The sequence below is a fragment of the Pristiophorus japonicus genome, chromosome 11 (genome assembly GCF_044704955.1).
Source record: "Pristiophorus japonicus isolate sPriJap1 chromosome 11, sPriJap1.hap1, whole genome shotgun sequence".
Lineage (NCBI taxonomy): Eukaryota > Metazoa > Chordata > Chondrichthyes > Pristiophoridae > Pristiophorus > Pristiophorus japonicus.
This window is the reverse complement of record NC_091987.1, coordinates 55,445,099-55,517,187: the sequence shown is the minus strand read 5'-3', so window position 1 is coordinate 55,517,187 and position 72,089 is coordinate 55,445,099.

Sequence of the window (72,089 nt, the reverse complement as noted above, 5' to 3'; positions counted from 1 at the left end):
TCCCAGAAATGTCTGCATGAAGATAGAAGACTTATCTGCCAATCGCCAGAGGAGCATTCCCAACATTACTTCTGCCACTTTTCAAATGTTCCCTTGCCATGTTTATAGGAACAAACTCTAGACTTGCACAGGAGCTACTTCAACTCACTGGACTTTCTGGTACGAACTGCTGGCTGCAAACCTTCTCACTCTTACCCTTAAACCACATCATAATTGTGCAACTAGACACAATTTTGTGTCTTATCAGGATGCCAATTACTTATCTCTTACCAAAGAAGAAAGTCAAACACTTTATGAGGTTTAATATTTTGAAATGTTACATTTCTAACCATCTTAAAATGTATCTTCTATCTCAGGTATAATCTTCTATTTGATTATTGGATTAAATTGTGAAGTTGAAACTATAACAGCTGTGCTAATAAGCTACTTTAGTTTTAACCTTTAACAGCCATTACTGATAATCCATTATTTTCATGCCACTTTATAGTGAACTGAAACACTGCTGGTACTACTTTACAGTCATTAGAAATTTCAAACATGAATCATCAAGAACTAGTTTGTATGTATTAAAAAGCACAATAACTCAACATTACTTATAGAAATGATGCTGGGGCTGAAATTTACCTTTGCCCGAAACAGGTCGCACCTTCCGCTTCTGAAATGTTTATTCCGCTGCTTCGGATGAGGTCGCCTCTTTTGGTAAATTCAGCTCTTTGGCGTTTTTTTTAAAGTCGGTCAAAATGGTGGCGGAAGTGGGGCAATAAGTACTCTAGAGGGGCGGAAGTGGAGGCGGGATGGAGTCTCCACCGCTGTCAATCAGCAGCGGAGTGGAGATGACATCATGACACATAGAAACATAGAAACATAGAAAATAGGTGCAGGAGTAGGCCATTTGACCCTTCGAGCCTGCACCACCATTCAATAAGATCATGGCTGATCATTCACTCAGTACCCCTTTCCTGCTTTCTCTTGATCCCTTTAGCCGTAAGAGCCATATCTAACTTCCTCTTGAATATATCCAACGAACTGGCCGCAACAACTTTCTGCGGTAGAGAATTCCACAGGTTAAAAACTCTCTGAGTGAAGAAGTTTCTTCTCATCTCGGTCCTAAATGACTTACCCCTTATCCTAAGACTGTGTCACCTGGTTCTGGACTTCCCCAACATCGGGAACATTCTTTCTGCATCTAACCTGTCCACTCCCGTCAGAATTTTATATGTTTCTATGAGATCCCCTCTCATTCTTCTAAACTCCAGTGAATACAGGCCCAGTCGATCCAGTCTCTCCTCATATGTCAGTCCTGCCATCCCTGGACTCCCTCAAGAGCAAAAACGTCCTTCCTCAGATTAGGAGATCAAAACTGAACACAATATTCCAGGTGAGGCCTCAAAAAGGCCCTGTAAGACCTCCCTCTCCTATACTCAAATCCCCTAGCTATGAAGGCCAACATGCCATTTGCCTTTTTCACCGCCTGCTGTACCTGCATGCTAACTTTCAATGACTGATGTACCATGACATCCAGGTCTCGTTGCACCTCGCCTTTTCCTAATCTGTTGCCATTCAGATAATATTCTGCCTTTTTTTTGCCACCAAAGTGGATAACCTCTCATTTATCCACATTATACTGTATCTGCCATGCATTTGCCCACTCACCTAACCTGTCCAAGTCACCATGCAGCCTCTTAGCATCCTCCTCACAGCTCACACCGTCACCCAGCTTAGTGTCATCTGCAAACTTGGAGATATTAGACTCAATTCCTTCATCTAAATCATTGATGTATATTGTAAATAGCTGGGGTCCCAGCACTGAGCCCTGCGGTACCCCACTACTCACTGCCTGCCATTCTGAAAAGGACCCGTTTATCCCAACTCTCTGCTTCCTGTCTGCCAACAAGTTCTCTATCCACGTGAATAAATTACCCCCAACACCATGTGCTTTAATTTTGCACACTAATCTCTTGTGTGGGACCTGGTCAAAAGGTCCCACACAAGAGATTATTGTGCGTGTGCGTCACCACGCTCTCCCCTTCACTTAAAGGAGAGAGCTTTCAGCATTTTGGAACTTTGGTCCACTGGGCCACCAGGGTGAGCTTCGGTCGGGCCAATGGTCTTGCACCCAACAGGAAGTTCCAGGCTGCCTGTTGGTGACCCTGCAGAACCCGGAGGCATAATTGTCGGCCCGACTTGGCAGTTGGCCGACAAAAAAAATAACACGGTGGCCGCGGTAGTGCGCCCTCCCCTTGATGGGCCACCGCGCTGCCATGGCTCACAGACTGAGAGCAAGGTGCACCGACAGAAAAAGCTGTTGGGGCACCACGCGACAGATTAAAGATTTTTGGAGGTAAATGTTGCAGGCGGTGCGACGGATGTGCGAGTGATTGGCGATGCATCCTTTGATGACTCACTTAGGATGGTCGGCAACAGCGGGGCGGAAGTGGGGACTGCCAGAAAAATCCCCAAGCTAAATTTCACTGGTATTGGACCGGAAGTTGGCGGCCGTTCGACTCCGCCACCTGGCCGCCGCTTTCTGGCGGTAAGAGGCCTTTTTGGGAGCTGAATTTTGGCCCTGCTCAAATTATAACAGTATCTAACCCCCTAATGTTGTTGCTGTCTTTTTAAATATCCATTATTTATAAATTGAAACAAGATGCAAACTGAAAATGATCCTGATGCTCACATCTTTTACAAAATTCTTTATGAGCAATCAGGAAACTTTTGTTAAACAGAAGGAATTCGCAGTACAGGTACGAAAGAAACCAAAAGTAATATACTATTGTGTAACTTCTTGCATAATAACACTTTGCACGCCAATAATAATCCAAAATTATCATGCAAAATTATAATTTTTAACATACAATGCAAAGGGGGAGGAGAGGACACTGAAGTTCCATTAATTGTTTCCTTTGGAAAATGCTACCCCTGTCAAATTTAGTCAATACTAAAGTAGGAGTTAATTACACCAGGCACTCAGCCAGGTAATCGTACAGTAATATGATTATATCATTATGCACAGAACATAAAAATGCATAAAAATCTCAATAAATAACAGCTGTTCCTTCTTAGATGGTATTGTTTTTGCAAAAATTTATATTTTGATTTCACAACTGTAATATTCCATCATAATTTGTTTCAAACGACAAAGGATATAAAGTTACTAGCTGCCAATCTATTGAAATGAAGTTTCAAATACTAAAAATATACTGGGCTTTATATTTTTAAATGTACAAATTTTTAGAATAATTATCATAGCCATAGAAAATCTAGATGTTTTTAACATTCCTGGCATATGTGACAACGAGTGTTTTTAATGACTTTTAATTGCAGTCCTTATGAGGATTCTTGTTCCACTAAACCACAATATGGTACATAATAATACTCTTCATCAACGGCTATCAACACTCAATGACAACTGGCATATAATCAAGGTCTACACACATATGACTAGGAAAAAGCCATGATAGGGGTAGGTGAAGACAGCAGAACTTGTACAAGTTCTGTATTTAATATTTGCCCTTTACTGGGGACACATCTCTACATGAGCATCACTGGTACACACCCAGTTAAGACAATTGTAACTGTTAAATTCTGCCTTTCTGCTCCTCATTCTATTAGCATGTGTCAACATAATTTATAATTTTCCAAGAGGATTTAGTATCACTGGTTCGAAATAATATAAAGAGATGACGAAGAGATAGAAGGTCCGAAATGGGGCGTACCTACCGCTTTTTGGCCGCCATTACTGCCGCAATGATTGCGGTGGCCATTCGACCGAAATTCAGGGATTTTTCCAAAGAAATGGTGCCCAGCGAGAATTGGCACTTTGCAGCGGTTTGGTGGGGAGCTTGGAGTGGAGTTTGCATGGGGAAATTTACCTTCTGTTGATTTTGTCTTAACGGGCCAACTGCTCCCTGGCTTTCTTACAGGCCAGGGTTTGCAGCTAGGCCCTGAGGAGGGAAGGCGTTGGAGTGCGGGACATGGCTGCTGGACCTGTAGCGAGGTGGCAACCTGTTTTTCCGATGCAGAACTCGAGACACTGATGCAGGCTGTGGCGGGAAGGAGGCGAGTGCTGTATCCTGACACAGGCAGACTTACTGGCAAGGTCTTCACCAATGCCTGGAGGAAGATAGTTGTGTAGGCCTCAGGTGCCTTCATTCATGACCGGACCGCCACCTAGTGCCGAAAAAGGATGAACGACATCATCCGTCTGATGAAAGTGAGTACCTGTTGCACCAACTGTATACCTTCCATCTGTGAGCCTCTCCTTCATCCTTCTCTTATTTCCCACCTTCACTATATAGTCACTGAAGCAGCATTTCACTGTTGAGGCCTGTATATATATATATATATATATACAGAGTGTGTGTTCTCCCTTTCATGTCACAATTACAGCTGCATGTCAGCGCACACACTTGTGCACTCATTTCTGATGCCTCATGACACTGCTACTCACCAATCGTTCTATGTTTTGCAGGCCAAGGTTACGCACAACTGGATGGAGCAAAGGAGGACTGGTGGTGGAAAGCCTGAGAATCAGATCCTGACACCTCTGGAAGAGAGGGTCCAGGCGCTAGTGGGCAGACATAGAAACATAGAAAATAGGTGCAGGAGTAGGCCATTCGGCCCTTCGAGCCTGCACCGCCATTCAATGAGTTCATGGCTGAACATGCAACCTCAGTACTCCATTCCTGCTTTCTCGCCATACCCCTTGATCCCCTTAGTAGTAAGGACTATATCTAACTCCTTTTTGAATATATTTAGTGAATTGGCCTCAATAACTTTCTGTGGTAGAGAATTCCACAGGTTCACCACCCTCTGGGTGAAGAAGTTTCTCCTCATCTCAGTCCTAAATGGCTTACCCCTTATCCTTAGACTGTGACCCCTGGTTCTGGACTTCCCCAACATTGGGAACATTCTTCCTGCATCTAACCTGTCTAAACCCGTCAGAATTTTAAACGTTTCTATGAGATCCCCCTCTCATTCTTCTGAACTCCAGTGAATACAAGCCCAGTTGATCCAATATTTCATCATATGTCAGTCCCGCCATCCCGGAAATCAGTCTGGTGAACCTTCGCTGCACTCCCTCAATAGCAAGAATGTCCTTCCTCAAGTTAGGAGACCAAAACTGTACACAATACTCCAGGTGTGGCCTCACCAAGGCCCTGTACAACTGTAGCAATACCTCCCTGCCCCTGTACTCAAATCCCCTCGATATGAAGGCCAACATGCCATTTGCTTTCTTAACCGCCTGCTGTACCTGCATGCCAACCTTCAATGACTGATGTACCATGACACCCAGGTCTCGTTGCACCTCCCCTTTTCCTAATCTGTCACCATTCAGATAATAGTCTGTCTCTCTGTTTTTACCACCAAAGTGGATAACCTCACATTTATCCACATTATACTTCATCTGCCATGCATTTGCCCACTCATCTAACCTATCCAAGTCACTCTGCAGCCTCATAGCATCCTCCTCACAGCTCACACTGCCACCCAACTTAGTGTCATCCACAAATTTGGAGATACTACATTTAATCCCCTCGTCCAAATCATTAATGTACAATGTAAACAGCTGGGGCCCCAGCACAGAACCTTGCGGTACCCCACTAGTCACTGCCTGCCATTCTGAAAAGTACCCATTTACTCCTACTCTTTGCTTCCTGTCTGACAGCCAGTTCTCAATCCATGTCAGCACACTACCCCCAATCCCATGTGCTTTAACTTTGCACATTAATCTCTTGTGTGGGACCTTGTCAAAAGCCTTCTGAAAGTCCAAATATACCACATCAACTGGTTCTCCCTTGTCCAATCTACTGGAAACATCCTCAAAAAATTCCAGAAGATTTGTCAAGCATGATTTCCCTTTCACAAATCCATGCTGACTTGGACCTATCATGTCACCTCTTTCCAAATGCGCTGCTATGACATCCTTAATAATTGATTCCATCATTTTACCCACTACTGATGTCAGGCTGACCGGTCTATAATTCCCTGTTTTCTCTCTCCCTCCTTTTTTAAAAAGTGGGGTTACATTGGCTACCCTCCACTCCATAGGAACTGATCCAGAGTCAATGGAATGTTGGAAAATGACTGTCAATGCATCCGCTATTTCCAAGGCCACCTCCTTAAGTACTCTGGGCCTGCACTGGGTGTTGCACCGGGGCCTAGCGGGCTGCAGCATGGTGACAGACAGAGGGAGCCTCAGGTGTGAGCTGTCCGGGATGGGGGGGGGGCGAATCTGTACGGGAGTTCTGCTGAGGACTCAGATGAGCCCATTGATGTTGGCGCTTATGAAAGAAAGGTGGAGGCCAGATGTTGGGGGCAGTGGCAAGGGTGCCGGACAGGCTGTCGGAAGTGGTGAGGAGTGTGGAGGAGTCCGCCTCCCGCATAGTCGTCAGCTCTGCGCACTCCATGGAGCCCATCATTGCCAGTGTGCAGGCGATGGTAGACTGCCAGAGAGACCATGCGGATCCAACTGTGATGCCGCAAGTCATTGGTGATGTGGTTTGCAGCACAGGCACAAGTGAATGAGCGTATCGTTGCTGGTTTGGAGGGGATGGCCGCGGCCCTGGAAGCTCAGAATGCTCTTACGCACTCTGTACAACAGTCCACGGAGTGTCTAACTGCTGCCATGTCTGCTGGCTTTGAGACTGTGGCTGTTCTGATGCAGTCTCAGCTCGATGCCACCCAACACCTCAGTGTTGCCTTCGCGGCTGAGTCCACCACAAGCCACGGGGGACCTTCCGGCGTGGTGTCACAGCACCGACCTGAGCTCCCTCAGATTGGTGGTGGTGGTGGTGGTGTGCTGCCCCCAGGGAGTGAGACAGACTCCTCGGACCAGGATGCTGATGATGTGATCACAGCATTCCTGATCCCAGACCTGTCACTCCGCCATTGCCTCCAAGCATCTACTCATCTGAGCTAAGGCCGACTGAACCCTCCAAGGGGCTGCTGACCTTGCAGTGCCAGAGCTGGTCAACGGTGTCCGAGAAAGAAATCTGTAACTTCCACACAGGAAACTCAGCAGCCTTCCCAGACCCATGAGGCAGCCACAGGGCGGACACTGCGGCATAGTAGTAGAATAGGCACGCGTAAGAGGTGTTATAAGGAAATGCACAAGGGTGAGAAATTATGTTGTGTTAGCTTTTTGCACCATTGCTTATTATGTGATAAATCTTTATTTTATGTCCCTAAATCTGGGCAGGTGTATCATTTGACAGTGGGCAATGATGTATGAAGGGACTCATTGGGATGGCCATGAAAAAGCAAAGCTGAAGTGTCATGTGGGCTTTAAATCATCTGAAACGAGCAGCAATGTGATGGGTCTGCCCATCCCTTGCAGGGTTGCAACGATGCCTCCTTGGTGGTTGGCGACACGCTCCTGGTCCTCCTCCTCCTGCTGCTCCTCCTCCTCCTGCTGCTCCTCCTCCTCCTGCTGCTGCGCCTCCTCCAGAGGTGCTACTGCTGGATCGACCTCCAGTGGTTGGTCCCTCATGATTGCCACTTATGCAACTTGCAGCAGACGACTACGAAGATGGAGACCTGTTCAGGTGAGTACTGCAATGCTCCACCAGAGCGGTCCAGGCAGTGGAACCTCTGTTTGAGGATCCGATGCAGTACTCAGTTATGCACCTGGTGGCGGAATGAGCGTCGTTGTAAGAATGTTCGCCAGCAGTCCTGGGGTTCCGAAGTGGAGTCAACAGTCAAGTGGACAGGGGATATCCCTTGTCCCCGAGCGGCCATCACAATCCTGGTTTGGGCCAGAAAAGACAGCGGGCGCACTGCTCTGGCGCCGGATGAATGAATCGTGGCTGCTGCCTGGATACCGGGCATCAACCGCCATGATACTCTGCTGGTGGTCGCATATCAGCTGGACATTCAGGGAGTGGAATCCTTTTCTGTTCATAAACATCTCTGCTTGGGTTTGTGGCACCTTCAGTCCGACGTGTGTGCAGTCGATGCGGGGGACCCTGCAATCCGGATAAATCTGGCCTGCCGCTCCACGTGCTTCTCCTATCGAGAACATCTGTGACTTGACGGATGGAGCGATGGGTGGAGAACTGAGAGATATTAGAAATGTCTGCAGTTGCAGACTGGAATGAGCCAGTGGCGTAGAAGTTTAGTGCAATGGTTACTTTTGTTTCCACGTTGAGAGCTCTCCTCAGCCGTGACTGAGGCTGCAGATCTGGCCGCAGGATAGTGGACAGCTCCCTCAGGATGTCCTTCCTGAATCTGAGCCTTCGCAGACATTGCTCACCTGTGAGCTCCATGAAGGAAAACTGATGTCGGTACACCCTTGTGCGGTAGGGCCTCCTTCCCCCAGTTCTGTGCTGGGCCCTTCCGATGGCAGCTGGCCGATTGTCTTCTCCCACATCCAAAAGGAGCCAGCGAGGATAGCACGAGAGCAGCAGAGCCCAGCGGGAGGATCGGCCGGAGCCCAAACAGCACCAACAGACCTGTGAGTGAGATAAGTAAAAAGAAATCAAATGTGACATCACAGGAAAGCAGGTTGGTCGGTAGTTCTCTCTTTTTTGGGGGCATTGGTTTAAATTAAGAGCCAGGATTAAAAACTAAACATTAGTAACTTCAAAACTTACTTAATTAAATAAAATATATTCAAGGTGGCAGGGCAGCTGATGTGTTACTGCTGTGACATGTCGGAGCTGGTGGACACAATTGAGGACAACCACATCTGCAGCAAGTGTCTGCAGCTCGAGGAACTTCGGCTCCATGTTGGTGGGCCGGAGGCCGAGCTTCAAACACTGCGACACATCAGGGAGGGGGAGAATTACCTGGACACTGTGTTCCAGCAGAGAATCACACCCCTTAAGTTAAATAATTCAAATTTGGTCCGTGGTCAGGGACAGGAGGGTGTGACTATGAGTGAGGCAGCCATAAGAACATAAGAAATAAGAACATAAGAAATAGGAGCAGGAGTAGGCCATTTGGCCCCTTGAGCCTGCTCCGCCATTCAATAAGACCATGACTGATCTGATCATGGACTCAGCTCCACTTCCCCGCCTGCTCCCCATAACCCTTTACTCCCTTCTCGCTCAAAAATCTGTCTATCTCCGCCTTAAATATATTCAATGACCCAGCCTCCACAGCTCTCTGGGGCAGAGAACTCTATAGATCTATAACCCTCTGAGAGAAGAAATTTCTCCTCATCTCAGTTTTAAATGGGCGGCACCTTATTCTATAACTACGGGCTAGAACCTCCACTTTTGTGCTATCGCCCAAAAATGGGTGTTATTTCCGGTGTGGGTGGTAAAAAAGGGTTTTCAAATCGTCGGCTTCTCGCCCATTCTCAAAGCATCTAGTCTCCATTTTTGAAAATGGCATTACTGCGAGTGATAAGAAATGGGCGGTAGCGTTAAATTTTTTTGACCTTTTGCCTTAAAGTGTGGCCGTCCTTAGTAACGGCATGGCAACGCTCGATTCCCGTGATTCAGGAGGTCAAGGGTCATCATGACATGCGCAGAAGAAGAGACAGAGAGAGAGGGAGCTCAGAGGCACTGAAAGCGTGTGTGGCTGTGGTGTGTGCTTGTCTGGCTGTTGTGGGAGGCACGAGGGTGATTCACCAGTAGCAAAAAGCCTACTAAGCACCAAGAACATAGTTGGCACCGCGTTTTTGTCCAACAAATAAGGTATAACATGGAAGGGATGGAGGAGGCCCTAGAGCTGGTAGCCAGGAACACTGGTGGCAGAGGGCTCCCAGTGGTCCCTGCATCCCAAGGTGCCGCACCTTCATTGCCAACCACATGAGAGCCAGCAGCAACATCTTGCTTCTGGCTCGGAGCATGTTCCCACCTCGAGACTGTCCTCTCCCGTATTCGTCCAAGCAGTGTTTCAGCCGTCAACCCCCCTACCCACACACCCCCAATGAAGCATCGCCTGAGGAGCTCCTCGGCCAGGTGGCTTGGAGTCAGGAGGGGAAGGGGAAGGGGTAGAGGCAGGGAGGAGAAGCTGGGGAGAGGGGCGCGGGAAGGGTTGGTTTGTACAGAAATACTGATGATTTCAGACAAATGTTTGGTTTAAATGTTTTTTATTTAACAAAACCTGTTGGGGTATTGGCTCAGATAGCTGCACCGTTGCACACTAGTGATTCCTTAACATCAAAGGGTATAATGACACTTAACTTCAATCAACTTAAACTTTAACTGTCACCAAGGTAATGCCCACCATTGATGTATCACCTGCACACGCAGCAATGTATCAGCCTTGTAAATAACACCAACGTTCTTTCAGGCAAAGTGCTCATTGATGAGCCCCTGACGTAAGGCTCTTGCAGCTATCATGCCACCATGGGCCCTTTCATGCGGTCTACAGGGGGGCAGTGGCATGGCTTCAGCATCAGCCTGATTGTCTGGGCCAATGTCAGTGTCCACCTCCTCGTTCTCCTCTTCCTCTCTCTGGTGAGGTGAACTGTCAGACTCTTCAGGCAACTCTTGTCCCCTCCTGATAGCCAAGTTGTACAGCATAGAGCACACCACCATGAATTGAGCTACTTGCTCAGGGTGGTATTGGAGCTCGCCTCCTGAGTGGTCCAGGCATCTAAAGGGCTGCTTCAGCACTCCAATGGTTTTCTTCATGATCTTGCAAGTTGCTCTGTGGCTCTCATTGTATTGCCTCTCAGCTTCACTGTGGGTGTCATGCAGGGGGATCATCAGCCATGTGGTGAAGCCATATCCTTTGTCGCCAAGCATCCAGCATTGACCTTGTGGCTGATTGTTAAACAAGTCAGTTACAGTGCTCTCACGCAGGATGTGAGCATCATAGATGCTGCCCGGAAATTGAGCATTGACTGCCAGTATAATTTACTGGTGGTCGACAATCAGTTGGACATTCAGGCAGTTCCTGAAAACCTTAGCATCCTGAAAAGGTGCCTGCATCGTGATGTGCATACAGTCTATTGCTCCCTGCACCTTGGGGAAGTTTGCAATTCTGGAGAATCCTATAGCCCTCTCAATCTGTGCCTCCTTGGTCATAGGGAAGCTGGTCAAATCCCTCCAGCGTGCATACAGAGCTTCAGCGACCTGTCTAATGCAGTGATGTGTGGCATGCTGAGAAAGTCCGCAAATGTCTCCAGCTGTGGCCTAAAAAGAATCTGCGACGTAGAATGACAGTGCCGCAGTGCCTTTGACCTCGACGGACAGTGCAGTACTGATGGCGCTGGCAGGCTGCAGATCTCCCCTTATCAGCTGGCATACGTCAGTGATAACCTCTTTGTGGAAGCGCAGTCTCCAAAGCCAGGTAGTGTCGGGCAAGTCGAGGTAAGAATGCTTCTCCTTGTACTTGCGGGGGCTGTAATGTTTGGTCCTCCTCATCTGTTTGTCACATCTTACATTGAGCACATAATGCAGTGGAGCGTTCCTTTGGTGATGACGAGTCTGCTGCATGTATTTGGTCACCAAGAGAGGGTGAGAAAGGACAGGCCCCATTGCAGTAGCTCTCTGTTTTCCACCGATTGCTCACAAACAAGGAATGCCCCGACGAAGACACCTCTTCAATTCCAATCGGTCACAGTATGATAAAGATGTTTTTACAGATGTTCACATCAACTCCAACGACCTGCAGAGTACATCCGAACTCCACCGAGGTTGAAGCACAGCAGTCTTTTAAAGGATGCGACATGTGATCTAGAACATGGCGTCCATAACGCTGTGATTAGTTCTGGTTAGTTCCACTTTTTCTGGGCGGTTTTTAGGGCGAGCGATATTGTGGACGATATGTGTGCGGGGTGGTGAAATTGGTGCTGGGCAATCTCATGGCTGCTAGTTTCGGTAAATATGTCCCTTACGACAAAAAAAAGTGGGCGGGCGTTAATATCGAATCTCGGCATTAAATCAGTGTGGAAAGTAACGCTGGGCAATATTATGGGAGTTGATTTCACCCATTCTGATGATTCTGCCGAAAAAAAGTGGGTGGGTGATAATATATTTTCCTGGAGTCAAGCACATGGGGAAAGTAACACTTGCCGATAAGTTTCCAAAAAATGTCCGTCAGTTTCCATTTTTTGCCAAAATGGGCGGTATATACGTAATTTCAGCGGTAAAATGGGCGTTAAAGTGGGCATTAAGCATGCAAAAAAAGTGGAGGTTCTAGCCTTATGTCCCCTAGTTTTAGTTTCCCCTATGAGTGGAAATATCCTCTCTGCATCCCCCTTGGCGAACCCCCTCATTATCTTATGTTTCAATAAGATCACCTCTCATTCTTCTGAACTCCAATGTGTATAGGCCCAACCTACTATCCTCATAAGTCAAACCCCTCATCTCCGGAATCAACCTAGTGAACCTTCTCTGAACAGCCTCCAATGCAAGTACAGTATATCCTTCCTTAAATACGGTGACCAAAACTGTATGCAGTACTCCAGGTGTGGCCTCACTAATACCCTGTACAGTTGTAGCAGGACTTCTCTGCTTTTATACTCTACCCCCCTTGCAATAAAGGCTAACATTCCATTTGCCTTCCTGATTATTTGCTGTACCTACGTATTCTCTTTATTATTTTTTTGTCGTTCTTTGCTAGCTTTTAAACGTTTCCCAATCCTCTGGCCTCCCACTAGTCTTGGCCACATTGTACGCCCTTGTTTTCAAATTGATACCATCCCTTATTTCCTTAGTTAGCCACGGATGGTTATCCCTTCTCTTACAGTCTTTCCTTCTCATTAGGACATATTTTTGTTGCGAGTTATGAAATATCTCCTTAAATGTCTGCCACTGCTCATCAACTGTCCCACACTTTAATCTATTTTCCCAGTCCACTTTAGTCAACTCTGCCTTCATACCTTTGTAGTCTCCTTTATTTAAGCTGAGGACACTGGTTAGAGATCCAACTTTCTCACCCTCCAACTGAATTTGAAATTCCACGGCGTTATGATCACTCGTTCCTAGAGGATCCTTTACTAGGAGATTGTTTATTAATCCTGTTTCATTACACAGTACGAAATCTAAGATAGCCTGCTCTCTGGTTGGTTCCGCAATGTACTGTTCGAGGAAGCTAAGCCGGATACACTCTATGAACTCTTCCTCAAGGCTACCCTGGCCAATTAGCTTTGTCCAATCAATATGAAGGTTGAAATCGCCCATGATTATTGCTGTTCCTTTTTTACAAGCCTCCATTATTTCTTGATTGATACTCAGTCCAACAGTGTACCTATTGTTAGGGGGCCTATAGATTTGGAACTGACTATGATAGACTACACCCACCAGCAACTTTTTCCCCTTATTATTCCTTATCTCCACCCAAACTGATTCAACATCTTGATCTTCTGAGCCAATATCGTTTCTCACTTATGCACTGATATCATCCTTTATTAACAGAGCTATCACACCTCCTTTTCCCTTCTGTCTGTCCTTCCGAATTGTCAAATAACTCTGAATATTCAGTTCCCAGCCTTGATTACCTTGCAACCACGTCTCTGTAATGGCTATCAGATCATACCCATTTGCATCTATTTGTGCCGTCAACTTATCTCTTTTGTTACGAATGCTGCGTGCATTCCGATAAAGAACTTTTAAATTTGTTTTTTTACCATTTTTCCCTGCTTTGACCCCACCCTCTGATACACCTTTATGTTTATACAATCTGTGCCTTCCTGGCACGCTCTGGTTTTTATTTCCCCCAGTGCTACCCTGCTCTATTGCCTTCTCCTTATACTTTGACTTTTTAAATTTTCGCTCACCTGAATCCTCCCCCCCACTAACTAGTTTAAAGCCCTCTCGACAGCCCTAGTTATTTGATTCACCGGGACCCTAGTCCCAGTACATTCGAAGTGGAGCCCATCGTACCCCAGTACTGGTGCCAGTGTCCCACGGACCAAAACCCATTTCTCCCACACAAGTCTTTGAGCCACGTGTTTAACTCTCTGATCTTATTTGCCCTATGCAAATTTGCTTGTGGCTCAGTAGTAATCCAGAGATTATTACCTTTGTGGTTCTGCTTTTTAATTTGGTCCCTAGCTGCTCATACTCCCTCAGCAGAACCTCTTTCTTTGTCCTATCTATGTCGCTGGTACCCACGTGGACCATGACAACTGGATCTTCCCCCTCCCACTCCAAGTTCCTCTCCAGCCCAGAGGAGATGTCCTTAATCCTGGCACTGGGTAGGCAACACAGCCTTTGGAACTCACGGCTGCAGACCTTATCTATCCCCCTAATGATACTGTCCCCTACCACTACAACGTTTCTTTTTACTCCCCCCACTTGAATGGCTCCAGTACCACGGTGTTGTGGTCAGTTTGCTCATCCTCCCTGCAGTCTCTGCTCTCGTCCACACAAAGAGCAAGAGCCTCGAACCTGTTGGACAAGAGCAAGGGCCAAGGCTCCTCCATCACTGCATCCTGAGTTCCATCCCTGCCTCACTCATAGTCACACCTTCCTGTCCCTGACCATGGATAGAATTTGAATTAATTAATCTAAGGGGTGTGACTGCCTCCTGGAACACAACATCCAGGTAACTCTCCCCCTCCCTGATGTGTCGCAGTGTCTGCAGCTGGGACTCCTGCTCATCAACACGGAGCTGAAGTTCCTCGAGCTGCAGCACTTGCTGCAGATGTGGTCGGTGCTGGGACCACAACTGTTTACAATATACATAGACGACCTGGAAGAGGGGACAGAGTGTAGTGTAACAAAATTTGCAGATGACACAAAGATTAGTGGGAAAGCGGGTTGTGTAGAGGATACAGAGAGGCGGTAAAGAGATTTAGATAGGTTAAGCAAATGGGCTAAGGTTTGGTAGATGGAATACAATGTCGGAAAGTGTGAGGTCATCCACCTTGGAAAAAAAAACAGTAAAAGGGAATATTATTTGAATGGGGAGAAATTACAACATGCTGCGGTGCAGAGGGACCTGGGGGTCTTTGTGCATGAATCCCAAAAAGTTAGTTTGCAGGTGCAGCAGGTAATCAGGAAGGCAAATGGAATGTTGGCCTTCATTGCGAGAGGGATGGAGTACAAAAGCAGGGAGGTCCTGCTGCAACTGTATAGGGTATTGGTGAGACTGCACCTGAGTACTGCGTGCAGTTTTGGTCACCTTACTTAAGGAAGGATATACTAGCTTTGGACGGGGTACAGAGACGATTCACTAGGCTGATTCCGGAGATGAGGGGGTTACCTTATGATGATAGATTGAGTAGACTGGGTCTTTACTCGTTGGAGTTCAGAAGGATGAGAGGATGAGGGGGGATCTGATAGAAACATTTAAAATAATGAAAGGGATGGACAGGATAGAGGCAGAGAGGTTGTTTCCACTGGTCAGGGAGACTAGAACTAGGGGGCATAGCCTCAAAATACAGGGGAGCCAATTTAAAACCGAGTTGAGAAGGAATTTCTTCTCCCAGAGGGTTGTGAATCTGTGGAATTCTCTGCCCAAGGAAGCAGTTGAGGCTAGCTCATTGAATGTATTCAAATCACAGATAGATAGATTTTTAACCAATAAGGGAATTAAGGGTTACGGGGAGCGGGCGGGTAAGTGGAGCTGAGTCCACAGCCAGATCAACCATGATCTTGTTGAATGGCGGAGCAGACTCGAGGGGCTAGATGGCCTACTCCTGTTCCTAATTCTTATGTTCTTATGTTCTTATGGTCTTATGGTTGCTGTGGACCTCAATGGGGCCAACCAACTCTCACATGCTGCAGCAGTGACACATCACCTGTCCTGCCATCCCCAGTATACTAATTAATTATGTTTTCAAATTTTATTTTAATCCCAGCTCTTAATTCAAACCAATGTCCCAGAAAAGAGAGAAAAACTCACCAACCAAATACTTCCCTTCATTCCTGTGACATCACACTTTGATTTTGGTTCTTTTTACTTCTTGTCTTCAGGTCAGTTGATGCTATTTGGACTGCTGCTCTCATGCTGCTTGGTGGAGTGCCGCTCGGCTCGGGTCTCGCGCTGCTTGGTGGAGTGCCTCTCGGCTCGGGTCTCGCGCTGCTTGGTGGAGTGCCGCTCGGCTTGGGTCTCGCGCTGCTTGGTGGAGTGCCGCTCGGCTTGGGTCTCGCGCTGCTTGGTGGAGTGCCGCTCGGCTCGGGTCTCGCGCTGCTTGGTGGAGTGTCGCTCGGCTCGGGTCTCGCGCTCTTTTGTAGGCTGCCGCTGTGCTGCTCCCCTCGTGCTGCTTGGTGTTGTGCCTAATGCCTGACTGAACTCGCAAGTCAGTCATTAAGGCAATACTATTAATCTTATTTGTGTTTTACAATGTTAGATTAATGGAGCTGTTTAGTGCCAAATATAATGTAATTCAGCAGTCAAAAATGCAATTGTTTTGCTATGTGAATTAAAAAAAAAGTTAAAATACATTTTAAATTCAACCATTGGCTATTTTATGGACATGACTTACAATAAACCCTGATGGCACAGCTGTGGTTTGATCTACTGCAAGCTAATATTATATTTTTTAAATTGTATTTTTATTGAAGTTTTAAATCATTTATAGAAACTTCCATACAAGCTTGACAATGTTTCCAGTACATAAGTCTTAAGGAATCTAGGAAAGAGAAACCCTTTGATCTTTAATTATTATAACACACAAAATTGCAATATAAATCAAGATTCTGCTAAAAACAATGAGCTGGAATTTGTGAAGCAAATTCAACATTTACAAAGCCATGTTATCACAGCTAATTATAGCTGAATGGAGAAAACAACAGTAATCATCTCCGCCACAAAGAAATACCTGCTTCTCTGATCTATTGTACCATCAGCTTCTCACTCCTAGGAAATTATACTAACTGTAGATTAAAACATCAGTCAGCAAACAACCATTCCATGAGGTACATTGATAATATGAACACAGCAGGGCCAAACCAATGGATGAAAGGAGAAAAGATCTCCTATGCTCTCTGACATTTTGCAAAATTTCAGGAGTAGATTCCAAACATCATGAAATTTGGATTGATTAACTACTCAAAAATATATCATTCTTTCACTATTTCGGAATCAGTATTGTCGAATACTGCTTCAACCATCAACAGATATTGCTCCCAGTGCAAGCACAGCCATACCAATGAATCAAATATATCAAGCACTGTGTAATCAAAGTATACAATGGTTTCACAAAATAGGTAACTGCTATCAATACTAACTCCGAAAACAAATAATTTTAAACCTACTACTTATGAATTCTGATGGACAAGATTTGATGCCTGCTATTTTGTAAGAATACATGGTCATCTTGAAGTGCTCACTTTATAGAATCTCTAACAAGTACCCACACTGCATAAAACCCCAGTGTATAGCTTTCTCTCAACAGGGTTTATGGTTGTTCAATAATTGAGATTACAGTCCTGAAAATCCATGGCCATTCCAGCATATTCCCAGCATAACTTCAACATGAATATGCTGGAATGACCAGAAACTAGCCTTGGACACAGGTACGCCAGTTCCTTACCTAGTGCCAAAGTTTCCTCAATTGTCTGTTGGGGATAGAATCTCCAACTGCCCCAAACATGACCATCGTCATAAGAAGCAACGGGACTATGGACAGGCGCTCCCCCTGAGGCAGCTCCTACATCCTGCGCCCTCAGTGAGACTGACAGAGGTAAGGATGGTATGAGGATTGGAAGTGGGGCCTATAAGGAGGTCCAACCCAGGATCATTACCTGAAAGGCCACTTATATTTAAATTTAATAAGAAATCTCCTTGTTGGTTTCGGAGAGGGCAAACCCAGCACTTTCTTCCCATCTCCTCCCACCCCTCTCTCCCCACCCCCTCCCACCTCTCTCTCCCACCCTCACCTCCCCCACAACCACTCAATATCTGGGCTTGTCATTTTCTTTCATTTTCAGCTCACACATTATGTAACCGTAACATTAGCATTACAGGAATAATATTACTCGAGCATCAGAAACATAGAAACATAGAAAATAGGTGCAGGAGCAGGCCATTCAGCCCTTCTAGCCTGCACCGCCATTCAATGAGTTCATGGCTGAACATGAAACTTCAGTACCCCCTTCCTGCTTTCTCGCCATAACCCTTGATCCCCCGAGTAGTAAGGACTTCATCTAACTCCCTTTTGAATATATTTAGTGAATTGGTCTCAACTACTTTCTGTGGTAGAGAATTCCACAGGTTCACCACTCTCTGGGTGAAGAAGTTTCTCCTCATCTCGGTTCTAAATGGCTTACCCCTTATCCTCAGACTGTGACCCCTGGTTCTGGACTACCCCAACATTGGGAACATTCTTCCTGCATCTAACCTGTCTAAACCCGTCAGAATTTTAAACGTTTCTATGAGGTCCCCTCTCATTCTTCTGAACTCCAGTGAATACAAGCCCAGTTGATCCAATCTTTCTTGATAGGTCAGTCCCGCCATCCCGGGAATCAGTCTGGTGAATCTTCGCTGCACTCCCTCAATAGCAAGAATGTCCTTCCTCAAGTTAGGAGACCAAAACTGTACACAATACTCCAGGTGTGGCCTCACCAAGGCCCTGTACAACTGTAGCAACACCTCCCTGCCCCTGTATTCAAATCCCCTCGCTATGAAGGCCAACATGCCATTTGCTTTCTTAACCGCCTGCTGTACCTGCATGCTAACCTTCAATGACTGATGTACCATGACACCCAGGTCTCATTGCACCTTCCCTTTTCCTAATCTGTCACCATTCAGATAATAGTCTGTCTCTCTGTTTTTACCACCAAAGTGGATAACCTCACATTTATCCACATTATACTTCATCTGCCATGCATTTGCCCACTCACCTAACCTATCCAAGTCACTCTGCAGCCTAATAGCATCCTCCTCGCAGCTCACACTGCCACCCAACTTAGTGTCATCCGCAAATTTGGAGATACTGCATTTAATCCCCTCGTCTAAATCATTAATGTACAATGTAAACAGCTGGGGCCCCAGCACAGAACCTTGCGGCACCCCACTAGTCACTGCCTGCCATTCTGAAAAGTACCCGTTTACTCCTACTCTTTGCTTCCTGTCTGACAACCAGTTCTCAATCCACGTCAGCACACTACCCCCAATCCCATGTGCTTTAACTTTGCACATTAATCTCTTGTGTGGGACCTTGTCGAAAGCCTTCTGAAAGTCCAAATATACCACATCAACTGGTTCTCCTTTGTCCACTTTACTGGAAACATCCTCAAAAAATTCCAGAAGATTTGTCAAGCATGATTTCCCTTTCACAAATCCATGCTGACTTGGACCTATCATGTCATCATTTGCCAGATGCACTGCTATGACATCCTTAATAATTGATTCCATCATTTTACCCACTACTGAGGTCAGGCTGACCGGTCTATAATTCCCTGTTTTCTCTCTCCCTCCTTTTTTAAAAAGTGGGGTTACATTGGCTACCCTCCACTCCATAGGAACTGATCCAGAGTCAATGGAATGTTGGAAAATGACTGTCAATGCATCCGCTATTTCCAAGGCCACCTCCTTAAGTACTCTGGGATGCAGTCCATCAGGCCCTGGGGATTTATCGACCTTCAATCCCATCAATTTCCCCAACACAATTTCTCGACTAATAAGATTTCCTTCAGTTCCCCCTCCTTACTAGACCCTCTGACCCCTTTTATATCCGGAAGGTTGTTTGTATCCTCCTTAGTGAATACCGAACCAAAGTACTTGTTCAATTGGTCTGCCATTTCTTTGTTCCCCGTTATGACTTCCCCTGATTCTGACTGCAGGGGACCTACGTTTGTCTTTACTAACCTTTTTCTCTTTACATACCTATAGAAACTTTTGCAATCCACCTTAATGTTCCCTGCATCATCATTTTAATATTTGCTTATATATTATAAAAATACACGCATACAAACTATTTTTAAACCAAACTTTAAACGCTTTACTTTTATTTACATCATTGTCTTTTTCTGTTTCCAATATTTGAGCACCAGTGCTGGAAGAGTGTCATTCACAGTATTGGTAGCTAATCCTGGTGTGTTGAGATAACTCATCGATGGGGCCACAGGGGTGAATAAATCCCTACTGTTGTAGTTTACAATGTAACTTGTCCTCCTTCATTGTGGTGCAATCTTGATACACATTCATAGTCATTCGTTATTTTATATATGCACATCTCTTACATGAAGAAAACTAATAAAGTGTCAGTAATAAAAATGACTTCATGTCTACCAAAAGAACATTGTCAAGGTATTAAATCTATTAGCTTTGACCATGCACAGTCTTTATTGTCCTGGGAATAGGTTAGGTATGAAGAAATAGGGTATATCCAGGGCCATCCAGCTTATGATTGATGAATTGTTTTTCAATCTTGAGCACATGAACCTTTGCTGGAAAGAGCTAGAAACCTCACTCAGATTTTGAATTTGTGCAAGTGTAAAATAGGTGATAATGAATTGGCAGCCTGTTTTACATCTCACCTGATTTTTATTTCTAGTGAAGTCAACAGAAATAAAAATAGGGAGAGATGAAAAACAGGCTGCCGATTCGCTGTCACCCATTTTACACGATCACACAAAACTCAAAATCTACCCCAGTAACTTTAATTGCCGAAATGTTGCACTGATACTAGATACCCTCACTCTGGGTAAATCCTAAACGTTAACACTCCAGAAGTGATCACATTGGCTTTCTGTTGCATTTTTCACTTGAAGTTACACGGTGCCAGATTCCTACACTGTTTTGAGAAATTTGTAATAATAGTTTTTGACCTTGCAACTCCTCCGCTTCATTATTGCGTCACATTTTTGAAGCTAATTACAACATAGTGAAACCCTTATGAATGATTAGTCAGATATGTCTAAAAGAAATGAGGCAATTTAACCATTGATCTCAATTTAACCATTGATCTGAATCTATTTTAATACTTATTAACCTTCTGCGCTTAATTAGAACCATGTGTGATTTTTAAATAGCTAAAATAATCAGCAAAACATTTCTCTCTTAATGTTTGACCAAAGGTTTCAAGATCATTTATTTTATGAAATGAAACTCATTAGTTTTACATCATTTGGTATTGGGGACTAGTTTAAATGTAAATTTACATGAGGCTATGGGTAGCCACTTTCAGCTGATGTGATAATTTGAAACGACTACAAGTATGAAAGAATCTGCGATGTAGGCCTCAGATGTTCATGAGGGTGGCCATAGGCATAGACTAATAAAGAAGTGATCCAAAGACTGAAAAAGCAATGTTTATATAAATAAAATGGGGGAAAAATTCGGTCGCATCTCATTTGAAGCGGTAACCCAGGTAGAGTGGTAATTTTCACGCCTTGATAAAGTTTGCGCCCTCCACCCAGAAATTAATCAGAATCAGTCGAAGGGCTCACAGGGACGCTAAATCAGCCATTGCACACTACAGCTGGGGGGGCGATAACGAAAGTTTGGCAGACTAATTGCTCATGCATGGAACACCGAGTCAGACCCTGGGAACAGCCGAGTCTTAAAGGTGCGGCAACTCAAGTTCACGCATGCGCAGTTCCAACATTACAGGGTCTTCAGAGCATGAAAATGGAGGAGCAAGGAAGACGCCAGCTATCTACCCACTTCTCACCCACCGCCCTTGAGAAGGCTCTGGAGGGAGGTGGCTGATTATGTTACAGCCCAGAGTATGGTGCCCACAACAGCGACCCAATGTACAATACATTTAACGGCCTTACTACGGTCATCAGGGTGAGTACTATTTCCATTCCCATTCCAATGCCTTCATGTGAACCTCATTCTCCCACACAATGTAAAGACTTTGCACTTCCTGCCCCTTCTCTATGTCTACCAGGTCATGCTCATCATTGCTGAAGCCAGCCTGAGACCTCTCCATTGCCTCACCAGACATGCTTTGCCCATCCAAGCGTCTCTCACCTTCTAGCTCCTTACTCAGCCTGAGTCCACCGACCAGCACATTTCATCTCTTCATATGCAGTCCCAGTCTTGAGCCTCAAACTTAATGGTAGTTGTTTGTGCCCCAGACCCACTGTTCACACATCCACTGTGCGATGATTATTTATTATTATTAACAATGTTTAATTCTGGTGCTCAGCGATTGAAAAGGTTAATTGAATGGATAAGATAAGACCCAGTAAAGGCAAAAATATATATTGGCTCAGCTATAACTGCAGGAAATCAGTCAGCACTACTTTTATGTCCAAAAGTTCAAAATCGGGGCAACAATAACCCAACCTGAGACATTACAGAGATATCTGGTGGACGAAATTGCCCCTTTTTACAGCCCCGTTAGTGCCTCCGCAGGGCACTAATGGGGCGCAAGGACGTTTTTGCCCGGGGAGGGGGATGCTACCGCCTCCTGGGAAATTGTCCCGGAGGTTTGAGAGGCGTGGCCTGGCAGCGGCGCGCCCTGGGCCGGCGTGCCGCTGGTGATGACGTCACCGCCGTACTCGCTGACCGTTCACCGTCCCATGCCGACCCCTTAAAGTCCCACGGGGAAAATTGCTCAGCGGGCTTCGAGGCTGGCGCAGGCTGATGTCAACACCAGCTTCACAGGTCACGAAGCTGGCAGACATCCACTCCCAGGCTGCCGCCCTTGTTGGTCAGCCGACTCTTGAGTCACCCTGACCACGGCAGCTCTAGCATGGTTTGGGGCACCATCGTGCAGCCCGGCACTCCATCACGGGTGCTGGGCTGCTGGCCTGGTCTCACACTGCCCTGGTGATCCAGTGGTGACCACCAAAGGGCCATGCAGAGTGCACAGCGGCCTTCCCCTTTATTGGAAGGGGCAGGGCGTTGCAGCACATCAGCGCTATGTGGATCATCCGCGTAGCACTAGACTCAGCGCCGCGCTACCGCCCCGTGAGCACCCCTCAAATGACGTGGAGTGCCGACGGCAGTGCTCCGCTTCCTTTGAGGGGCGTAATGCCCAACTCCGTGTTGGGGGCGAGACCTGCGGGCGATAAAAGTCCCAGACCCAGAAGGTTACCGTCCCCAATTGGGGTGCGGGGCAATTTCCTCCCCGAAGTCCAAAGAAAGCCATTAAAAAAATGATTAAAAAATGACCCGCAGTTTGAATTTCTTGGGGTGAAATTGAACTTCAGTGCGGGTATAAAATAGTGAGTCAGCACGCCCATTATACACCCATTTGAGGGAAAAGAAAGTTGTGCGGCATGTATAATGCCCAGGCGATCCAATACCAACCGTTCTGTGCTTCCCCGAAGTTAAATTTCAACCTCCATCAACGTTTTGATACTTGCTTGCCTTGTTTACTAACTATCTACAAAAGACAATGGAGGCAACATATTGTGGAATGTTATTTTCCTTTCTTCTGATTAGTTCAAAAATCACTGGGCAGAAATAGCCTTGAGCTGAATCGCTAATGCTCCAGAAAATTGGTTTAACCAATCTAATCTTGACAGAACCCTGCAACTTGCTGAAGCCTGCCTTGATCATTTTTGCCACAATTACCTGCTCTATCTAGCACTTTGGTTCTTCTCAATAAATATTTAGTTTAAATTTAAGAACATGTATCATAATCTCATGACAAAGAACACAGAGTAGAATTTTACATGCTACAAAAATCTATGTCCCTGTGGAACAATGTATTGCTCCTCTGCTTCACTTCAGATACCTGAAGCAAATCTTCATTGTCCCAAACATTTGCTTTTGTTCGGCATGTAATCTATTTAACTAGATCGTACATGGAGCAGTCCAGGATCTGGAGTCCAGTTTCGGGTGTTTTCTACAGCCTAACGCAATGTAATACAGCAAATTTACTGAAGCAATATGTCACATGACTGACTGACCGATGTACTGGTAACACTAGTTACCTATTACTTTCAAAAATGACTTCAGATGTACGTAACATTGAGTTGGAAATTAATCAGCTTTCCGCCCATGTGCTGCCCATTTTACCACCCGTTTACCACCAGAAAACAGTTTATTGCTGAAATGCCGCCCAAAGTAGAAATTACCACCCACTTACTGGCCAAATAGCAGCGGTGGTAAATTCTTCAGTCATTTACCGCCTGCCCGCCCATATTTTTCATAGTTATTTTGACGTCATTCAGTGTGCAATGTTGAAATACCACCCAAAAATACCGCTGCCGATAAATTAATCAAATCCATCATTTTTACCGCCGGACTAAAATACCACCCAGAAAACTCAGGTCTTACCTGATCATAACCCAGTGGTAGGGACGCCATTTTGAAAATCGGAAGATCTTGAAAGAAGGCTGATTGAGGTTAGTGAGAGCTTAAAAGTTGTTTGAGAGTAGGATTTAAAGGGTATTTGAAATTATTTGAGAGTATTTGAGGACATTGGAGTAAATTTTAAGGACATATTTGGTTATTTTGAGGACATTTGAGGATACTTGAGGACATTTGAGGACAGTTAAAAAATGGGGTCCATAATTTCTCTGCCAATATTTCAGCTCTTTGCCCATGTACTTATATGATGCGGAATCGAGCTGGAAGAAGGTTTATTGAAAGTGTTATGAGCCTAATCAAAGAGATTGCAGATTCATGATGCGGAGGGGGCCTCACCCCGAACGAATGTTCAGGGAGAAGCCCTCATACCTGCACCTGTCTGATACACAGTGCGTTAGAAGGCTGCACTTCTGAAAAGAGGTGATCAATGAGATATACCAGCTCATAAAGACAGATCTGCAGCTTACCAGCACCAACAGGACTACACTGCCCGTCGAGGTGAAGGTGACTGTGGCACTTGCCTTCTATTCATCCGACTCCTTTCAGGCGTCAGCTATGGACATATACTGCATCTCTCAGCACGCCACACATTGCTGCATTTGCCAGGTAACTGATGCACTGTACGCATGCAGCATGGAGTTTATAAACTTCCCAATGAGCAGAGAGGCACAGAGTGAGAGGGCTTTGAGTTTGGCATGAATTGCTGACTTCCCCAAAGTTCAGGGTGCCATTGACACATCGCCCTGCGAGCACCTTTACAGGAGGCAGAGGTGTACCAAAACCATAAGGGATTCCACTCCCTGAATGTGCAGCTCGTCTGTGACCACACGCAGCGCATCATGACGGTAAATGCCAATTTTCCAGGGAGCATCCATGATGCTTACATCTTGTGTGAGAGCACTGTCTCTGACCTGTTTAAGAGTCAGCCACAAGGTCACAGCTGGATGCTGGGGGACAAAGGATACAGCCTCGCCACCTGGCTCATGACCCCCTCCGGAACCTTCAGACAAAAGCCGAGCATCGCTACAATAACAGCCATATTATTGTAAATATCACGCAATATCGTCGGAAAGACAATTGGAGTGCCCAAGCAACACTTCCGATGCCTGGACCACTCTGGAGGCAGCCTGCAATACCACTCCGAGCAGGTCGCTGAATTCATTGTGGTGTGCTGCATGTTGCACAACTTAGCCATCATGAGAGGACAAGAATTGCCATAGGGAACTGCAGGACCACCTCAGGAGAGAAGGGAGGATGAAGAGGAGGAGGAGGAGGTCGAGGAGGATGAGGAACCTGGCGATGAACCCATGCCACCACCACCCCCCTTCCAACACCACAGGGGAAACCTTGTGGAGCTTTTGCGACTGCAAAACTGCTACGTCAGCAGCTCATAAGTGAATGCTTTGCTTGAATGGTGAGAGTTACATTTCATCTTTGCATGGCCACTGTATGCAACCCTTATAATGACTGTTACCCTTCATTTTCGAAAAGTGAGTGAGAAACTACAAGAATGGTTAAGTTGAATAAAAAGATTTTCATAAAATTTGAAATTTTGTAAAACTTTGAAAAATTAAACAGTTAATAAATGATTTTTTAAAATCAAATGTGTGACTAAAAATAACATTTTTGAACGAACAATAACATTGGCCCTGAAATCCCGATTTCTTCTTCCCGCAGGCGTTTGACTAAAATAGGATGAAAGATGCGCACTTACCTTTTGGTCGAATGCTCACCGGAGGTTCTGGACTCGAGACCTCCTCTTCTTGCATAACAGAGTGCGTTCATGTTGGGATGTCCATAGGAGTCACGTGGGCCTGGTTACCCAATCACGGTAAAGTATTTTCTCATTCATAGTAATAGGAGTTTCGTAAGTCTGAAACTCCTATTACTATGAATGAGAAACACCTCTAAACACTACATAAAAAAATTAAAAAAACACCTCACATAAATACATTATAGAAATTAAAATTGATAGAAATGTTTTTGAAAAAAAACATTTGTAGATTTTTTTTTTAAGTTTTATGGTTTAAAATTAAATTACCTGAGTTACCAGGGTTTTTAACATAAATATGTATTTTTAAATTTTATTTTTATATGTTTCTGATATGTTTTAAAAGTTTGGCCCACCCCTTTTTTCGGCACACTTACCGGAGATGCGCTGCTTTTCTCCATTGATAAATGCACTGAAAAAAAATCGCTCCCCACTTTGGCCGCTGTCCGGCCTCTCCTCGGTCGTTGCACAGTGTGGCCAGTCGGGTCGGGGTGGAGCCAGCGTCCTGCGCTGAAAACAATGCCAGGACATCTGCACATGCGCAGTGGAGTGTCCGTGCATGCGCAGTAGTTCCTCGCCCCCAGCCTCTCTGTGTGTGTGCTACAGCCGCTGTGTGTATGGGGCCCGATGCTCGCCCCTAGCCCTGGCTGAGTGGCCTCCCGGTGCCATCGACCTCAGGTTTGAAATTTTATGCACTGTAGCTATTTTTGAACTTTCTTAATGGCTTGTCATTTTCCTGGACTTTTGGATATTTTGAAAACATTATGTAAATATGTTTTGTCTCTTTTGAATAGTGGTGACCATTTGTCAAGCCTATTCACCTGGTGCTATTGTGAAAGAAGAATATTAGTGGCGGAGGAACACTGAGAGAATATCTTATTTATTGAAGTAGACTTTATTTAGATAATATGGGCTCAATTTTGGCCCAGTATAATCATTGTAAACAAATAGTTGTTTAAGTTAGTTGTGAGATTAGGGCAATTTAATTCAACTATCTTTTACTTCTTTTATTTTTGTAGTTTTAGCTTCCATGAATACTTCTGTTGTATAGTAAATTAACTTTGCGAAGTTTGTCATATGATGTCCTGTGTAGCTGTTTGATCCTATTCACATTCTTTAGTCAAGTCATTAAGTTCTGCTGACCTCCGCAAGGGTTTTCTGAAGTGGCCACATACGCTGGCTGAAGCAGATTTGGAGTAACTATTAGCTGGCCAAAGTGGCCTAAATGCCAAAACTGGCATAGATGGCTGGTAATGCTCCCTTTTGAGAAAAAAGACAACTAAAAAAATCCTAACTAACTCACTTACACTGGCGCAAATTGAATGTGCAAAATGGGGATTTTTAAGATACTCCAGTAAAATCAAGTTGCTTCAAAAAAAACAGAGCAACTCCTGGCCAAAATTGACCTCATTCTGCGTGCATTGTTCAATGTCCCATTAATGTACCATTAGGCTGCATGTGGTCCATGAGGAACATATCTAAGTGCACAAACATCTTTTAAAATCTCAGAAAGCCATCGTAATAAGATCATTCATAGCAAGTAAGGTGTGATACTTAGCCTACCTACATTAATATCTGTCAGATTTACATTTTAAGTAATGAGGGAGTGCATGATTAAAAATATTACTTACTCTCGCGGCTGAAACTAGGTCGTTCCATCTCTTCCGCCACTGGTTGGCCCGCTGATGGACTTGTGCCACTGAGGACACCGCCTCCAAAATATCGTGCCAGATCCTCTGGTAAATGGCCGGGGGGGGGGGGATTCCCACATCCACCCCTGGTCAATTGACCCCATGTGGCCTCCAGCTCAGACACCAGTGCCTCTTGGGCATCCAGGGTAAATCTCCTCCTCTTCCCCCTACCTCTCATTCCACCTCTCCTTTCTACTTTTTTTTGGGTGTAATTCAAAAGAATAATCTTGCTTTATGTGCAGTAATCTTTCTCTAATTTCTATTCTTCTTTCTGTTTTGTTTAATTATGCTCTCCTCTTGACCAATATATCCTCTCTCCTCTCTCTCACTCACTCACTCACTCACTCGATGAAAATGGACCTTCTGCACAAGCGCGGGTGACCCCTGACTCCGAATCGCGGGAAAAATGGACTTCAAGAAAAACAAAATTGTGCATGCGCAGTGGGCCTGTTTTGCCCAGCCTCCAAAAAAAACCCAGTCTTCCACGACTATGAATACCGCCACTGCCGGACATGTACCGCTGGGCAATTTTTGGTGAAACTAGCGGCCTTCGTTCTTAATGTTATTCCGGCGGTACTAAAAACGCGATCCATGTTTACCTCTGTAATACCGCCGCTAGGTGGTGGCGTGACTTCAAGAAGTTCCAGCCTCTGATCCTTCTTTCTTCCCTTATTCATTTAACTGTGAATTTTATTTAGTCTACCTTCCACGGTGGATTTAACCATTTGGTTCAAATGCAAGTATTTATTTTATATTTCCAGTTATTTTCAAGATAATAAAAGATAATGACCCAGAAATTCCTCTGCGAATCTTCCCATGGGCAATTGCCTCCTCGCTGGATATTTTTAAAGAATTTACCTGGTGGTCTCGGAGGTGCACTGATTTCCAATGGGGAAGCCTTCTCCTCCCGCGCTGCGAAGCGCGCTCCCATGCAGAGTGTAGTATATGCAAGCACTCTAATAACAACTCCACAAATTAAAGGTACAGTACTTGAACTGTAGTGACCTTAGTCCGTTTATTGCAGCTCCTTGAGTGAGGACCCAATGAGGTGAGCTCCCTTTTATACTGAGTTACCTGCAGTGTGCAGGTGACCTTTAGGTCTCCACCAGCACCCTCTGGTGGTATAGGTAACATGTATACAGTGTGAAGGTACATTCAGTGGTCTAGTGTTACAGTACATATATTAACATACATAACAATACTTCCCCCTAAGTTTTGTGCCACAGGCTTTTGCACTGTGTTCTCTGGCCCTCGACTTGAGTGCCCAAAGCCCTTGCACTTTGTCTTTGCTTGGGAATGGTTCTCTCCCTGTGGACCCCCAAGTCCTTATTGCCATGACATTGGGAAGTGGTCAGCGGTGGACAGTTGGAGGTTGTAGTGAGGGTTGTGTGGGTTCTGGGTGTGATCCATGTGTTCATGGCTACATACATCCATTCCTCCCCTCCCCCCGCCATACATAGCATGTGTGTGGCTCAACACCTGCATTGGCATACATGTAGAGTGGGTAAGGGATCTGGTTGGTTGTGTCACTGTTTTTGAATTCAGCAGTGGTGGAGCAAGTACATGTTAAAGGTAAGGTACATACATTATATTGTTTGGATGGGTGATGATGTTTAATGGTGGGCAGAGCCACAGGGTGGTGTAGCCTTCCTGTTCTCCCATTGCTGCTCTTCATGGTGGTGGAAGTCAGGTCAGGCCATCCCAGGTCCCGCCAGGAAAGCTGGAGGGTGCTGGCCTCTTGCTCCCGGTGCTGGCCCTGGTGGCAGCGGGGTAGGGCGATCTGGGGCAGGTTGCCAGTGGCGGTGCCTGTGCTGTCCATTGATCGCTGGCCCTGTGGTGGGTATGCTCCCACTGTGTGTGTGTGTGTGCACCCTCCCTGGGGCATCACATTGGTCCCGGAGGCACAGGTTACATGATCAGGTAGCCCATTAGACCTGGGTGTTTCCCACAGGAGGTTGCCTTTGGCATTGTCGGCATACATGTAGAACCCGGCATCATTTCTCATTTTATCATTAGCATTCATGATACATTGGCTCCGACCGCAACCAGCCGACTCGACATTGTCATTTGTCTTTACATTTTCACATTTGTCCATTACAACACTTCCCTGTGTACTATCAGTGTGCAACATTACATTTGAATACCTGCCTTTGTTAGTTACATTTGTCTCATTAGCATTCCCAGCATCACTGTTCAACAGTACATTTATATACTTGCTTTAATTAATTACGCCTTCATCATTAGTGTCACCGGCATCACTGTACCAAGAGTGGAACTGTCCCTTTAAGTGTTTTAGGTTGCCGGTCTCCATTAAGAGGGCCTTGCAATCTTTACCCCAATCCGGTTCGCTGCCCGGCATCACGTGTTGCTCCCTCAACGCTGCCCCTCATGGTCTGGTCACGGCCATCTTAATTTCAGGTGCTTCACCACATGGTGCGGGCGCCATCTTCCTTCTTGCCACGAGGTAGGCTGCGATGATACTTTTCTCCCCAGGTTCTGCCACGGAAGCCGGGAATCTATCTTCAATGCCGATCTTCTTCCCTCGGAGTCCTGCCACTGAAGCCCGGAAGGTGAGGTCTGGTCGTTCAGGTTGGATCATCTCACCGTTGAGTTGTGCAGTCTGTGTCATCGCCACGCAGTCGAGCTGGATGGTAGGATTTCCAGGTGCTATGATGGATCCAAGTTTGGAGCCATGTAGGACGTCGACCGCCGGCGCCTGGAGGCTTTCCCAGCTCCAACAGATTTGGATTTGCTTCATCCATCTTCTTCCCAGCAGCGTTGGACCATCACAAGCAACGATCCACAAAGGAAGCTTGTGCATCGTGCCACCATGGGACACCTGGACATCCACGCTGCCAACATAGAAACATAGAAAATAGCTGCAGGAGTAGGCCATTCGGCCCTTCGAGCCTGCACCACCATTCAATATGATCATGACTGATCATTCACCTCAGTACCCCTTTCCCACTTTCTCTCCATACCCTTTGATCCCTTTAGCCGTAAGGGCTATATCTAACTCCCTCTTGAATATATCCATTGAACTGGCATCAACGACTCTCTGCGGTAGGGAATTCCACAGGTTCCCAACTCTCTGAGTGAAGAAGTTTCTCCTCATCTCGGAGCTAAATTGCTTACCCCTTATCCTTGGACTGTGTCCCCTGGTTCTGGACTCCCCCAACATCGGGAACATTCTTCCTGCATCTAACCTGTCCAGTCCAATCAGAAGTTTATATGTTTCTATGAGATCCCCTCTCATTCTTCTAAACTCCAGTGAATACAGGCCCAGTCGATCCAGTCTCTCCTCATATGTCAGTCCAGCGCTCCCTGGAATCAGTCTGGTGACCTGTCGCTGCACTCCCTCAATAGCAAGAACATCCTTCCTCAGATTAGGAGACCAAAACTGAACACAATATTCCAGGCGAGGCCTCACCAAGGCCCTGTACAATTGCAGTAAGACCTCCCTGCTCCTATACTCAAATCCCCTAGCTATGAAGGCCAACATGCCATTTGCCTTCTTCACCGCTGCAACTGCATGCCAACTTTCAATGACTGATGAACCATGACACCCAGGTCTCGTTGCACCTCCCCTTTTCCTAATCTGCCACCATTCAGATAATACTTTGCACCAAAGTGGCCAACAACTGGGATGGTGTCTTTTGTGTAAGTGAGCAACTTCGCCTGGATTGGGTGCATTTGGGTTGTTTGGTGGGATTGTCCCAGAGTTTCTCGAAGGCCGTCTGATTCATCAGCAATTGGCTCGACCCTGTGTCGATCTCCATCGAGACTGGAACACCGTTGATTTCTACTTCCATTTTCCACGGGAACTCTCGGTGGAGCAGGTATACACTCTGTACACCTCTTCCAGGGGCTGAGCCACTTCATCTTTATTGTGTTCCTAACACAGATGAGGCTGCACACAGGGAGGTTAAAGTAACAGTGACCTCAGTCTTTAATAAGACATTCCAGAGTGAGGAACAGGCCTTAGGGGCAGGCTTATATTCAGTGCTCCAAAGGGATGCTGGGATCCCTTGGAACTTCAGGGGATGAGCTCCCTGGTGGCGGAACATGGGAGTCCAGCTTTACAGATACACAACATCACACCCCCCTCAAAGTCAAAGTGAAAACTATTTACAAGGTGAGGCGGTCGGGAGCCTTTCTTTCCCTGGTGGATTGCCTCTGTACAAATGTCTGTCTGGTGTGTTGGCTGTGCCCTCACTGGGCTGGCATGTTGTTGGCCCTGCAGGGCTGCTAGGTGAGCCTGGCCTTGCTGGGCTGTTGGGAGTGATGGGTTCGGTTTCCTGGTCCGGGGTGGTGTCAATGATCCTTTGGGTGTGTGTTGTGGGCTCGAAAAAGCTGGTGTCTGCTGTGGGTTGTTCAGGGCAGTCTGTGAACTGCAGCCTTGTTTGGTCCAGGTGCTTTCTGCAAATTTGTCCATTGTCTAGTTTGACTACAAAGGCCCTATTCCCTTCTTTAGCTATCACCATGCCCGCGATCCACTTGGGACCATGTCCATAGCTTAGCACATACACAGGGTCATTCAGATCAATTTTCCGTGACACAGTGGTGCGACCATCATTTACATTTTGTTGCTGCCGCCTGCTCTCTATCTGATCATGCAGGTTGGGGTGAAACAGCGAGAGTCTGGTTTTAAGTGTCCTTTTCATGAGTAGCTCAGCTGGGGACACCCCTGTGAGCGAGTGGGGTCTCGTGCGGTAGCTGAGCGGTACTCGGGACAGGCGGGTTTGGAGTGAGCCTTCTGTGCCTCGTTTAAGGCTCTGATGGTTTGTACTGCCCGCTCTGCCTGCCCTTTGGAGGCTGGTTTAAATGGGGCTGAGGTGACATGTTTGATCCCATTGCGGGTCATGTATTCTTTAAATTCGGCACTGGTGAAACATGGCCCGTTGTCACTGACCAGTATGTCAGGCAGGCCGTGGGTGGCAAACATGGCCCTCAGGCTTTCAATGGTGATGGTGGCAGTGCTTCCTGACATTATTTCACATTCAATCCATTTTAAAAAAGCATCCACCACCACCAAGAACATTTTACCGAGAAACGGGCCCGCATAGTTGACATGGATCCTCGACTATGGTCTGGAGGGCCAGGACCACAAACTTAATGGTGCCTCTCTGGGCGCATTGCTTAACTGAGCACACACGCTGCATTGCCGTACACAGGACTCTAAGTCAGAGTTGATACCGGACCACAACACGTGGGATCTGGCTATCGCTTTCATCAATACTATACCTGAGTGTGTGCTGTGGAGATCCGAGATGAACATCTCCCTGCCCTTTTTTGGGAGCACAACGCGGTTATCCCACAACAGGCAGTCTGCCTGAATGGACTAAGCTCGTCCTTTTGCCGCTGGAACGGCTTGATTGGCTCTTGCATTTCAATGGGGATGCTGGCCCAGCTCCCATGTAGTACACAGTTTTTTACTAGGGCCAGCAGAGGATCTTGGCTGGTCCAAGTCCAAATCTGGCGGGCCATGATAAGTGATTTATCATTTTCAAAAGCTTCCATGACCATCAAGAAGTCTGCGGGCTGCGCCACCATCAACAAGTTTGCAGGCTGCGCCATTTCCACCCCCGTGGTGGGCAATGGTAGCCAACTGAGAGCATCTGCACAGTTCTCTGGCCTGTGGCGGATGGTATAGTTATACGCTGATAACGCGAGTGCCCACCTTTGTATTCGGGCTGAGGCATTAGTATTTATCCCCTTGTTTTCAGCGAACAGGGATATGAGGGGCTTGTGATCGGTTTCCAGCTCAAATTTGAGGCCAAACAGGTTCTGATGCATTTTCTTTACCCCGAACACACACGCTAATGCCACTTTCTCAATCATGCTATGGGCTCTCTCGGCCTTAGACAAGCTCCTGGAAGCATAGGCGACAGTTTGCAACTTCCCCGCAACGTTAGCTTGTTGTAATATACACCCGACTCCGTACGACGATGCGTCACTTGCTAGCATAAGTCTTTTAAATGGGTTATACAATACAAGCAGCTTGTTGGAGCATAAAATGTTTCTGGCTTTCTCAAAAGCAATTACTTGTTTTTTTCCCCATACCCAGTTCTCACCTTTGCGCTGAATGCCGTCCGCCACGATCTTTCTCCTCAAAAACTCCACTTCTGTTGCCATGAAGACGCATTTCGACCTCTTCAGCCGCAGCCCGACGTGATCCAATCGCTGGAGGACCTCCTCCAGGTTTTGTAGGCGCTCGCCGGTGTCCCGACCCGTGACCAATATGTCGTCCTGAAAGACCACCGTGTGTGGTACCGACTTGAGTAGGTTCTCCATGTTTCTCTGGAAGATCACTGCAACCGACTGAATTCCAAACGGGCATCTGTTGTAGATGAACAGTCCCTTGTGCGTGTTGATGCAGGTGAGGCCCTTCGAAGACTCCTCCAGCTCCTGTGTCATGTAGGCCGAAGTCAGGTCAAGCTTGGTAAACATCTTGACTCCTGCCAGCGTCACAAATAGGTCATCTGCCTTAGGTAACGGGTATTGGTCCTGTAGCAAGAAACGATTAATAGTTACTTTACAATCGCCGCAAATCCTGACCGTGCCATCACTTTTGAGTACTGGAACAATCAGGCTGGCCCACTCACTGAATACCACTGGGGAGATGATGCCGTCACGTTGCAGCCTGTCCAGCTCGATTTCCACTCTCTCCCTCATCATGTGAAGTACCGCACGCGCCTTGTGGTGAATGGGTCGTGCCTCTGGGACCAAGTAGATCCACACCTTCGCCCCGGAAAAGTTTCCAATGCCTGGCTCAAAAAGGGAAGGAAATTTGTTAAGAACCTGGGTACGTGAGGCCTCATTGACATGTGATAGCGCTCGGATGTCATCCCAGTTCCAGCGGATTTTGCCCAGCCAGCTCCTTCCAAGCAGTGTGGGGCCATCGCCCGGGACAATCCAGAGTGGCTGTTCATGCACTGTGCCCTCGTAGGTGACCTTGACCATGGCGCTGCCCAGAACAGTGATAGGCTCTTTGGTGTACGTTCTCAGTTTCGTGTGAATGGGGCTCAGGGCTGGTCTGAATGCCTTGTTGCACCACAGCCTCTCAAACATCTTTTTACTCATGATGGATTGGCTAGCGGCAGTGTCTAGTTCTATGGCTATGGATAAGCCATTCAATTTTACGTTTAGCATTATAGGTGAACATTTCATCGAAAATGTGTGCACCCCGTGTACTTCAGCATCTGCCTCCTCTCTCTGAGGCTCGAAATTGCTTTGATCCACCATGGACCGATCTTCCTCTGCCACGTGTGGTTAGCAGGTTTTGCAGAGCTTGCAGCTCATTTGCAAGCTCGTTGGAGGTGCCCCATTGTTCCCCCAGGGAGGTTAAAGTAACAGTGACCTCAGTCTTTAATAAGACACTCCAGAGTGAGGAACAGGCCTTCGGGGCCGGCTTATATACAATGCTCCCAAGGGATGCTGGGATCCCTTGGGACTTCAGGGGATGAGCTCCCTGGTGGCGGAACATGGGAGTGCATGCATTACAGATACACAACAGTCTTCATCAGCGCTGGAGCCCGGGTGATCAGTCAACTCATCAGCAACTCTGTGAGTAAAATTTCTTCTACACATTCGCTGGAGATGAACTTTAGTGTTACAGCCTTTGCAGGTATAGTCTTTGTAGTGGCACTGGTGGGCCCTGTGGTTTCCTCCACAGCGCCAGCACGGGACTAGCCAGTTGGCCCCATGTGGCAGACGCAGGGTTGCGGGACTCGGGGCAGCAGCCTTGCCTCTGAAAGGTGCCATTCGGTTCAGTGTACTCGTCGGGTTAGAGTCCTGCGGGCGAGTCATCATCCTCTTGGAGTCGCAGACCGAAATCATGAATGCCTAACTCACTTTGATTGCCTTCTGCAGGGTGACCGTAGTGTCAGCAGAGAGCAACTTATGGAGGAGGCCCTCATGGCTGATTCCAATAACGAAGATGTCCCTTAGTGGTGAGGTGGTCGCCAAAATCACACGGTGCAGCCAATCTTCTCAGGTCTGCAGCATATTTAGCAATTTCTTGGCCTTCGGGCCATCGGTGGGTGTTGATCCAGTGTCTGGCTGTGAGGATGCTCGCTTTAGGTTTGAGTTGTTGTTGTATTATAGCTACGAGCTCTGCATAAGTCTTGGTTGTCGTCTTCGCTGGGGCTAGCAGGTCCTTAACGAGGCCATGGATGTTGGGCCCACAACTGCTGAGCAGGATGGCTCTGCACTTATCAGTCAGCGAGGTCGGTGTGTCTCCAGCCAGATCGTTCGCGATAAAAAAGTGTTTGAGCCTTTCCACAAAGGCATCCCAATCTTCCCCATCAGCGAATTGTTGGAAGTTGCTTAGGTTCAACATGTTGTGCGTGGAAATTCGTAACCTCATCGCTAGTTGTAGTATATGCAAGCACTCTAATAACGACTCCACAAAATAAGGGTATAGTACTTTTATTGCAGCTCGTTGAGTAAGGACACAATAAGGTGAGCTCCCTTTTATACTTGGTCTCCACCAGTAGCACCCTCTGGGGGTGGTACAGTTATTGTGTATACAGTGTGAAGGTACATTCAGTGGTCTAGTGTTACAGTACATACATTAACATACATAACACAGAGGATCCCGACGCAAAAGATGCAGTCACGTGTGACTGCTCAGCTAATCAGGTATTTCCCAGGTTCGCATTAATAGCACTGAGACTCAGGTAACTACGAGTTCTCAGTGCTATTAATGGGAACAAAAGAAATCACACAAAATAATAAAAAATAAAAAACAGACCACACATATTTAAAATTAATTGAAATTAAAGTTATTATGTCTTACAAAATTAAAATATTTTCCCGATTTTTAAAAATGTTTTAAAATTATGATTAACAATAAACTTATCGTAGTGGGGAGGGTTTTTAACAATAAACTATGTGTTTTAAATTTTATTTTACAATTCTTTTTCTGTGTTTTAAAATGTTTGCACCTGTAAAAGTAGGCTATGCGCCTGCTTTTTCAGGCACAAGATTTTTGAGGACATTTGCCGGGCAAGATATGGGTAAATAGCCCAGTCTTGCCCATACAAATGTCCTCGCTCCCGATCTGGCTACGATCTGTCAAGTTCCAGCTTGACAGATCGGAAAAGCCGGTTTTCAGCGCATGCGCATTGCGCGCTGAAAACCGGCTTTTCTGATGCCTTCCTGGGTCCGTAGAAACTTCGGGACATCAGAAATTCTGCCCCAACTTTTTGACACATTACTCTTCACCATAAAATTGTAGTTCTTAGTGATGCTATTGTAGAATTTCACCACTGTTGTACCTCCAATGATCAGCACCTTGAATATTCTCCATTGTCTGAGCCTGTCAGTCTGACAGTGACATTGCAAAATATCAGCATCAAAGCATTTCCTTCTCTTCTTCTGCCACAGATGATAGATCCTTTCAGCAACACAAAAAAACTTAGTTCAGAATTCTTTATTAAATGCCTTAAATGGAATAACGTAGTGCTTTCATTTTCTCCACTCACGCCTCACTTATTTGTAAATTTTCTGTCTGGTTGTCATTTTTAAAATGTTTTTATTTGTTCCGGGATGTGCGCGTTGCTGGCAAAGTCAGCATTTATTGCTCATCCCTAATTGCTCTTGAGAAGATGGTGGTGAGCCACCTTCTGAACCGCTGCAGCCCTTAAGGTGAAAGTACTCTCAGTGCTGTTATAGAGGGAGTTCCAGGATTTTGACCCAGCAGTGATGAAGGAATGGCGATATATTTCCAAGTCAGAATGGTATGTAACTTGGAGGAGAATTTTCAGGTGATTGTGTTCCCACGTGCCTGCTGCCCTTAACCTTCTAGGTGGTAGAGGTCGTGGGTTTGGGAGGTGCTGCCGCAGAAGTCTTGGCAAGTTGCTGCAGTGCATCTTATAGATGGTACACACTGCAGCCACGGTATGTCGGTGGTGGAGGGAGTGAACTTTGAAGGTGGTGAATGGGGTGCCAATCAAGCGGGCTGCTTTGTCCTGGATGGTTTCGAGCTTTTTGAAACAAATAAACAGGAAGGCAGGGAGGGTGTGGGAAGTACACCAGTGTGGGGGGAACCCGGCGAGGCCATGGATGTGGATATTCTGCTGAATTTAATGGAAGGACCTCATTGTAAACTATTTCTTCCGTTGCCTGCCCGACAGCCAACCAAATTGACCGGCTGGCCAGCTGCAGGGGGAGAAAGCCAGTGCAACCCTTGGGGATAGTCCCTGGCAATCATGATTGCCAGGGCAGGCTGGAGATTGGGGGTTCGGGGCTGGTCGGATCACAGGGCAGGTCGGAGATCAGGGGTGGGGTGATGGTCTTTTTGCAAAGTAAGCCGGAAATCAAGGGTGGGAGGGGAGGGGAGAGTGGTGGTCGGATCGCGAGGCAGTTCGGAGATCGGGGATACGGGGGTTGTCAGATCGTGGGGCTGACAGGTCTGGTGTTGGGGTATGGTCAGATCACGGGGAAGTTCGGAGATCGGGGATGTGGGGGTTGTCGGATCGCGGGGCTGACAGGTCTGGTGTTGGGGTATGGTCGGATCACGGGGAAGTTCGGAGATCGGGGATGTGGGGGTTGTCGGATCGCAGGGCTGACAGGTCTGGTGTTGGGGTATGGTCGGATCACGGGGTTGGGAACAATGCAGTTTCCACATAAGCACTACTGAAGCAGCCGGTTCACCTCCTTCTACTGGGCGTGATGGGCACCAAGGGTACATTGGGCCTCTATGTTCCCATCTCAGTCTCCTTTCTCTCTGCATCAATGACCCAGATTGAGATGGATGGAGGCTGTACCGCCAAAAAAGACCACAGGAAGCATGTAAGGAAACTCCATATCCAGAAGCAAGCGTAGTTTATGACACTTCCATGCAGTCCCACCGGAATTATGTTAGGAGTGTGCTGGAAAGGCCAAGGTTATCACCTTCCTCATATCATATTAGAAGAATTAAACTGAATAATTAGTATACACCCACCGCTGACATTGCACTAAACAATGTGCTAAGTCCTTGTGCTAATTAAAAAAAAAAACTGAAGTAGCTTCCTAGTACCTTTTAATTAAATAGGGACATTATTCAAATGTCAAAAATTAAACAAACTTTATAAAATTCATCGTAAACTTAAGTAGATGGCTTATGGAACTGATAGTACAGATAGGTTTACTGCTTGAAAAGATTAATGCATCTTTTAAAATTTGAATTATATCATTGGTGAGTCCTGACAAATGGTATAATTGTGATTTATAACTAGAATTACTCGAGTATTAATTCTACAGGGCAAAATGTATCTGTCACACAAGCTTATTGCAAATCTATTGTAATTTCAAGAGATGCTTCTGCAGTTGAGGTAAGTCCAAACCAATCTAAAGCTCTTTCTTTTATACATTGGAAACAATTGAAGAATTTAGGTATCATTTCTATTAGCTTCTTATAGGCTCACTATAATATGTAGTCAATTTATTATTTAACTCAAAAAAACGAAAACAATTATATCTGTGTCTTCACATTCAAAGAGCCCCCAGGGTTTACAATTTGATTTGTAAGGAACCAATTCCTTAAATTTACAATTAACAACGAAGAATCTGTTGGATTGAGGTATTCCTGAAGATAGATGATTTATAAGTAATTGTGTGAGACACTGCGGTAGACCTTAACCCGAGTGGGTTTCGGTCGGGTGCAGAATATGGCGAGTGTGGAATACACTCGTTGGCCTAAGTTTGATGAACAAGTTATTTAAACTTCCGGGTCTCATCTATATGCCGCTGGTCAGCTGTCCCATATGGGTGGAAAGCAGCAGTTGGTGGGCAGGAGGGAGAGGAAGTTCGGGCCTTTTGGCACTAAAGGAAGGCAGGTAAATTGGGGTGAGGAGGCTTCAGTCGGGTCTCATGTGAGGAAAGAGGAGGGGTCTATGGCAGGGGAGGCGAGAAGTTTTCTGGTGGGGCTCAGTGGAGCACTTCTCCTCCACCTGGCACCATAAAGAAAAGTTTTACACTTACCTTGGAAGGTTTCTTCTGTAACCAGTCTTGCCATCACCTTGTGAGCTGAAAGGCTGTGATGACTTCCCCACACAGACCCCAGGTAAAATGCAATCAGAATTGCTTTGACGTAATGGGATCCTGATTTGCATATATTCAGGTGGCCCTCGCCTGTTAGAAGCAGGGCATCCCATTTGCCTACATAACCCTGCAGATTAAAATGGGAAATGGTGCAATAGGGTTGCGTTTAGAGCGGGTAAGTAACCAAATAGTTTTTAACTGCCAGGACTCCCGGTTAAAATCAACCTCATTGTTCTGAAACAGAACATCTATTCCAAAGATAAAATTCTCTTAATATATAATCAGCTAATTAAGTACTTCACTGGCATTGTTGTGGAGACATTCTAAAGATTAAATATTCCTAAGACCCATGTATTTCATTTACTCCCCTATGCACATATGGTTATGACTTTGACCCCGTCATAACAAATAGGCCTGAGATCTCTATCACTGACAGGACTTCCTCATATTACTTCATCTACATTTTTCTATGTATTCTCCTGCCTGCCCCAAACCCTCCCATTATCATCTTCTGCCCGTGTAGAAACTACTCCCAAGTGACTCATCAGATCTTTGTCGCCCTTCAACCTTCGCTTCCAGGTGTCAGTGTTATATCAAACTTTCGCTTTTATGTGTGCTAGATCCAAATAGTTTTTACAAAGGAAATTTGTGAGGTCCTGCACTATCAGGGACAGTTTGCAAGCTGTGGTTGGGGATCAGAAAATGAGGGCAATCTTGTGTGCCCAACTCACATGCCACCGACCTTCAGTTTGGCAATTTAGGTCCAAATAACAAGACTGCTACCAGAATGCAGCATCATTATGTGGTTTCATAACAAAGTGATGCCATGAAGTTAACAAATTTGGGTGAGACACTGTCACAGAGTTATGCCATCTGCTTCACAAGGACCTGCTGACAACATCTGGATCAGAAACAGCTTATCCCATGGAAATGAAGGTTACCACATCATGAAGGTTTCTTGCTATTGGATTTTCCAAGCCATTTCAGGAGACATGAGAGTGAGAGATCAAACTCCAGATATCATTACAGACACCGGCCGAGTACAGCAGCAAGGAGCCCTCGTAAAACTAAAGTCAATGGGCATCAGGGGGAAAAGTCCCAAGTGTCTTTAGTCATGTTTTGCACAAAGGAAGATAGTTGTGGTTGTTAGAGGCAAATCATCTCAGTTCCAGGTTATCACCTTGAGGCAGCATCCAATGCCCAACCATCTTCAGCTGCTTCATCAATGATCTTCTCTCCATCATAATGCTAGATATGGAGCTATTGATGATGATTGCCCAATGTTCAACTTCATTCGCAATTCTTCACATAATGAAGCAGCCAATGCCCGCATGCTGCAAGAACTGGTCAACATCCTGACTTGATCTGATAAGTGGCAAGTAACATTCATGCTACACAAGTCCTAGGCAATAACATTCTCCAACAAAAGAGAACCTAACCACCTCCACAATGGGATTTCCATCGCTGAGTCTTTCACCATCAACATCTTCTGAGAATGGTGTGGGAGGGTGGGGTCACCATTGAGTAGAAACTCAACTCAACTATACTATTCAAGAGCAGTGGAAAGAAGGTAGTGCAGGGGTCCCTTACGGTCATCCCCCTCCAAAACAGATACATCGTTTTGGGTACTGTTAGGGGGCATGACTCATCAGCGGAAGGCAGCAGCAGCCAAGTTCATGGCACCATGGGTGGCTCTGCTGCACAGGAGGGCAGGAAGAAGAGTGGGGGATTCTATTGTAAGGGGAATAGATAGGCGTTTCTGCGGCCGCAATCGAGACTCCAGGATGGTATGTTGCTTCTCTGGTGCAAGGGTCGAGGATATCTCAGAGCAGCTGCAGGACATTTTGGAGGGGGAGGGTGAACAGTCAGTTGTCGTGGTGCATATAGGTACTAATGATATAGGTAAAAAATGGGATGAGGTCCTACAAGCTGAATTTAGGGAGCTAGGAGTTAAATTAAAAAGCAGGACCTCAAAGGTAGTAATGTTTGGGTGGGAACCTATGCAGGGTGACAGAGGGAAGTAAAATGGGGGCAGAAGCAAAAGATAGAAAGAAGAAAAGTAAAAGTGGAGGGCAGAGAAACCCAAGGCAAAAATCAAAAAGGGCCACATTACAGCACAAGTCTAAAGGGGCAAAGTGTATGAAAAAGACAAGCCTAAATGCTCTGTGCCTCAAAGCGAGGAGTATTTGTAATAAGGTAGATGAATTAACTGTGCAGGCAGCTATTAACGAATATGATATAATTGGGATTATGGAGACATGGCTCCAGGGTGACCAAGGCTGGGAACTCAACATCCAGGGGTATTCAACATTCAGGAAGGATTGACAGAAAGGAAAAGGAGGTGGGGTAGCGTTGCTGGTTAAAGAAGAAATTAACGCAATAGTATGGAAGGACATTAGCTTGGATGATGTGGAATCTGTATAGGTAGAGCTGTGGAATACCAAAGGGCAGAAAACGCTAGTGGGAGTTGTGTACAGACCACCAAACAGTAGTAGTGAGGTTGGGGATAGCATCAAACAAGAAAATTAGGGATGCATGCAATAAAGATACAGCAGTTATCATGGATGACTTTAATCTACATATAGATTGGGCTAACCAAACTGGTAGCAGTACGGTGGAAGAGGATTTGCTGGAGTGTATAAAATATGGTTTTCTAGATCAATATGTCGAGGAACCAACTAGAGGGCTGGCCATCCTAGTGATGTGTAATGAGAAAGAACTAATTAGCAATCTTGTTGTGCGAGGCCCCTTGGGGAAGAGTGACCATAATATAGTAGAATTCTTTATTAAGATGGAGAGTGACACAGTAAATTCAGAGACTAGGGTCCTGAAATTGAGGAAAGATAACTTCGATGGTATGAGACGTGAATTGGCTAGAATAGACTGGCAAATGATACTTAAAGGGTTGACGGTGGATAGGCAATGGCAAACATTTAAAGATCACATGGATGAACTTCAACAATTGTACACCCCTGTCTGGAATAAATATAAACCGTGGCTAACAAGGGAAATTAGGGATAGTGTTAAATCCAAGGAAGAGGCATATAAATTGGCCAGAAAAAGCAGCAAACCTGAGGACTGGGAGAAATTTAGAATTCAGCAGAGGAGGACAAAGGGTTTAATTAGGAGGGGGAAAATAGAGTATGAGAGGAAGCTTACCGGGAACATAAAAACTGACTGCAAAAGCTTCTATAGATATGTGAAGAGGAAAAGATTAGTGAAGACAAACGTAGGTCCCTTGCAGTCAGAATCAGGTAAATTTATAATGGGGAACAAAGAAATGGCAGACCAATTGAACAAATACTTTGGTTCTGTGTTCACTAAGGAAGACACAAATAACGTTCCGGAAATATGAGGGGACCGAGGGTCTAGCGAGAAGGAGAAACTGAAGGAAATCCTTATTATCCAGGAAATTGTGTTAGGGAAATTGATGGGATTGAAGGCTGATAAATCCCCAGGGCTTGATAGTCTGCATCCCAGAGTACAAAAGGAAGTGGCCCTAGAAGTAGTGGATGCATTGGTGATCATTTTCCAACAGACTATCGATTCTGGATCAGTTCCTATGGACTGGAGGGTAGCTAATGTAACATCACTTTTTAAAAAGGAGGGAGAGCGAAAACGGGAAATTATAGACCGGTTAGCCTGACATCAGTAGTGGGGAAAATGTTGCAATCAATCATTAAAGATGAAATAGCTGTGCATTTGGAAAACAGTGACAGGATCGGTCTAAGTCAGCATGGATTTTTGAAAGGGAAATCATGTTTGACAAATCTTCTGGAATTTTTTGAGAATGTAACTAGTAGAGTGGACAAGGGAGAACCAGTGGATGTGGTGTATTTGGACTTTCAAAAGGCTTTTGACAAGGTCCTACATAAGTGATTGGTGTGCAAAATTAAAGCACATGGTATTGTGGGTAATGTACTGACGTGGATAGAGAACTGGTTGGCAGACAGGAAGCAGAGAGTCTGGATAAATGGGTCCTTTTCAGAATGGCAGGCAATGACTAGTGAGGTGCCGCAGGGCTCAGTGCTGGGACCCCAGCTATTTACAATATCCATCAATGATTTAGATGAAGGAATTTAGAGTAATATCTCCAAGTTTGCAGATTACACTAAGCTGGGTGGCGGTGTGAGCTGTGAGGATGCTAAGAGGATGCACAGTGATTTAGACAGGTTCGGTGAGTGGGCAAATGCATGGCAGGTGCAGTATAATGTGGATAAATGTGAGGTTATCCACTTTGGTGGCAAAAACAGGAAGGCGAAATATTATCTGAATGGCGGCAGATTAGGAAAAGGGGAGGTGCAACGAGACCTGGGTGTCATAGTACATCAGTCATTGAAGGTTGGCATTCAGGTGCAGCAGGCGGTGAAGAAGGCAAGTGGAATGTTGGCCTTCATAACTAGGGGATTTGAGTATATGAGCAGGGAGGTCTTGCTGCAGCTGTACAGGGCCTTGGTGAGGCCTCACCTGGAATATTGTGTTCAGTTTTGGTCTCCTAATCTGAGGAAGGACATTCTTGCTATTGAGGGAGTGCAGCGAAGGTTCACCAGACTGATTCCCGGGATAGCAGGACTGACATATGAGGAGAGACTGGATCGACTGGGCCTGTATTCACTGGAGTTTAGAAGAATGAGAGGGGATCTCATAGAAACATATAAACTTCTGATTGGACTGGACAGGTTAGATGCAGGAAGAATGTTTCCGATGTTGGGGGAGTCAAGAAGCAGAGGACACAGTCTAAGGATAAGGGGTAAGCAATTTAGGACCGAAATGAGGAGAAACTTCTTCACTCATAGAGTTGGGAACCTGTGGAATTCCCCACCGCCGAGAGTTATTGATGCCAGTTCACTGGATATATTCAAGAGGGAGTTAGATATGGCCCTTACGGCTAAACGGATCAAGGGGTATGGAGAGAAAGCCATGATCTTATTGAATGGTGGTGCAGGCTCAAAGGGCTGAATGGCCTACTCCTGCACCTATTTTTTATGTTTCTATGTTTCTATTTTTCAAAGAAATGTTGTATTTAATAGAGCAGGTCAGAAACTGGGTATTCTATGATAAGTGATTCACCTCCTGAATCCTCAAAGTCTTTCCTCCATCTAAAAGGCACAAGTCAGGAATGTGATAGAGAACTCTCTGCTTGCCTGGATGGGTGCAGCAGCAACAGCACTCAAGCAGCTCAACACCAACCAGGACAAAGCAGTTAACTTCACTCACTAGCTTAAACATCCAGCCCTCTACTACCAGTGTAACATGGATGCAGTGTGTCATACCGACAGGATGTAGTGCAGCAACTCCCAACTTCTTTAGCAGCATCTCAAATCCATTACTTCCGCCACCCAAAAAGATAAGGGAAGCATACCATCAACTTCAAGTTCCAATCCAACTTCCATATCATCTAACTAAGGATGGGCAATAAATATAAGCCCTGCCAGTGATGCCCACTGATATGTCCTTATTATATAGTACAAATGCACACGAGGCCCATACTTGAGAGGACGTCACTCTGTGACCAGTAACCTTTATTCCAGTACTGAAGTGATGAAGGTGGGTGGAGCTTCCCTTTTTAGTCCAGGTTAGGAGTGTCTCCCAGGTTAGGAGTGTCTCCCACAAGTTCACCACCTAGTGGTCAGTGTTCTCATGGTGTACAACTTAGGTCAGTTTATACATGGATTACAATGACAGTTGAATACATGACATCACCTCCCCCCCAAAATCTTATTGGGATCACAGGTTAAGTCTCTCTGGTGGTTTACGCTCCCTTGTAGAGCGCCTGAGTTGGGGCTCCGGTTGTTGGGCGCTGGCCTGAGTGTCTGCTGTTTGCGGTGCCTCAGGCCTGTCCGGACTGCCCACAGTGACTGGGCTCTCCTCCACTTGGTTCCAATGTTCGGTCACCTGTGGTGGAGTGAATTCTACATCGTTTTCTTCCTCTGCTTCTTCTATGGGGTTGCTGAACCTCCTTTTTGTTTGATCCACGTGTTTGCGGCAGATTTGTCCATTGGTAAGTTTAACTACCAGAATCCTATTCCCCTCTTTGGCAATCACTGTGCCTGCGAACCATTTGGGCCCTGCAGCGTAGTTGAGGACAAAGACAGGGTCATTGACATCAATACATCGCGCCCTCGAATTCCCGTTATGGTAGTCACATTGTGACCGGCGCCTGCTCTCGACAATTTCTTTCATGGTGGGGTGCATGAGGGATAACCTGGTTTTGAGCATCCTTTTCATTAGCAGCTCTGCGAGTGGAACCCCTGTGAGCGAGTGCGTTCGGGATCTATTGGCCAACAGGAGGCGTGATAAGTGGCTTTGTAGGGAACCCCCTTGGATTCTGAGCATCCCCTGTTTGATTATCTGCACTGCTCGTTCTGCCTGGCCGTTTGAGACGAGCTTGAATGGTGCTGTTCTGAGATGGTTAATTCCATTGCCTGCTGGAACTCAATGCTTGTAAAGCACGGGCCATTGTCACTGACCAAGACGTCCGGTAGACCGTGGGCGGCGAACATTGCCCGTAGACTTTCTATCGTGGCAGAGGATGTGCTTGAATTGAGAATGTCACACTCGATCCATTTGGAGTAGGCATCTACTACAACCAAAAACATTTTTCCCATAAAAGGACCTGCGTAGTCCACATGGATACGTGACCATGGCTTGGCGGGCCAGGACCAGGGACTAAGGGGGGCTTCCCTGGGTGCATTGCCCAGCTGGACACATGTGTTGCACCTGCGAACACAAAGTTCCAGATCTGCATCTATCCCTGGCCACCAAACGTGTGACCTGGCAATTGCCTTCATCATGACAATGCCCGGGTGCTCCTTATGGAGTTCTCGGATGAACGCTTCTCTGTCCATCTGGGGCATGACTACTCGGTTCCCCCATAGTAGGCAATTGGCCTGAATCGAGAGTTCATCCTTGCGCCTGTGAAATGGTTTAAATTCCTCAGGGCATGCCTCGTACGTGGCTGCCCAATTCCCATTCAGGACACATTTCTTGACTAAAGACAATAGCGGGTCTCTATTTGTCTAGACTTTGATCTGACGGGCTTTCGAAAGCTTCAACAGCCATGACCATCTCAGCAGCATGCTCAGTTGCCCCCTCGGTGGTGGCTAGTGGGAGCCTGGTGAGTGCATCGGCGCAGTTTTCAGTGCCCAGTCTGTGCTGAATTGTATACATAAGAATTAGGAACAGGAGTAGGCCATCTAGCCCCTTGAGCCTGCTCTGCCATTCAACAAGATTATGGCTGATCTGGCCGTGGACTCAGCTCCACTTACCCGCCCGCTCCCCATAACCCTTAATTCCCTTATTGGTTAAAAATCTATCTATCTGTGACTTGAATACATTCAATGAGCTAGCCTCAACTGCTTCCTTGGGCAGAGAATTCCACAGATTCACAACCCTCTGGGAGAAGACATTCCTTCTCAACTCGGTTTTAAATTGGCTCCCCCGTATTTTGAGGCTGTGCCCCCTAGTTCTAGTCTCCCCGACCAGTGGAAACAACCTCTCTGCCTCTATCTTGTCTATCCCTTTCATTATTTTAAATGTTTCGATAAGATCACCCCTCATCCTTCTGAACTCCAACGAGTAAAGACCCAGTCTACTCAATCTATCATCATGAGGTAACCCCCTCATCTCCGGAATCAGCCTAGTGAATCATCTCTGTACCCCCTCCAAAGCTAATATATCCTTCCTTAAGTAAGGTGACCAAAACTGCACGCAGTACTCCAGGTGCGGCCTCAACAATACCCTATACAGTTGCAGAAGGACCTCCCTGCTTTTGTACTCCATCCCTCTCACAATGAAGGCCAACATTGGCCTTCATTGGCCTTCATAGTTATAGGTGGCTAACATGAGTGCCCACCTCTATATGCGAGCCGATGCATTTGCATTTATGTCAGCCAAAAGGGACGTTAGGGGTTTGTGATCTGTCTCCAGCTCAAATTTCCTGCCAAACAGGTACTGGTGCATTTTTTTTACTGCATATACACATGCAAGCGCTTCCTTTTCTACCGTCCCGTAGCCCCTTTCTGCCTGGGACGGACTTCTGGAGGCATAAGCTACCGGCTGTAACTGACCCTTGGCATTGACATACTGCAACACACACCCGATCCCATAGGATGACGCATCATATGTTAAAACAAGTTTCTTACATGGGTCATATAGCGTTAACAGATTGTTGGAGCATAACAAATTGCGTGCTCTATCAAAAGCCCTTTCCTGGCTGTCACCCAGACCCATTCGCCACCTTTGCGTAGGAGCCCATGTAGCGGCTCTAACAGCGTGCTCAATTTGGGAAGAAAGTTACCAAAATAGTTCAGGAGCCCCAGGAACGAACGCAGCTCCGTCGTGTTACGGGGTCTGGGTGCTCTCTGGATCGCTTCCGTTTTGGACGCAGTAGGTCTGATCCCGTCTGCTGCTACCCTCATCACCAGGAATTCTACCTCTGGAGCTAGGAAGACGCACTTCGCCTTTTTCAGTCGCAGACCTACCTGGTCCAGTCTGCGTAGCACCTCCTCCAGGTTGTGGAGGTGTTCTTCAGTATCGCAATCCGTGATGAGGATGTCGTCTTGAAAAACCACCATCCTTGGAATCGACTTGAAGAGACTTTCCATGTTTCATTGAAAGATCGCGGCGGCGGAGCGAATCCTGAATGGACATCTGTTCTACTCAAACAACCCCTTGTGTGTCGTGATGGTGGTCAGCTTCTTCGACTCACTTGCCAGCTCCTGGGTCATGTAAGCTGAGGTCAGGTCCAATTTTGAAAAAAGTTTGCTACCGGATAGCGTCGCAAAGAGGTCTTCCGCTCTTGGTAGCGGGTACTGGTCTTGGAGTAACACCCGATTGATGGTGGTCTTCTAATCACTACATATCCTGAACAACCCATCCGCCTTGAGCACCGGCACAATCGGGCTCGCCCAGTCACTGAATTCGACTGGCGAGATGATGCCTTCCCTCAGTAGGCGGTCCAATTCGCCTTTTATCTTTTCCCGCATCACGTACGGCACCGCTCTGGCCTTGTGGTGTACTGGTCTGGCGTCCGGGTTTATGTGAATCACTACCTTGATCCCCATGAAAGTTCCAATGCCGGGTTGAAATAGTGACTCAAATTTGTCCAGGACCTGTGAGCATGATATTCACTCCACAGAAGAAATTGCATTGACATCGCCCCATTTCCAATTCATGACAGCAAGCCAACTCCTCCCCAGTAGTGCCGGACCGTCCCCCGGGATAATCCAGAGTGGCAACCTTTTCTCCGAATCTTTGTGGGTCACGACTACCGTGGCGCTGCCTAGCACCGGAATGATCTCCTTTGTATATGTCCGTAGCTGTGTGTCAATCGGCAATAAATTTGGCCTCCTGGCCTTGGACGCGCACAACTTGTCGAACTGTTTGATACTCATCAGGGACTGGCTGGTCCCCGTGTCTAGCTCCATTGATACTGGGACGCCATTGAGGAGTACTTTCATCATTATCGGTGGCGTCCTGGTGTATGAACTGTATATGTGCTCCACATGAACTCGCTGAACTTCAGCTTCCAGCGATTTCCCCCAGTGTCCATTTGGCCTCGTAGGGCTTACATTGGGCCCGTCATCCTCGTACTGGCTGCAGGCTTCCTGCACATACGCACCAAGTGACTGCTGACGTTGCAATTTCTGCAGGTATATTGCTGACACTTGCAAGCTCTGGCTGTGTGTTTGCCTCCACACCTCCAACATGAGCCATTGTTGGAAACAAAAGATCCATTACCAGTCAATCATCTCTGACTGTTTCTGTAACTGTTCCTAAGCGCACCATTAACAGGTGTTGATGGCCCCATTACTGGCCGCATTATATCTTGCGATGGCATGAATCGACGTTCAGCTAGCCATTGTCTCTGTTGAATTCCCCCTTTGGGTTCGACTACATGCTCGGGCATGTCCGATTGCCCTTGTTTGCCTGGAGAACTGTGTGCCGTGTTAACAATGTTGACTCCCTGTCCATTTGCTGCATTTAAACCAAGATTTTTGTCAAACTTGATTCTGGTCTCTTCCTCCACTGAGATGAATGTCTGGGCCATCAAAGCCGCTGTTTCCAGGGTCAAGTCTTTGGTCTCAATCAGTTTCCTGAAAACCGCAGCGAGCCCAATGCCCTCAATAAAAAAGTCTCACAGCATCTCCGCTCAGCATGAATCTGGGAACTTACATAGGCTCGCCAGTCGCCGGAGGTCTGCCACGAAGTCTGGAACGCTTTGCCCTTCCGCTGCCGGTGCGTGTAAAACCGATGTCTCGCCATGTGCATGCTGCTTGCCGATTTAAAGTGTTCTCCGATCAACTTACTGAGCTCTTCAAAAGTCTTGTCCGCCGGCTTCTCTAGCATTAGAAGGACCTTCATCAGGGAGTACGTCCTGGATCCACAAACCGTCAGGAGATGAGCCCTGCATTTGTCGGCCGAATCATGTCCCAGCCATTCCTTAGTGATGAAACTTTGCTGTAGTCTCTCAATAAAATCGTCCCAATCATCACCAACACAGTACCTCTCGTCTGTGCTGCTAGTGGCCATGCTCGCGTGGTTTAAATCCCAGATTCTCATTGCCAATGATATGTCCTTACTATACAGTACAAATGCACACGAGGCCCATACTTGAGAGAAGGTCACTCTGTGACCAGTAACCTTTATTCCAGCACTGAAGTGATGAAGGTGGGTGGAGCTTCCCCTTTTATACCTGAAAGTCCAGGTTAGGAGTGTCTCCCACAAGTTCACCACCTCGTGGTCAGTGTTCTCACGGTGTACAACTTCGGTCAGTTTATACATGGATTACAATGACAGTTGAATACATGACACCCATAATCCAGGAATTAATTAAGAAAAATATCTGCAGATCAGCCAATCTGCAGTGCATACATGCATCAGGGAAATGGCAACAGCTATATTTGCAAAAAGCAACTTTTGTATCACACTTTCTTCGAAAGGAGACATACCTGGACATTTCACTCAGCTTTCAATAGATAATCATGTTTTTGCGAAAAGCAACACACGGTGTACTTAAAAAAAAAATTGTTCCTGGGATGTGGACATTGCTGACAAGGCCAGCATTTATTGCCCATCCCTAATTGCCCTTGCAAAGGTCTTGGTGAGCCACCTTCGTGAACCGTTACAGTCTGTGTGGTGGAGGTACTCCCACAGTGCTGTTTGGAGGTAGTTCCAGGATTTTGACCCAGTGACTGTGAAGGAATGGCAATATATTTTCAAGTAAGGATGGTGCTTGATTTGGAGGGGAACTTGAAGGTGATGGTAACTTAAAGGTGATGGTGTTCCCATGCACCTGCTGCCCTTATCTTTCTAGATGGTAGAAGTCATGGGTTTGAGAGGTGTTGTCGAAGAAGCCGTGGTGAGTTGCTGCAGTGCATCTTGTAGATGTTACACACTGCAGCCACTGCAGGTGGTGGAGAGGTGGTGGATGGGGTGCCAATCAAGCGGGCTACTTTTTTCTGGAATCGAGCTTCTTCAGTGTTGTTGGAGCTGCATTCATCCAGGCAAGTGGAGAATATTCCATCACACTCCTGACTTGTGCCTTGAAGATGGTGGAAAGGCTTTGGGGAGTCAGAAGGTGAGACACTCACCACAGAATACACAGCCTCTGATCTGCTCTTGTTGTATTTATCTGGCTGGTCCAGTTAAGTTTCTGGTCAATGGTGAACCCCAGGATGTTGATGGTGGTGGATTTGGCAATGGTAATGCCATTGAATGGCAAGGGGCGGTGGTCAGACTCTCGCTTGTTGGAGATAGTCATTGCCTGGCACATGTGTGGTGCGAATTTCACATGCCATTTACAGCCCAAGCCTAAATGACAACCAGCTCTTGCTGCATGTGGGCATGGACTGCTTCATTGTCTGAGGAGTTGCAAATGGACCTGAACACTGCAATCATCAGCAAACATCTCCATTTCTGATCTTATGAAGGAGGGAAGGTCATTTATGAAGCAGCTGAGGATGGTTGGGCATAGGAAACTGCCCTGAGGAACTCCTGCAGCGATGTCCTGGGGCTGTGATAATTGGCTTCCAACAATCACAACCATCTTCCTTTGTGCTAGGTATGATTCCAGCCAATGGAATGTTTTTTCTCCTGATTCCCATTGACTTCAATTTTACTAGGGCTCCTTGATGCCGTACTCAGTCAAATGCTGCCTTGATGTTATGGGCCGTCATTCTCACCTCACCTTGGAATTCAGCTCCTTTGACCATGTTTGGACCAAGGCTGTAATGCGCTCTGGAGCCAAATGGTCCTGGCAGAACCCAAACTGGGCATCCGTCAGCAGGTTAGTGGTGAGTCAGTGCCATTTCATAGCACTGTCAACGACATCTTCCATCACTTTGCTGATGGTTGAGATTAGACTGATAGGGCAATAATTAGCTAAATTGGATTTGTCCTTCTTTTTGTGGACAGGACATACCTGGGCAGTTTTCCACATTGTCAGGTAGATACCAGTGTTGTAGCTGTACTGGAACAGCTTGGCTAGTGACGTGGCTAGTTCTGGAGCACAAGTCTTCAGCACGACAACAGGGATGTTGATGGGGCCCTTAGCCTTTGCTGTATCGAGTGCACTCAGACCTTTCTTGATATCAGGTGGATTGAATCGAATTGGCTGAAAACTGGCTACTATGATGGTGGGGACCTTAGCAGGATGCTGATATAGATCATCGTCTCAGCACTTCTGGCTGACGATGGCTGCAAACACTTCAGCCTTGTCTTTTGCATTCGCGTGCTGAGCTCCGCTACCATTGAGAGTGGGGATGTTCATGGAGTCTTTTCTTCCCGTCAGTTGTTTAATGGTCAACCACCATGCATGACTGGATGTGGCAGGACTGCAGAGCTTTGATCGAAACCATTGTCGCATTGCTTAGCTCTGTCTATAGCATGCTGCTTCAGTGATTTAGCATGCATGTAGTTCTGTGTTGCAGCTTCCCCAGATTGGCACCTCATTTTCACGTACGTCCGGTGCTGCTCCTGGAATGCTCTTCTATACTACTTATTGAACCAGGGCTGGTCGCCTGTATTATATATGAAGAAAGAGTCTGATTGGATACTGTGAGTTCAAAGTAAAGTGTGACCTTAGTCTTTTATTGTAGGTCTCCAGAGGGCCTCTCCAGCCTGTGAAGCCTCCTTAAGTACCTGTGCTGCGAAGGGATTATGGGATCCCTTGGGACTCCCTGGTGCAAGGGTCAAGGAGCGGCTGCAGGACATTTTGGAGGGGTAGGGTGAACAGCCAGTTGTCGTGGTGCATATAGGTACCAAAGATATCGGTAAAAAATGGGATGAGGTCCTACAAGCTGAATTTAGGGAGCTAGAAGATAAATTAAAAAGTAGGACCTCAAAGGTAGTAATCTCAGGATTGCTACCAGTGCCACATACTAGTCACAGTAGCAATTGCAGGATAGCTAAGATGAATACATGGCTTGAGGAGTGGTGCAGAAGGGAGGGATTCAAATTTCTGGGACATTGGAACTGGTTCTAGGGGAGGTGGGACCAGTACAAACCGGACGGTCTGCACCTGGGCAGGAACGGAACCAATGTCCAAGGGGGAGTATTTGTTAGTGCTGTTGGGGAGGGTTAAACTAATATGGCAGGGGGATGGAAACTATGAAGGAAGACAGAGGGAAGTAGAATGGGAGCAGAAGCAAAAAATAGAAAGAAGAAAAGTAAAAGTGGAGCGCAGAGAAACCCAAGGCAAAAATCAAAAAGGGCCACGTTACAGCAAAATTGTAAAGGGACAAAGTGTGTTAAAAAGACTAGCCTGAAACCTCAATGTGAGGTGTATTTGTAATAAGGTGGACGAATTAACTGCGCAGGCAGCAATTAACGAATATGATATAACTGGCATCATGGAGACATGGCTCCAGGGTGATCAAGGCTGGGAACTCAACATCCAGGGGTATTCAACATTCAGGAAGGATAGACAGAAAGGAAAAGGAGGTGGTGTAGCATTGCTGGTTAATGAGGAAATTAACGCAATAGTAAGGAAGGACATTAGCTTGGATAATGTGGAATCTGTATGGCTAGGGCTGTGGAATACCAAAGGGCAGAAAACGCTAGTGGGAATTGTGTACAGACCACCAAACAGTAGTAGTGAGGTTGGGGACAAGAAATTAGAGATGCATGCAATAAAGATACAGCAGTTATCATGGGCGACTTTAATCTACGTATAGATTGGGCTAACCAAACTGGTAGCAATACGGTGGAGGAGGATTTCCTGGAGTGTATTAGGATGGTTTTCTCGACCAATATATCGAGGAACCAACTACAGAACTGGCTATCCTAGACTGGGTGATGTGTAATGAGAAAGGACCAATTAGCAATCTTGTTGTGCGAGGCCCCTTGGGGAAGAGTGACCATAATATGGTAGAATTCTTTATTAAGATGGAGAGTGACACAGTTAATTCAGAGACTAGGGTCCTGAACTTAAAGAAAGGTAACTTCGATGGTATGAGACGTGAATTGGCTAGAATAGACTGGTGAATGATGCTTAAAGGGTTGATGGTTGATAGGCAATGGCAAACATTTAAAGATCACATGGATGAACTTCAACAATTGTACATCTCTGTCTGGAGTAAAAATAAGACTGGGAAGATGGCACAACCGTGGCTAACAAGGGAATTTAAGGATAGAGTTAAATCCAAGGGAGAGGCATATAAATTGGCCAGAAAAAGCAGCAAACCTGAGGACTGGGAGAAATTTAGCATCCAGCAGAGGAGGATAAAATGTTTAATTAGAAGGGGGAAAATAGAGAATGAGAGGAAGCTTGCTGGGAAAATAAAAACTGACTGCAAAAGCTTCTGTAGATATGTGAAGAGAAAAAGATTAGTGAAGACAAATGTAGGTCGTTTGCAGTCAGATTCAGGTGAATTTATAATGGGGAACAAAGAAATGGCAAACCAGTTGAACAAATACTTTGGTTCTGTCTTCATGAAGGAAGACACAAATAACCTTCCAGAAATACTAGGGGACCAAGGGTCTAGTGAGAAGGAGGAACTGAAGGAAATCTTTTTAGGCGGAAAATTGTGATCGGGAAATTGATGGGATTGAAGGCCGGAAAATCCCCAGGGCCTGATCGTCTGCATCCCAGAGTACTTAAGGAAGTGACTCTAGAAATAGTGGATGCAATGGTGATCATTTTCCAACAGTCTATCAACTCTGGATCAGTTCCTATGGACTGGAGGTAGCTAATGTAACACCATTTTTTTAAAAAAGGAGGGAGAGAGAAAAAGGGTAATTATAGACTGGTTAGCCTGACATCAGTCGCGGGGAAAATGTTGGAATCAATTATTAAAGATTAAATAGCAGCACATTTGGAAAGCAGTGACAGGATTGGTCCAAGTCAGCATGGATTTATGAAATGGAAATCAGGCTTGACAAATCTTGTAGAATTTTTTAAGGATGTAACTAGTAGAGTGGACAAGGGAGAACCAGTGGATGTGGTGTATTTGGACTTTCAAAAGGCTTTTGCCAAGGTCCCACACAAGAGATTGGTGTGCAAAATTAAAGCAAATGGTATTGGCGGTAATGTACTGACGTGGATAGAGAACTGGTTGGCAGAGCGGAAGCAGAGAGTTGAGATTAACGGGTCCTTTTCAGAATGGCAGGCAGTGACTAGTGGGGTGCCGCAGGGGTCAGTGCTGGGACTGTAGCTATTTACAATATACATCAATGATTTAGATGAAGGAATTCAGAGTAATATCTCCAAGTTTGCAGATGACACTAAGCTGGGTGGCGATGTGAGCTGTGAGGAGGATGCTAAGAGGCTGCAAGGTGACTTGGACAGGTTCGGTGAGTGGGCAAGTGCATGGTAGATAAAGTATAATGCGGATAAATGTGAGGTTATCCACTTTGGTGGCAAAAACACGAAGGCAGAATATTATCTGAATGGCGGCAGATTAGGAAAAGGGGAGCTGCAACAAGACCTGGGTGTCATGGTACATCATTCATTGAAAGTTGGCATGCAGGTACAGCAGCCGGTGAAGAAGGCAAATGGTATGTTGGCCTTCGTAGCTAGAGGATTTGAGTATAGAGCAGGGAGGTCTTATTGCAGTTGTACAGGGCCTTGGTGAGCCCTCACCTGAAATATTGTGTTCAGTTTTGGTCTCCTAATCTGAGGAAGGACGTTCTTGCTATTGAGGGAGTGCACCAGACTGATTCCCAGGATGGCAGGACTGACATATGAGGAAAGACTGGATCGACTGGACCTGTATTCACTGGAGTTTAGAAGGATGAGAGGGAAATCTCATAGGAACATATAAAATTCTGACGGGACTGGACAATTAGATGCAAGAAGAATGTTCCCAATGTTGGAGAAGTCCAGAACCAGGGGACATCGTCTAAGGATAAGGGGTAAGCCATTTAGGACTGAGATGAGGAGAAACTTCTTCACTCAGAGACTTGTTAACCTGTGGAATTCTCTACCGCAGAGAGTTCTTGATGCCAGTTCATTGGATATAATCAAGAGGGAGTTAGATATGGCCCTTACAGCTAAAGAGATCAAGGGATATGGAGCAAAAGCAGGAAAGGTGCACTGAGTTGAATGATCAGCCATGATCTTATTGATTGGTGATGCAGGCTCGAAGGTCCAAATGGCCTACTCCTGCACATATTTTCGATGTTTCTATGAGCCCTCTGGTGGCTGTACAAGGTAAATACAAGTTTACATATATAACAGCAGTCCCCCGCAAAGTTAACAGTGGAACTATTTACAAGGTGAGATGATGTGGGGCCCTTCTTTCCCTTGTTGATCGTCTCAGTGCAGATGCTGGTATTGGTGAACCATCTGTTGGAACCTCGCTGGACTGCTGTGCAGCTGGCCTTGCTGGGCTGCCTGCTATGGTGAGTCCTGCTGGGCTGCTGCGGCTGCTGGGTTCTGCATCTTGGTCAGCCACGGTGTCGGTTGCCACTAGTGTGTATGTTGGGGCATCAAAGAAGGTAGGGTCCAAAGTGGGTTGCTCAGGATAGTCCGGGAATCTGAGTTTGATTTGGTCCAAGTGTTTCCGGTGAATGAGTCCATTTGAAAGTTTGACCTGAAACACAATGCTCCCCTCTTTGGCCACAACAGTGCCGGGAAGCCACTTGGGACCTTGTCCATAATTCAATAGAAATACAGGATCATTGATTTCAATTTCGCATGACACATTTGCACTATCATGATATGTACTTTGTTGAAACCGTCTGCTCTCTACCTGTTCATGTAGATCAAGGTGAACTAACGAGAGCCTTGTCTTAAGTGCTCCTTTCATGAGCAGTTCAGCAGGTGGAATCCCAGTGAGCGAGTGGGGTCTCGTGCGGTAGCTAAGCAGGACTCAGGATAGGCGAGTCTGCAGTGAGCCTTCAGTTACCCTCCTCAAGCCCTGCTTGATAGTTTGCATTGCTCTCTCTACCTGACCATTGGATGCTGGTTTGAACGGGGCAGTTGTGACATGTTTGATCCCGTTGCGGGTCATGAATTCTTTGAACTCAGCACTGTTAAAACATGACCTGTTGTCGCTCACAAGGACATTGGGTCGTCCGTGTGTGGCAAACATGACCCGCAGGCTTTCAGTGGTAGCAGCGAACGTGCTAGCTGACATTATCTCACATTCATCCATTTGGAGTACGCATCTACAACCACAAGGAACATTTTACCCAAGAACGGGTTTGCAAATTCTACATGGACCCTAGACCACGATTTGGAGGGCCAAGATCATAACTTAATGGCGCCTCCCTGGGTGCATTACTTAACTGCGAGCATGTGTTACATCTGTGCATGCAGGACTCTTAAGTTCGCATCGATACCGGGCCACCACACGTGGGATCTGGCTATCACTTTCATCAAAAACTAAGTGAAATCATCAGTAAGTACATTGTAGCTCTGAAAAATCTCTCTTTGCATTGCAACTTCAGCACATTTTTGGATCGTGCGCTGCAAGATAAGTTTGTGTGTGGACTGGTGGATGAGTGCATTCAGTCCAAGTTAATGAGGACTCCGAACCGAACGTTTGACATAGTCTTCAAAATTGCCCTATCGAAGGAGATGGCATCTACGAATGCTAAGGAGCTCCGTCCAACTCAAGTGACTGCTGAGGTCGACAGTCACAAAGCCACCGCCAAACCTAAAGCTGTGAGACTGGGTCAAAAGCATGTCGGTGAGAGCAGTTCAGTGAATTGTTATCGCTGCAATGGAAATCACTCACCACAGTCCTGCCAATACAGAAATGTGAAGTGTTTTCACTGCCAGAAGCAGGGCCATATTTCAACAGTTTGCAGAGCGAGATCTAAAGCAGGAAATAAGAACCATTCTAGTGGCAATGCAAAGCAGCGACAACAAAAGCGAGGAGTTCACAATATTGACGTGAACACACCTGATATTGAAGAATTAGATATGTACAGTATCGATGCTACTAACGGCAATGCTAGCAGTCGTGAGAAAGAATTCCGTACAGAACTTTTGATCAATGAGCAATATATATGTCGCCGCTGGAGGAAGAGAGGCCAGACATAGCGGTGGACTGCTCTATCATGAGTAAGGACACATATGAGAGTAAGTTTAATCAAGTACCACTTGCAAAGAGTACCGTAGAGTTAAAAACCTACTCCGGATCAATCCTAGAAATATGTGGACAAATGGAATATACAGTTCTACACAATGGCCAGTCGGTAAAACTGCCTATTATTGTAGCAAGCTACAACAGGCCAACTATCATTTGCAAAGACTGGTTGAGAAAGTTAAAGCTAGACAGGACAAACATCTTCAGTGTAGATGCTTCAAAAAAATGACTCGGCGCAATGCCGAACAAGTACAAAAGTATATTCACAGTCTGTTAGGAGGGCATCACTGGGTATGATGCTCATATCTGCATCAAGTCCAATCCGGAACCTGTCTATTGTAAGGCAAGGCCGGTTCCCAAGCATTGAAAAGTCAGGTGGAGGAAGAGCTAGCGAAGTTCAGAGTGAAACCTCACGGGGAGCAAAAGAAACTATGTGCAAATTAAAAAGGGAGCACTCACCATAGCGTTTGGATTCAAGGAATTCCAACAGTTCCTGATCGTCAGAAAATTTACCCTGATAACCGATTGCAAACCGCTTCTAGCAATATTGGGGCCCAAATCTGCCATCCCTGCAATGACCGCATCAAGAATGCAATGTTGGGCAGTGTTGTTGTCACTATGGGGCCAAGTTTCGGCCTGAGTTGCTCCTTTTTTTTGGAGCAACTGATTTAGAATGGAGTATCTTAGAAATTGCAATTCTCGGCATTTAGTTTGCTCCAGTTCTAGTCAGTTAAAACAGTTTCACTTTGGAACAGAATTTTTTTTTCAAAAGGGGGCGTGTCCATCCACTTACGCCTGTTTTGAAAGTTTAGGCAGTGAAAACTTACTCCAAACTAACTTAGAATGGAGTAAGTGAAGATTTTTGTACGCTCAGAAAAACCTTGCCTACACTTTACAAATCAGGTGTAGGTTACAAATCAGGGGTAGGGAATGAGGGGGGAGGGGGGGCGGGGAGAGGGGGGTGAAGGGAAGTAATTAAATTCTACAATCATTCAACAGTCATACTTATACAAATAAAGATACAACCTGAATAAAAATTTATAAACAAAGCAAAGATTAAATATTCCATGTTCCTACCTGTGTGAAGCAGCAGCAGCCTTCAGGCAGGCCTTCTATGTTGGAGACAGGGGTGGCGTCAGTGACTCGACGGCAGCCCAACAGCGGCAGCAAGCAGCCTTCAAGCTGCGATGCTTCAGGCAGGCCTTCCTTCCATCGGTGGCTGGCCGGCAGCCGAAGAAACAACAAGCAGCCTTCAAACTGCGAAGGGGGTTGAGACCATTCGGCCATGCGATAGGGGCGGCGTCAGTGGCTGGACGGCAGCCGAAGAAACAGCAAGCAGCCTTCGAGCTGCGAAGGTGTAGAGGAGGACAAAAACCCCCTCATTTTACCCAGAAGGAAAAGGGCTGTGGGATCTGACTGTGCTGCAATGTGAATTGAAACCGAGACGGTTTGACCTTGGCAGAGCAGTGATTGGACGGGGGAGGACACCGGAGGGCCAATGGTGGGGCAGAGTCAGCCCGAAGCATGGGGCTTTCAAGCCAATGGGAGAGCACTTGCTCGAAAACTGTGGGACTGACTCATCGCCATTATCGGGCTATTGTCTTCCCCATGTTTACACTATGGAGGGAAATTATGCAGACCTTCAGAAAACTAGGGAACCCAAAACAAACCAAGGGCCTACACAATGGCTACAGGAGGCCAACGCAAGCAACACCCACTCAAACCTTGAGTCGGTTAACATCAGTGGCAAAAACCCGCAATAATCTAAAACTGCTGCATTTTTCAAAATCACAAAGCCCACCAATGGGAAGGATCGATTTCAGCACGAGAGGCGGACTGGATAATCTGGCTATAAAAAGGGGTTTCTGACCAAGTGTGTGTGTGTTCTGCTCTCGTGATCCAACAACCAGCAAGCCTCTCAACACTGAAGGAAAACCAGTGTCCGAAGACACCGAAGATAGAAGAAACAAACCACCAGACTGCAAAAGGCAGTAGTGAGTATAACCTCTGGTCCCCAGAACTCCCAACTCAGTTAGGCCAGGAAAGGTTGGAGGTTGGGCATTGTACTGCTAAACTTGTGTAAAAATTTTCGTTGTGTCCGTTTAGTGGGATTTAGGGGGATTGTTTTGTTGGTGTATTGCTGTTTGTTGAGATACACCTTGTCAAATAAATTGGAAGCCTAAGTTCTTCTTGGAATCACCTTGTCTCAGTTCTATTGTATTATATTTCCTGATCGTGAGTCTTATGTCAGAACAGTGTAAGGGAAGTTAGGAGCGCCTCGAAAATGCTCAACTGTGTGTCACAGGCTAGGGAAGAAGGGGTTAGGAATGTTTGACACTCACCGGTGCCTCACAGGCTAGGCATAAGCTATGGGGACGCACGAGTCTCAAAGCCCCCTTCATAAGCTGTGGACACAGTCTCTCCAGGGGTGCTCTTGCAGCACTCAGGGTACCTCACAGGCCAGGCATAAGCTGTGAGGCAGAAGCCCAGAGAGAGACACCCAAGGCACAACAACACTCCCCGAGAACCCCTTACAAAGGGGACTGAGGCCATTAGGCCAGGGATAGGGAGAGGCAGCCAGATAGACACTTTTAAACTTAAATTTGCAGAATGGGTGCTGCATTGTCAACACCACGTATTATGCAATGATTCGCCATCAATTCACTGCATAGGAGAGAATTGATTAGAGCTCACCGCACAAGGAACATCATAGCCCGTAGGTTGATGGATAGGAGACCTTACCCATGTCGACAATATCGAGCCAGGTGCTCGTACCTGGACATGAGCGAGGCTGATTGTGTGAAAAGGCTGCGTTTCCGCAGAGAAGTTGTCGTTGAGATCTGTGAAATGCCGAGAGCAGATTTGCAGCCCAGAAGCAGAACGCCAACTGCCTTGTCTGTTGCAGTGAAGATAACAGCTGCACTTTTTTTCTATGCCTCGGGATCATTTCAGGCTATAACTGGAGATGTGCGTGCCATCTCTCAATGTGCAATACATGCCTGCATTTACCAGGTCATGGCTGCACTGTATGCGCGAAGGAATGACTTCATTAATTTCCCAATGACCGCACAAGCGATCCATGAGAGGGCAGTGGGCTTCTTCAGGATTGCCGGCTTCCCAAATGTTCAGGGCTGCATTGATTGTACCCACATAGCCTTGCGAGCACCTGTGGAGGATTCTGAACAGTACCGGAATAGGAAAGGTTTCCACTCCATCAATGTGCAGCTCGTGTGTGACGACAAGCAGCATATCATGTCAGTCGATGCGAGATACCCTGGCAGCACCCACGATGCGTTCATCCTACGCGACAGCGTTATATCTGACATGTTTGAGCAGCAGCCAGAAGGGCAGAGCTGGTTACTGGGAGACAAAGGATATGGCCTGACCACCTGGCTCATGACACCCCTACATGTGACACGGACAGAAGCTGACCGTCAATACAACATGGCGCACATTGCGATGCGCAGCATCATTGAGAGGACCATTGGCACATTGAAACAGCGATTCCGATGCCTGGACCATTCCGGAGGACAGCTGCTATACTCTCCTCAGATTGTCGGTCACTTCACTGTTGTGTGCTGCATGCTCCATAACTTAGCCATCATGAGGCAGCAGGAGCTGGGAGTGGAACCAGAAGACCTACGTGAGGGTCCAGTGCATGATGATAGTATTACGGAACAGCAGGATGTGGATGATGACGACGATCAGGAAAGCATGCAAGTGCCTGATGCCGGAGCACGAGGTCGGAGGAGGGCCGTCCATCGTGCTCCTTTAACAATTGCTCGAGCCTTGCGCTGGCAGCTGATCCGTGAACGCTTCAACTACTGATGCCTGAGAGCTCTGTGACCACTGTTGCGCATGACATGTTTATTCTTTGCAGTTGTTCCTACGTTGTGTTGTGTTAATGGAACATGAAACAGTTTTAATGAAAAAATATTTTATTGAAAAGTTAACGTCACTGTAATAAAATATTTGTTGTATCAAACTTTACTTTTTAATATGACTCTTGAAGATCACTTAAAGTCTTTAAGATCACTTATAAACTTGTAAAGTTACAAAAGTTACAAAACAATCTCAATGTGAAAAATCTTACACTCATCGCTTAAACTTTAAGATCACTTTTTAGATGCAAAATTAAATAAGTTACAGAATGTGAGAGCATTTACACTATAAGATCACTTAAAAACCCTGAGATCACTTATAAGTTGTAAAGTTACAAAACTTACAAAACCGTTTCAATTTGAAAAATCTTACATTCTCAAGAACACTTAAACTTCAGGATCACTTTTTAGGTGCAAAATTAAATAAGATAGAAAATGTGAGAACATTTACACTATAAGATCACTTAAAAACCCTAAGATCACTTATAAGTTGTAAAGTTACAAAACTTTAAGAACAATTTCAATGTGAAAAACGCTACTACAGCTACATCAAGACCAAAAAACAAAAGCAGCAAAGAAAGTCTGCAACCATGTCTCATCCACATCTCAGTGAATGTTCACTTCTTCATGGGAGTGTCATTTGATTGGCCGGGCTGTGTACCCTTATTGCAGCAGCTACCTCTATGACGGCCTGTTCCGTCACTTGCATGCCCTCCCTGATGGCCTGTGCCGTCACTTGCATGCTCTCCCTGACGGCCTGTGCCGTCGATTGCACTCCCTTGGACATTCCCTCCCTAAGTTCCCGTGTCATTACTGCTATTTCTCCTGTCAGGACCATCACCTCTTCACCCACTGCACTGACGCCACCGATGAGTGATCGGGTAAGCTCATTGGTCTCCATACCCAATGCCACAACCTGAGCCACATCTGTTGCACGCTGCATCTCAGGAGAGCGTGTTCCAATCTCCTTCTCCTCTGCCTGGGTCTGCCTCGTGGCACCACTACACTAGGAGGCGCGGGCACAGACGGTGGGACGCTCGGTGTTCCAGACGGCAGTACTAGAGAGAGAGGCTTGGGCTGGGATGGTGGGATGCTCTGTGTTCCAGACGGCAGTCCTAGAGAGCAAGGCACGGGCTGGGAAGGTGGGGCGCTCGGTGTTCCAGACGACAGCACTTGAGTGCGAGGTGGGTGAATGGGTGTAAACTGCTCCATGATATCACCAGCAGCACTGGGACCCGCAACGTCGGAATCAAAACCATAGTAGGTGGAACCAGAACCTATGCGAATGGGAGGCGCAGGCTGGGACGGTAGTGCACTGACTATAGAATGCTGCATTATACCAGCAGCACCACTGGGACCCGCAACATCGGAATCAAAAACCATGGAAGCTAGAACCAAAACCTATGCTAGGGGTTGAAACTCTGATGCCCCTTGATGGGGGCTCATAAACATTAATTTGGAAGCTCTCCCCTGCAGACATTTCAGTTATCGCTGCCATCATCCAGTCTGGATTGTCCGCATCTGGTTGTACTGGTTCTTGTTCTGTATCTTCAGGATCCTCAGGGTTGGCAGCAGCAGCATCGTTATCATCATCATCATCATCATCATGTTCTGCAAAATACATCAGAACAGTCAAATGTTTAATAGCAAGGGAGGGGGCAGGATGGGTGGCATGAGTACTCTCACACATAGCAGGTTGATTTGAAGGGCCATGATGCATTTTCAGGACTTATCCTCTTCCTCGCGTGCGGGCCCAGCTTGTGCTGTGCTGATTGCTTTTCTCCATGTACGACTCATCATAGCAGCTACCCTTTGTTCCAAGGGTGTCAGTGGATGCAGATTGGGCGTGCCTCCTGTTCGAGTTGCTTCCCTTTTGTTGTGGGCCAATTTCTTCTGCAAAGAGTAAAATATAACTTTTTACAGAGTGTGTCTTTCTGCAGGGTGGGACATACAGATAGTCACGTTACAATTATGATTACATTAAAAATGGAAAATATTACTTACACTAACTACTTGACCAAGGTTGTGCCATTTCTTTTTACACTGGCTTCTAGATCTCATGGTATGCACCACTGCGCAGTAATCTTCTGCAACTTGGTTCCAGCGTTTCTTCATTTCTTTTGATGGCACTTTTATGTGACCTCTGTTGCTGGTATCTAGCTCCTGCCATCTCTGCTCAATGACGTTGACTAACATCTCCACTTCCTCATACAAAAAATTATTTGTTCTTGGTGGACGTTGTTCCATTGCAAAGTTGAATTGACACTTTTATTTTTCAAAACACACAGTCCTTAATTTGCATGCACCAATGCAGCACCTGTTCTGCAAGTTTAGCAGTGAAAAGCTGCACTCACTGATTTCAACAGGTGATTTATTCAACAGTGCTGCTAAAAGCACTCCTTCAGACACAAAAAAAATCACTAAAATTAAATCTCAAGCCTTCCAGGGGTCCACGAGACAAATCTTCACTTTTCCTCTAGTCCCTTTAAAAATGGCCGAGTGCCAATGTTTATGTGCCACTGCGCGTGCGTGCGCACTCCAACGCGCACGTGCAGGGTTGCCGGCACGGCGTTGCCTTATTTAAATTAGCCCCGCCCCCCACTACTTGTAGAATCAGCGCGAGTCTCCTGCTCCGCCCTCGTTGTTCTGTGCGCGCCGCGCCAAGCTGCTGAAGACCTGCAAGGAGCCAGAGAATATGCAAGTATTTTTTCGGTGCACTTTCGAGCACGAAAAACGGGCGTCCAGGTCGGGGCTGCGTCGTTCTAGGCGTGGCCTGAAACTTGGGCCCGATATGACTACACAATTGAATATCGCACTCCAAAGCAAATCGCAATCAAAGCAAAATGCCTTGTCCAGGTTGCCACATGAGGACTCATGTGTTGGGAGTGAAGGTACTGTTTTCATGCTAGGTGTAGTTGACAAAGAGTTTCCTGTGAATGCAACTGAGATTGCAGATGAGACTCAAAAGGACTCTGTACTGAAAAGAGTGCATTAAAATACCTTGAATGAATGGACTGATCAGTGTATGGACAAGGAATTGAAACCATTCATAACCATAGTTCTGAATTGTCTGGTGAGCAAGGTTGTATCAGGTGTGGAATCAGAGTGGTGGTACATACTTCTTTTTGAGAGATAGAATCCTGGCCAAACTTCATACTGAACATCCAGGATTTGTCAGTATGAAATCAATTGTAAGAAGTTTTGCTTACTGGCTTGGACTGGACAGTGATTTGAACCACTTGATCATGAACACATACATGAGTTTGACTCAGTTCAGACTTCATGAACTGAAGTACCAGGTTCAAACAAATCTGCAATAGAAATAGGGAGCTGTATTTTGCAGCGGGCACGATCGGTGGCGGTTCGGATGGGGTGTTTATTTCCCCAGCGTGTTGGGGTACCGCTGTGAAGACGTTACCATGCGCCTTTACCAAATGTCGGGTCTGTCAGCGCTGAGCAGATCTGACATGCAGCAAGGGGGAGCCAATTAAAATCATTAGTGGTTTGTTTACAGTCACTTAGCAATGTTTTTTCCCCAGCTTTTTGGATTTGACACATCACCCTCCAGTTTCTCGCTGTGCTAGACCTCATCTGTAAAGTTGAGGTGGAAGGTCAGTGGCCATTGAATCAGCTGATGAGTTGACAGCTTCAAATGTCAATTCAAACCTCCCAGCTGATTGAGAAATGTTCCCTTAACCACAATAAACACCATTTCCACTACAGATTCAGGGTGCTGCAAATCTTTATACAAGCCTCCATTCAGTCTCACCTCATTATCTCTCTCACCATTGACAGATCGCTTCTGTCATCTCTACTTCACCCGCCATCTATTCCATTAGCATGGATGCCATTGAAACTCTCTCACTTTGGTCCTCAGAATCCAACCACGATCAGCCCCAACACCAGCATCACCGCCTGCTTACAGATAAGGGGGTAGAAATTGCACCCCACCTGAAATGGGGGGGGGTTCCCACCCGAAATGGGGGGGGGGTCCCACCCAGGGGGGTCCCACACCGTTTCAATGGTTTTTACTGCAGCTGCGATTCAGTTTGACTCTTTCCGCTCTTTGTTTTTTTTGTTTTGATCCAGAAGTCGGTCATAATGGAGGTGGTGACTACACCTGAGGGGCAGAGACACAGCGGTGACAGCAACTGAGGGCCGGAAGTTGGGGACGGTGCAGAGTCACCGTCGTGATGACATCATCATGGCGCCACATCACCATGGCTCTCCCCCTCACATAAGGCCAAGTCTTAAATCCAGAATCGTAGGTGGAAAATGCAATTTCCTTTCTCTGGGTTGAAAACAAAACATGCTTTCCAGTCCTTTCAGTTTATTGGCCTTCGCGATTTTTAAACTTCAGCTCACTGGGCCACCAGGGAGGGTTTCAGTCGGACCTGTGGCCTGGCACCCAAGAGGTGGTCCAGGGATGGCCCGGCCGAACCCGGAGGCATAATTGTTGGGCCGACATGGCAGTCGACAGGCAAAAAAAAGCATGGTGGCAGTGGCACTGTGCCCTCCACATTAAGGGAAGCCGCATCACCTCTGGCCCACCAGGGAAAAGCTTGATATTTCACCACCGGGTCGGCCGAACATTTTCCAAGGGGACTGTCACCATCGAGGGTTAGATTGGTGGTGCGCACCATGATGACGTGCTTAACACCAATCGACAGCAGCGGAGCGGTTGGGCAGATCGGGGCACCGCCGGGAAAACTCGGGAGGGCAATTGGGCTAGCAGCGGCCATTCCATCAAAAGTCGGTGGCCACTCCAGTCCGTAGCTTGGCTGCTGATTTGCGGTGGTAACAGGCCTTAAGGAAAGGGGCAATTTAGGCCTCAAGGATTATTTGGTAAACTAGTTTTGTGTTTAGCAGAATTCAGCTGTTTTTTTAGTACTGGTAAGACCTGTGACAACTTTACATTGCTGTGGTGACACCCTGCAAGGTAACTGCAGAATAAATAACATCAAAATAGGTTTCCAAATAATATCTGAAAAAACGATCAAACAAAATAATACTTGGAAAAATAATAGAACAAAAATTAATTCCATAGGCTTCACCAAAGAAACTAGACTGATGTGAAATGAGAAATTTGGAACTATTTCAACAAATACTGCAATTACCTGGCAGAAATTAGAAAGTAAAGGCCTGGAGTGCAGGGATGAATGGTGTAATATATACTAATACACTACTACAGCTAAAGCTGATACAGAAAATAAACAACACTCAAATCCTGTTTACTATTGTTAGATTAATCTCTACAGGGATGTTATTACTGAAGGCAAGAATTGTTATGCAACGATGGAAGAAGTATATTAAAGAGAAAATACAACAGGGGACAGGGAATACCTGTTCTACAAATTATGGGTAAGATGGCATAGCTCATAATTGATTTGCTCACTAATGTGCTATAAAGGCCACTATTCCCTAATAGATATTCAGCTTTTATAGAATGATGGAAATATTGTTTCTCTAGATGCTCTTATAAATTTTACTCCATCAGTCAACAATAATGTCGAACCTGCATATGTGAAATAAATGTGGCAATAAAGAGTCGCATGAAACTGAAAGCTTATGGACAAAACAATACTTATAATGACTGAAGAATTTCTAGTAGTGTTCCCAGTTGAAGTAAACAGTTGTTCATTAAATCTAAAGCTAAATGTGGTTTAATTAATTTGTCTCATTGTATTAGATTCGGTCTATTTATCACCCCTAACTGAAATGGTTAGAATAAACTGGTGTACCTGTTATGGTGGAATCAGATTCTAAAGCACTGTCTCAAAATATTAACTATATCTTTCAACATGATAAAGAAATGTACTGTAAAATGCATAATAAAATGGCTTGGTATTACAGTGATTGGAACACCATTGATCAGCTGTTTATACTGAGATAGCAGGTGGAAAACTACAGCAAAAGTGAAACCCACCTGTACACTCCTGAACTTGACAATAAGTAAAACAATGATTCCATTTGATAGCAGTAATACCCTCAGGTTTTATATTTAGGTATTAATTCATGCAGATTCTCACATACTTCTGCAACCCCTGTATCAATACAGTATCAATATAGTCCTGACTGGTCCCAACATTTGGATATTATGATCCTATAAGTTGAAAGAATGAAGGGATCCTGAAGTTTAGCAGTTAATAGTGCTTTTTGAGTTATGGAGTAAATGTACAACCTCTGTGTATTTCACATCTAACAATAAGCGCAACAAAATACAGGTCTATGTGCAGGTTCAAGGGCTATTACCTTCAATTTGCTCCCCCCAAAAATCAGAGGTTAAAAATGAGTTACCAAGGAACAGAACTGTAGTTTGTATCAATTTATTTATAGGTTGTTATGAAATGGACTCTGTAATCCATATACCACAGCTACTTGTTGAGTGTGGTTACATGTGGTTACATGATGTTGTAACCCTAACTTTCATGCACAATTTGAGTTTGTTTTAGATAGAGTACTGGATTTAAATTGCAGTATTTCCATGCAATGTTGTTAGACTGATTTGCAAAACCTCAGCTGCCGGAAATCAGAGAAAATCAGTCTTTCAAGCAAAACATATTTATCAATTGAAAGGATCAATTTCTCTCTTCGGAAAATATTTTTTTTCCATCCTGTATGTAAACATTCCACTCTCAAGTTGGGGCCTGTCATTTTTATTATTGGCTCCTCCATATGCCATAAAAATTTAAATGTTGATTCATTGCAAATATTGCACTCTACACAGTAAATGAAGTTTAATCACTTGCTGTTATTGAATCAAGGTTATAACCTACTTATTTTTAAAATACATGTGACTTATTTTCCCTTTCCCTATTTGAAACACTGGCCGCATTTTACACCCGTGGAGGAAAAGGATGGAAATGAGTTCCAGGAACATAAGGTGAAAACAAACAGAAGGTTTTATTCCAGGAGCTAATCTATAGATCTCACACAGCCTATCAAAGCAGCAGTGTATGGTTTGAGCTCTCCAGGGAGGTTTTATCTAAGCTACATTCAACAGTGGAAACCAATTTAAAGGGATCATCAGTGGCTCCGATTGGATTATTTTTTACTGTCACCGTAACTGTTTCTCTGGATTTTGCAGAAATGGATGAGCCTGCCAGTCTTACAAAACAGTGCATCTGTCACTTCTTGAATGCAGGTGGATAGAGTATCTTGTCCAAAGCCAGAGAAATCAACCTCTTGTGATTGGAATACCCCAATGCCATAAAGCTAATGCTGCCGTCATGGTCACAGCCACAGGCATAGTAATTGGAGTCACTGATTAGAACCTGCACCTATGGATATTCTGGTCCTCTGGTAGGCCGAGATAGGGCATGAGATTATATCGACTCTTGTGCTGGAGGAAGGTTATTTGTTCTTATTTTACATTCTTGAAATTCTATTTCCGCCCTATCCTCCTCTGGTAAGAATCTAGCTGCTGTTATTGTTGCAATTGTTATCTTCCAACAGGAAACTTTTGGTTGCTGGCATTGTTTCCTATGTGAGTTCTAAAATGGCAAAGTATGCAATGTAATAATTTGCAAAATACAACCTAAAAAATAGCTGCAACGGCTTCTCTTCCCGCTTCCACATCATTACCTCTGGTGTCCCCCATGGATCTATCCTTGGCCCCCTCCTATTTCTCATCTAAATGCTGCCCCACGGTCTCTAAATTGTCAGACTGCTTGTCCGACATCCAGTTCTGGATGAGCAGAAATTTTCTCCAATTAAATATTGGGAATACCAAAGCCATTCCTTTTGGTCCCCACCACAAACTCCCTAGCCAGTGATTACATCCCTCTCCCTACCATCTGTCTGAGTCTAAATCACACTGTTCGCAACCTTGGTGTCATATTTGACTCTGAACTGAGCTTCTGACCACATATCTGTGGCAAAACTAAGATCGTCTATTTCCACCTCCGTAACATTGCCCATCTCTTCCCTTGCCTTAGCTCATCTGCTGCTGAAACCTTCATCCATGCCATTGTTACATCTAGACTTGACTATTCCAACGCACTCCCGGCTGGTCTCCCACGTTCTACCCTATGTAAACTTGAGGTGATCCAAAATTCGGCTGCCCATGTCCTAACTTGCACCAAGTGACATTCACCCATCACCCCTGTGCCCACTGAGCTACATTGGCTCCCCGTTAAGCAATGCCTCGATTTCAAAATTCTCATCTTTGTTTTCAAATCTCTCCATGGCCTCGCCCCTCCCTATCTCTCTGTAATCTCCTCCAGTCCCTTACCAGCCCCCCCCTCGCAAGATATCTGCGCTCCTCTAATTCTGCCAACTTGTGCATCCCTGATTATAATCGCTCAACCATTGGCGGCCATGCCTTCTGTTGCTTAGTCCCCAAGCTCTGGAATTCCCTGCCTAAATCTCTCCGCCTCTCTACCTCTCTTTCCTCCTTTAAGATGCTCCTTAAAACCTCCTCTTTGACCAAACTTTTGGTCACCTACCCTAATTTCTCCTTACATGGCTTGATATTATTTCCTTGTCTTATAATGCTCCTGTGAAGCGCCTTGGGATGTTAAAGGCACTATATAAATACAAATTGTTGTTGTTGTTGAAATTAAGAACACATGATTATTTTGTGTAAAGTGGAAAAATCTGCAATTGAACAACTAGATATCAATATCTGTCCTGCCTGCTTTGTTCTAACAGGGTATCTGAACCTTCTAACCAATTGAATGAATACTCAATACACATTTCTACCATGTGGAAAATGTACCATTTGGGAAATCAGGGATGCCTCCAGCTCCTGACGGACTGCGTTGCGGAATTGGAGCTGAAGGTGGATTCACTCTGGAGCCTCCACGATGCTGAGAATGACGTGAATAGCACGTTTAGTGATTTGGTCTGACCGCAGGTAAAGGGTCCATCGCCAGATAGGGAATGGAAGACCAACAGGAAGAGCAGTGCAAGGAAGGTAGTGCAGGGGTCCCCTGCGGTCAACCCCTGCAAAACAGATACACTGCTTTGAGTACTGTTGGGGGGGGTGACTCATCAGGGAGGAGCAGCAGCAGCCAAGTTTATGGCACCGTGGCTGGCTCTGCTGCACAGGAGGGCAGGAAAAAGTGTGGGAGAGCGATAGTGATAGGGGATTCGATTGTAAGGGGAATAGATAGGCGTTTCTGCGGCCACAACCGAGACTCCAGGATGGTATGTTGCCTTCCTGGTGCAAGGGTCAAGGATGTCTCGGAGCGGGTGCAGGACATTGTGAAAAGGGAGGGTGAACAGCCAGTTGTCGTGGTGCACATTGGTACCAACGATATAGGTAAAAAATAGGATGAGGTCCTACGAAACGAATTTAAGGAGCTAGGAGCTAAATTAAAAAGTAGGACCTCAAAAGTAGTAATCTCGGGATTGCTACCAGTGCCACGTGCTAGTCAGAGTAGGAATCGCAGGATAGCTCGGATGAATATGTGGCTTAAGCAGTGGTGCAGGAGGGAAGAATTCAAATTCCTGGGGCATTGGAACCGGTTCTGGGGGAGGTGGGACCAGTACAAACCGGACGGTCTGCACCTAGGCAGGACTGGAACCAATGTCCTTGGAGGAGTGTTTGCTAGTGCTGTTGGGGAGGAGTTAAACTAATATGGCAGGGGGATAGGAACCAATGCAGGGAGACAGAGGGAAACAAAATGGACACAGAAGCAAAAGACAGAAAGGAAATGAGTAAAAGTGGAGGACAGAAAAACCCAAAGCAAAAAACAAAAAGGGCCACTTTGCAGCAACATTCTAAAGGGTCAAAGTGTGTTAAAAAGGCAAGACTGAAGGCTCTGTGTCTCAATGCGAGGAGTATTTGGAATAGAAACATAGAAACATAGAAAATAGGTGCAGGAGCAGGCCATTCAGCCCTTCTAGCCTGCACCGCCATTCAATGAGTTCATGGCTGAACATGAAACTTCAGTACCCCCTTCCTGCTTTCTCGCCATAACCCTTGATCCCCCGAGTAGTAAGGACTTCATCTAACTCCCTTTTGAATATATTTAGTGAATTGGCCTCAACTACTTTCTGTGGTAGAGAATTCCACAGGTTCACCACTCTCTGGGTGAAGAAGTTTCTCCTCATCTCGGTCCTAAATGGCTTACCCCTTATCCTCAGACTGTGACCCCTGGTT